The 65,169-nt window shown below is 41.7% G+C and overlaps 3 protein-coding genes across 4 annotated transcripts in view; 1 reads left to right on the forward strand and 2 right to left on the reverse strand.

Moving 5' to 3' along the window:
• Positions 1-1,062, reverse strand: part of CNDP1 (carnosine dipeptidase 1) — a gene marked incomplete at its 5' end in the record, with an annotated part of 11,795 nt that extends 10,733 nt beyond the window's left edge. The window contains 2 exons of the mRNA XM_080611812.1: positions 18-161; positions 985-1,062. Coding sequence (XP_080467938.1) covers positions 18-161; positions 985-1,062 — 222 coding nt within the window. The remainder of the gene's footprint in view (positions 1-17; positions 162-984) is intronic.
• A 15,279-nt stretch (positions 1,063-16,341) lies between these two features.
• On the reverse strand, positions 16,342-31,027 carry CNDP2 (carnosine dipeptidase 2). Of its 2 annotated transcripts, none has more exons than XM_080611798.1 (12): positions 30,965-31,027; positions 28,354-28,443; positions 27,271-27,414; positions 24,638-24,800; positions 23,022-23,110; positions 21,943-22,143; positions 21,347-21,431; positions 20,627-20,787; positions 18,493-18,657; positions 17,824-17,965; positions 17,058-17,205; positions 16,342-16,631 (listed from the first exon to the last, which is right to left on the reverse strand). In XM_080611798.1, the coding sequence occupies exons 2-12, from the start codon at positions 28,411-28,413 to the stop codon at positions 16,562-16,564; spliced, it is 1,428 nt and encodes a 475-aa protein (XP_080467924.1). In that variant the 5' UTR covers positions 28,414-28,443; positions 30,965-31,027; the 3' UTR covers positions 16,342-16,561. The 2 variants fall into 2 exon arrangements, with proteins under 2 accessions (XP_080467924.1, XP_080467923.1); XM_080611797.1 differs by lacking the exon at positions 30,965-31,027 and adding an exon at positions 28,925-29,003.
• Positions 31,028-44,889: 13,862 nt separating this feature from the next.
• Positions 44,890-55,856, forward strand: DIPK1C (divergent protein kinase domain 1C; the record flags this gene model as incomplete). The annotated part of the gene is made up of 4 exons (XM_080611535.1): positions 44,890-45,072; positions 50,467-51,144; positions 54,789-54,953; positions 55,641-55,856. 4 exons carry the CDS (start codon positions 44,890-44,892, stop codon positions 55,854-55,856), a joined length of 1,242 nt encoding a protein of 413 aa, XP_080467661.1.
• Positions 55,857-65,169: the final 9,313 nt, after the last annotated feature.

A 65,169-nucleotide genomic window follows, 5' to 3' on the forward strand; every position in this document is an offset into this window, starting at 1 on the left:
AAGAATCAGACAAGCACCTGATGTGACCCCAAGTTTACTAAATTAACAATGGCTCCAAGTGCCACAAGTCTGTCAGCTGCCAGCGCCATCATTCGTATTACTTCTTTCCTCAGATCTGGTTGAATAGAATCGCTTTCCACAGCCACCCATTCCTTAAGATCCTGCACAAGGAGGAAAGAAGTAGAGTTAAGTCACCCAGGATGCTGCAGTGTTTGGCCCTTTAACATGAGAAGTGTCACTTTGGAAGATGGTTTAATTTCTATCCCATCACAGCAATGTCATGATGATATAAGGCTTCAGAATTGAGAGGAACTGCTTAGATAGGTCCCCAGGATTGAGAGTCCTGATTTTCTAAACAAGGAGGGTACCCACACTTAGGCATTTGCACTGTCAACCATGGATCTAAAATCCCATGGAAGAGGAGGTAGACTAGATGCTGACCATTTTACATTGCAGAAGTTGCATTATGTATGAATTACCTCAGTGATCCTCATGAGGATTCAGAAGTGCTCATCACTTTAAAGCATAACTGATACTGAGTGGCATAATTATGTTTCTGCCTCCTCACAGGGAAGAAGAGAAAAGGAAAGCACAAATCAGCATGGGAGCAAGACTCCTCTCCCTGTCAAGAGCAAACCTCCAACAATCAATGCTGAGGTGAAGCAAGTGAGAGAGCATCCTATCTGCTTGCTTCTCTCATGCACATGCATTTTCTCTCAGTGGAGCCTCTCTATGCACATACTCAAAGGATGCCTGCAGCCATCCAGTTTCTGGAAGTCCATGCAAATCCATCTTCCACCCGAAGGGTCCCCAGCACAAACTGTCCCCTTGCAGCCTTGCTTTGTGAAGCACATGTAGCACATCTGATGCCAGACCTGGAAACCTGCTCATTACCTATGTGGCAACCACTCATTTGGCACATAAAACACAGGCCTCCGGGGCAACAGTTCTGCGCTCATCATTTCACTGCAATATAGTTCCTACCTCAATATAATCACTTTGGTGTTCATCAATGTACTGGAAAATCTCTGTCTCCAACGCTGGAATGGATGGTGAAGACATTACTGCCTTAGAGAGTTGCCCAGAGCTGAGATCATAGAATGGTTCAGGTTAGAAGGGGCTATCTAGTTCCAACCCCACTGCCGGAGGCAGGGACACCTTCCACTAGACCGGATAGAGGCTATCTGAAAGTTAAGGATAAAATTCAACATGTTAGAGACATCCTGCAATATCCACTTCATTTCAGTTCTAGAAAGCATAGACAACTGTAAAGTGCTGAGCCTACTCAAGCCTCCTTTAAATTCACATCAGTTTTCAATGCACAACCTTCAAATTGTATGTTCTGGGAAGACAACGCCAGGGAAGACTTGCAAACATCAACACACAGCAGTAGCCCAGGGAATTCATCTTTCTTTTTCTTCATTTCCAGAAGAATGGGAGAAAAAATGGATTCACTGACACATGTTGCATATTTTACATGAATAAGGTAGAGCTATCCTGACACAGGAGAGTATCAGACAACAAATAGCTTTTGCCATTGAGTAAGAATGGTGTCAATACTGAAACACTTCATAAGTGCAGAAGTCATTTAGTACTCGCAAACCTCTCTGCCACCTTGTTTTTGACAAGACAAACGAATATGTAAAGCCCATAAGATTCTGAAAAGTGTTTTACTTCCTTCCTGCAGTTTTCCCTTCCTGTCTGCTTGAAGTTCCTGCTGCAGGTTCTTGAATTGGTGTTAGCAGAGTAATACTTGGCTAGTTAAATCCTTGGCTGGCTAAATTCAGAATAGCTGCTGTATTGTGGTGTGCAATGGGATAAACTCCAAGGTCAAAACCCAACACTTTGAATCTAAAAATATTATATAGTGGTAACAAAATGTGTAGTTGCAGGTCCATCCAAAATTCCGTAACTTTGATGCATTGCTAAGGTGATAGGCTATGGTAATACTAATAATTTGAATTGCGTTTCTCTGATGAGAAGATAGATTGAAAACCTAAGCATGATGAACAAAAGGAGGGAAACATCCTTCATTTTCCACAAAGCCTGAAAATGCCTTGGTTTCACATGTATTTTATTCATTCTTTCTACTTTGCCATTTCCAAACCTCAGTTTGGAAAATATTTTCAACAGAGGCCACTATATGTGCCTTCTTTTAACCTACCTTAGAAAATCAGACAGTTGCTGACAAAAAAGTACCTTTTGGGTATGCCATACTTGAACAAGGAGGATCATAACACAGGTTACACATAACATGGCTACTACAGTAACGAAGCTCATGCAATGCATAAGTGTCAGTGTCTCCATCATATATGATTTTCTGTTCAAATATTCAATTTTGCTAAATTCTATGCATTTTCACTATGAAAAGAATGAGTATACATATAGTTGATACCTTATGATGACTTGAAGAAACACATATATTTAATATTACATGAAGGTCAGAATCATAAAAGGGCTGCCTATACAGGAAACATGCACTGTGGTGATGGTATCTTCCTCTTTATCCACGTTACATGCAAATGACCTGGAAAGATGCAGATGAGAAACTTGTCGTCAAGTCATGTCTCATTAGCTTTTAACTGTTTCAGAAAATGAAACAAGGAACTACAATGCACTGAAGGAAAGAAACAAAACAAACCAAAACATTCAAATGAGGAAAAAACCCTAAGAATATTTTAAATAATTCAGTGATATTTTTGAAACAGAGACAGACTTCAAGAAAAGCTTACAGAATATCCCAGAAATAGTTGCTTTTAGAAACAAAAGTAAGCGTGAGCAACGCCTAAGTTCGGAAAATGAATATGAGGAGATACTTACGCAGTCCTGCAGATGAGCAGAGTGCACCAAATACTAGCAATTCAAACTAGAAATTAGGTAACAGCTACGTTGTGCTGAACGTGAGGGAGGGGAGTAGCAGATGAAACTTCATGTTAATTTGCTGCTAATAGACAATACTGCTAGAAAGCATTTGTATTGCAACTGGGAAAGCTTGTGTAGAAAAGGGAGTCAGTTTAATAAAGCAGTAGAAAGATTTCAGGCAAGGCTAAAATAGCTCAGTGTTACAAGGAAGGGAAAAATGGTACGAAAGGATAATAAAGCCTGGGGGTGGAAATACCAAACAAAGACTTCAGTGTTCAATTGCAAGTGTATTTTATTTGATCTCATTTTAAAGAGCAGTTGCTGCTTTATAGAAAAATGTAGTATGACTGTTTTTAGAAATAATGCATGACAGTCACGCAGTTTCTCTTCCTTCATTCCTTGGTAGTAAGAATATTTTGTGTCTCACTCCCTCCTGTCTCGTGAAGTACTGTTAAAAGAAAACTTTGCCCTCTTAGGTGGTGATTTAACAAGAAATCCAAGTTGAGATTCTTTAACTAGGACAACTCTTTGATAAAATATCAACTAAACTTACAAACATTTGAGAAGCAGCTCTTGAATGTGCTTTGCTGCCCTCCTTGACATTCCTGAAGTGCGTGCCTCACAAGCCTTCCTCCCTGCAATGCAGCATTTGAAGTGTGTGCATGAGGAGTGTGCCAATGAAAATGGAACATTTTGCAACCAACCCAGAATAAAACAAAGTCAGAAGTCACCTAGTTTGCAAATAACATAAAGAACATTTGACATGAAAGGAGATAAAAATGTGTATGGCAGTAGAAGCTAATTTACCAAACCAGTGGTGGGATCCACTGAAAGGAACATTTCCTCTGAGCCACCACCACCAAGGAAGATAACTGAGATAACATGGTTATTATTTAACTTTCTTTAACAACATTAACTGATAAGTGGCCTATCTTTGGTGGAAGAAGGCAACCGCACCTCAGTCATCTCTCCAGCTGAGTAGGTGATACCCTTGTAGGAGGAGGATGGCAGCTCTTCGGGTGGCAGCTCTTGAACACAACCCTAATCATGTGCAGCCACTGTTATCGTAATGACCAGGAGCTGCAGAGATCCAGACACACGTAGAGGGATGGACACCAGCTCACAGGGCTGCCTGAAGGGCATTTCAAAGAATGCCAGTGACTAGCCCTGCCTTTGCTCAAGCTGACTCCTTAGAGAAAAAAGTGAGGCCCTGTTTATCAGATCTGATTTGCTGTAATACAGATTACAGTGAAAAAAGAAACTCCTTACCTCTTTGTGCTCTTGTTTTGCAGCTGGGGACATTTCATCTCAGTTCACTGATAAGTTCAGCAGTTATGAAGGATTACTTTTAAATTAAAGATTAACTTTTGGTTTAGATGCTTAAAGTCTACTTCTCTATCCCATAATAATCCAAGCAGGACATTCAAATCACTACCACATCAACCCATGAGAAATTTTTCCGTATCCCTTCCCTCCTCCCTTTCTCAGTGGAAGACCTAAATCCTAGCAGGAATTACAGTGTCAGAAACCATTTCAGCATTGTTGCTTTATGATATTGTTTTGAAGGACTTGGGGAAGAGACATGGATTTTGTTACTTTGATTTGAAAATGGGAAAAGAGCATATATCTGTTAAGAATTTCTCCCAGGAAGTAGTATTTCACTCTGTGCTCACTGACGAGAAGTAATTCACTATTTACCTGGGAAAATTTTCTGAGCTTGACGGCTCATTGGTTTGCAATCAGATAAACATTGGTATAAAGAGATCCTGTTGTAAAGATAGCTGCACTGTCTTACGCTCTTTTCACAGCAAAAAGGTTAATAGGAAAGAACTACAGGAAGTACAGCTGAGTACCAAACTATACGCACTGGTATATAAGGCTGAGCTACTAATCCAGTTCAGACTGCTCTTAAAACACAGTGAGTATCAAAACAAATATTAGTATATGTGAAGAATATTTACTATATTCTGACTTGCTGGGATGGCTTTCGACATCCACATGTAAGCACATTGTGTTCACTTGGATGTAGATAGCCTCACCACCTTTTTGCTGACTGTTCTTCCATACCAGAATGCCTCTGAACTTGTATCAAATTTTAGGTGCTTGTTTGCCTACAAGGGTCTATCCTTATGGTCCTTTGTCCATTTTGAAAGAACTGCTGTTCACATGGTCAGATTCAGTAACAAGCACCAGTTTTCCAAGGGATGTCAAGGTCCTATCTCAGAGCCTTATAAAGACCTTTTCTTCCTTTCAGTATTTGTTCTTAATATATATAAACTCATATGCAAATGAATGCAGAAGTTTTGAAGAAATTAAATGTTTATTTGCATTTCTTTTTAAGAAATCTGTTTTTACATGTATCCCACCTTGATGTTTCACACTGATGTTACTCCTGAATTATGATACCACAAATGAGATAAGAAATAGGTCAACTGAATTCAGTCATTCAGCTATTTGCTTATTTACCACTGTATACTAATGAGAAGCTATCTTATTGGGGGAGGGGACAGAGAAGCAAAGATTACTTCGTAGCTTGTTCTTTCATTGCTAATTGGTCCTTATTTTATAACCTATAACTTGGAACAAGGTTTATAGTCAGTATAGGAGATTTTTTTTTTTTTTACAGTCATTATTCCATTTACAGATTATCATGAGCACATAAACATGACCAACATTGTTTAGAAGCATTTTTTAATTCACTCAGCTTTATCTCCTTAATAAAAACACTCTCTGGTGATAATTTATAAACTGCAAGAAATTAAAGAACCAATGTGAATAGTTTGGGTGAGTGCTGGCATGGACAACTCCTCTTTGGAATACAGTAAGTGTTTAAGCAGGATGAAATAGTTTAATTACAGAAAAATAAGAGCAGAACTAAAACAATAGGATAAGGAAAACAAAGCATCAATGTCTTTGTTTCTCTTGTCCTTTGAAAATGTAAGCTCTTCAGGGCAGAGATGGTCTCCTACTTTGCGTTTCTATTACTACATCTGGGCAGCAGCCTCAGTTGGTGATAAAGTGATGGTGCAAACAAGAGTTAACTTAATTTCACTGGCACTTCAGCAGAATTAGCATGCCTTAACTGTTACCTTAATTAAAAAGTTGTCTTAAGAAATTACAATACCAAGTTTACATGACCAAACATGTAAGAAACATGCTGTTAGGAGCACCTTTTCATTGACAGAAATTTTATGAAGGTTTTCAGTGCCACCTGTCACTCTCTAAATAGCTACCTCTAGCTCAAACCAGCTATTTTCCATTTCTTGAAGGTGTATTACAGGAAAATGGGAATGATACAATAATGTCATAATCAGTAGCACATGGTTATTATTGCATCTTACTGTCATTTCTCAACATACTGCCTTCATACAACTTGTTTCCATTGTCTCCTGGAAGTGTAAGTCCCCAAAATATATCTCCCCTACGATTTCTGTATCTGCTCCCTGTGCAGGAGGAGGAAGCTCTTCCACCTCCTCGTTCCTTCCCACTCCATGCTGCAGTCTGAAGAATATTTCCCAGCCATCATCTTTCAAAACAATCATAAGCAATACTGCCTGCTTCAAGAGCTTGTCAACAGTGGAGTGAGATTGCACTGCTAGAGGCGGAAAGACCACCAAACCCCTAAATTAGTAGTTACCTGAACATCAATAACTGCAGTTGGGTATGTCAGTGAATGGAGATTAACTTAGAAAAGACCCCCTTACCCAGACAAGAGATCACGCAGTGCTTCACAAGCATCGATGACTACAGCCTGTCCTTGACGTGGAACAATGATGCAAAACACCTTCCAGGAGCAGGGCCACAAGGACTGGAAATACTCTGTAAAGGAAGAGCAGTAACACAAAACCTTCTCACCGTCTAGCAGGTAAATCAGCAAGCTCTCAGCACGCAGATCTCCAAGCATGCAGGCTTTAAGTGATACACCCTGGAGAGGAATGAACAAGTTGTTCTTGTTCAGCACCTTTTCCAGTACACTGCACTGAAAGCTGACACAGGAGGCTGCTCTGTTTTTCCAAGCACAATATTGTAAATTCATTTGGTTTAACAATTAAGCAAGAAGATTTTCAGATAGTAATCACACTGAAACAAAGGCAAGAGGTTATTCCCATCCTGATGTCCTTCAGACAGCTTTACTCAGCCAAATAACAGCATCATTCTCTTAAGAGTGATTAATGCTCTCTGTGCAGGTGAGGTTTTTATCCAGCTGAAAATTCAGTCATTTCCAAACAGACATCAGAGACCAGCTTTAGGAATTCACAGGGTGAAGCAGATACTAACCACGCAGCACTTTGTTTATGCAGCTCTTCACGTTGCCCCCTCCCAGCTTTCCATGTGGTCCTGGAATCAGCAGGGCACAAGTCACTGAGGTGGTGGTGTGCATGGTGTCCCTCAAGGCACGCATCTGGAGCGCCACAAAGTTAACTCAGTTTGACACTTCACTGACTTCTGCATCTCGCCTAGTTGTCCCAGGAGCAGCAGCCTCTGAAGAAAGGCTTGTGAGTACTTTTCCATTGCAGCCCTCCTGTTGTTGAAGTGTTTTTGGGAGAAGGCCAAAACAAGCAGAGAGGTTCTTATCTTGGCAAATACAAGTTGCTCTTAAATAGCTTAGAAAGGAACCCACTGTATATACATATATATAAACACAATACTATTGCATCTCAAGGCAACAGATGCTACCACTGCAAGGTGATTGTGACCTCCTTAAGGAGGAGCATGAGATATTTCATAGCATGTTGCTCCTATCAAAGTTCTACTGACTATATTGAGGGTAAAGCACATGCTTCAAGTGCCCAGAGCAGACATTCATTAAACTGAGGCTCTGCACCCTTCACATGCTAAGCAAGTCATGCCATCAGCAGCTGTTTTGATGCAATAGTCTCAACAACCACAAAACAGTAGAAAAATGCAAGACAGGCACCTACTCATCCCACCAGTGTTTAGACTTAAATACTTTCCCTACAGACATACTTTTTGCTTTCTTTACTACAGTCTTCTCAAGCAGAGAAGTTTCTCACATTTGACATGGCTTAAAAGGCAACGATGGCTTTGCATTTTTTGTGCTGTGGGAATCAGAACTACTGCTATAGCTCTTAACTTTGAAGCAAGTGACAGTTCTGCAAATCAATAGTTTGGATATAAGCCATTAATCCCACACTCTGAGCACCTAAATCCTTATAGAAGTTATGAAATTTTGGCTGAAATATCTAAGATCATTCAAGAAGATGCATAAATTTTGTATCCCCTCACTCACTGCACTTCAGAGGGAGTTAAATTTTAGGGTGAACTAAAAAAAATAAAGAGAAATGCCATGATAATATTTAAAAGTTAATTTAAGCTATGAAAGATCAAATGCACAAACAGCTGTTAAAAGAATGGTTCCACCATATGCTCCTCTTTTCTTGCCTGGAAGCCAATCTTTAAGAAGAACACAGCTTGACCAGGTATTTTCTCCCCATTTGCAATAAATTATGCACCCTTTCCTGGAGAATAGGAAATGAGGGTGGTGGTGGTGTGGAAATCACATCACAGATACACATTGCCTGGACACATTCTTAAGATGCTTGCAGTTCAGGTGAGCAATGCTTTCACCAGCTCTGGTTTTCATCTGTTTTTAATGAGGGTGTTCTACTTAGGCCCCCAAAATGCCCCACTTCTCACCTACCTTTGAGAAGGTGCTGGGCTTTCCCTGTCACACTGAGCTAAGTTTTAAGGCAGCCCTCAGCTTGCTCCCTTAGCAGCAACACCTGATAGCATGGAGCTGTGTCCAATATACCAACTGCTACAAGCACTGCTCCCCATTGCAGGGCTCCAGGCTCCTGTCCAAGGCTCACCCCAAATCAATCATCACCCAAACCCCTCCCTAAGTAGCAGAGTGCTACTGGGCAGTATAACTGAACTACTACAGTTTTCAAAGTTTGGCTCTGAACCACAAACCACACCAGTCTGACACACCTACAGCTTTTGTTTCACATTTATTTGCACAACCACACCGTTCTTTGGTTCCGTGTATGTTGAGAGAGACAGGCTATTGTATGGCTGAATATCCTTTATCCATAGAATTATTTATGTTGGAAAAGACCTTTAAAAACATTGAGTCCAATCATAAATCTCAACAATATGCAATTACATAGAAACTACTCATAAAGAAACACTGAAAATTTAGAGGCAGCATTTTTTTCACTTCCCTATATGGAAAGCACACAGTATCTGTTTCTTCTGCTACACCTCTGTATCAGAACACAAACTTTTTGTGTAGCAGGTTTCTTCTATTTCTTATGCCAGATGTCATTATCATAGACTATAGCAAAGCACATGGGAAATAAAAAAACCATATCCTGATATCCTCTTTACTTTCCCATGGTGCCTTCCCTCATTAAGGCTATGGAGATTAGCATAGTTTGTTTTCATGTTGGTACCTATGGGGAAAATGGCTGGACAAGTAGATTCATGAAACAAAAAGCTACCTGAGGAGCACACACACCAACATATACATGTAATTTAGCACAAGAAAGTGGGGACTGAACTTAATGGAATAATGAAATGGCCCCGTATTTTCCATCTCATTTAAAGAAGTACAAATACATTTATAACATCAGTCTTGGCTTCTCCACTTACAGTAAGTTTCCTTTCACCTATTTGATCATTCACTGCTGGCATAAAGGAGAAATTATTAAAGGTATTGCTAGAGGCAGCACATACCTCCATTTCCACAGTTGTAATTACATAAAAAACTCATACAGAGGAACCCAAATCAGGAAAATGAACTTTATGACTCCAAACCATCCATTTAGTACTTTGTGAGAAATCTTAACTGAATATAAAGGTGTCAGAGATGTCAGATCCTTCACTGGTGTGCACCCTTCCCAGACACAAGTAAACATGCCTTTAATCTATCTAACACTTGCTCTTTCATAGCTGGGAGGAAAGAAAAATGATCTGTGGAGATATTAAAAAGATAACACAACTCTCACAGTTGAGACTTTATGTGAATCCTGTAAGCTAAGGGGAAAAGGCGGCTTTTTTTTCCTTCTTCTCATAAACAGTCACTTTTCAAGGAACCACATTTCAAGGGCAGGGGTGGGGGGAAGGAGAAATGTCAGCCTGAAGTAGTGCGACTGATTCCTTTTGAATTATCTCAGCATGGTCTCATCTTATCTGGAGATGTCATTTGTTCCTGCGACTAATAATTGGGCTTTAAACTGGCTAACAGATTTAGCAGGATCAAGCTCTCAAATTCAGAGCACTGTGAAAAGAGAGAAAGAATTTTTGATCTTTAAACTGAAAGACAAATGGATGTTACCCAGGTGACACGTGCCACTAAGTACTGAAATAAAGGGTTCAGAGAGTGGGCTTTTGGTATTTGCTGTGATCCTTTGCTAATAGTAAGACCTAAGTCACCCTTTGTCAATCTTAAAAACTCAGTGAATATTGATAAATCTATGCAAAAATGAATGACAGATCAAGCTTCTAAGCTTATGCATCATTTATGAATGTACCTGTCTTACCTGAAATAACCAATTCCTCCCAGTCACAGGATACAAGAAAGAGGCTTCTATACCATTTTGCTGTTTGCTAGTTTTGAGTTATAGAATAACTTCATAGGTTTAAATGACTCAGGATAACACAGTGATTTCTATCAGCACAGATAAAACTGCATTTGGAACAGATTAATTACAATCTGTATTTTTGCATTATAATTTTATGCAAAGTGTGTGAAGTGAAAACTTACTGTCCTGCTCTGAATTGAAACAAACAAGTTTCTAAACATTTCACAGTTCAAAATCACCATATCCTCCACTTTGGATTTATACCCAGACTTAGAGGAGATTCTTCGATTCATAAACCACTGACATTTTATCACCCCAAATTCTTCCATTCAGTAATTGAAAAAGACTAAATAGTGTGTCAGAACATTGATCATTTTTGATAGGTGCAGACTCTGTGATTCAAATTCAAAAGCAAACATGCATATATCTAAGTTTATGAGCAGATTACCATACATTTCTGGAGATATTTGCCTTCTGTATTGATGTCTAAGAATTTAAGTGGGGAAAAACAAAAACAAAACCAAACCCCAAACCCATTGTATTGCAGGCTGTGTGCTATTGAAAAAATAACATTTTCCTATTCCAGCCCCCATTTTAACTTTAGTGCTAAGTTTAATTATTTTCAGGATCTTTCTTCTACATCCTTAAGGACTGCTGGTCTGTCAGTGGCAAGGATTGTGTCATTAAAGCTTTCTTCCACATTCACCAAGTTATCGGAAGGAGCTGGAGGAGCATTTATTACTGAGGTGCTTTCAAGCACCCTCTAATGAGGTCAGAGAAGCTGAACTTGTTTTACATTTGGAACAGGTATTGCTAATCAGCTGCTACTGTGCACAGCTTCAAGGTGACTGCTGTGTCCCAGTAAATCTGTCATATTTGCACATAGATAGATGTGGAACTACAATACATTAAGAAAATGGAATGTATCATCTTAAATTATTAATATTTTATGTTGATGACTCAATTATCTGTCATATCCTATAGGAACACTTTCACAGAGTGGGCAATGTAATACAGTTGTAAATCTGGTGCTCCAGTTTTCCATGGGGGGTGGGGGATCAAATGCATTTGATAACACTTTTTAGTGTATTTCTATTTTAAGCCAATCAATGCATGAATTTATCTGCAGTTAAAGACAAGAATTTTTCTCCCATTTCTCAAATCCCTTCATCAAAACTCCTATTAACTTTAAAATAGGGGCTTCTCAACTGGTCTCAAGGTATTTAAATTCCATCTGTAAGTGTCAGACAACTCCAAGTAAAGCTTCCAAAAATTAGATACAGCTCTACAAACTTAAAGTTCATAACCAGACAAATTCCATTAAACATCTTTTCCATCAGTGCAAAGGAATATTAGCAGTCTAAAGCCTGAAAGCTAATAAACTCTGGCTTTCTATGCTCTAAGAACATGTATTTATACATTCATTTAGCACCCTTTCTCATGAAGCCTGTCACTCAGTTTATGAAGCCTGCTCTCTACTTGTCTTTCTCCCCAGCTTCTTCACATTCCAGGGAACTTTATTTACGCCTTTTTACATTGAAATTCTGTTGCCAGACAACAGAATAGGTAACCAATACATGCCTGAGCTCCTGCTGCTTTCTTCCTCCTTCTTGATTTGTGCTTCTGAATCCATCCAGTCAGTTAAAACTGCCTTAAAATAATCACAAGCAGCACTGTGCCGCCTTGGACAAAAGTTTAGGATACGGCTGACAAAACATTACAGGATATTTCTGAAATACAAATAGGATTCAAAGCTGTGCAGAAATAAATCTTTTCCTTTCTTTTTATTAATTCTGCTTGACAACCAATTCCTGAAAATTCCATGCAGCCTATACTGTATTTTGAATTTATATTGTATTCCTACAGCTTTGAACTTGAGTTCTTCAGCTAAGTGTTCAATGCACACAACAGAAAAATCTCAAGAGATCCTCCTGGAACTATTTCTAAGTGTCTTTGGTCTCATGCCTTAAACTTCTGGCATTTACACAAATTAAAAAGTATGTTCCAGTGGATTTGCAGAAATTGCTGCTTTTCCGCCAGAGTTTTTACATGTTGTTATTCATTCAAATAGTAAAGAGGTTAATAGAGAGGAATCTGGAAATAAAAAGTTACCTTCTGCCACTCCATTTAGTGTTACTACACTGTTGTGCCAACTTCCAGAAACTGCAAACTATTGCAGTGGCAATTACAGAATAAAATTGAAATTAAAGGTTGTTGCCAGCTAGCATTTTCCACAATAGCATTATAAGAACGACAGTCTTAACATAAAAAGATGAAACTCAGTCCACTCAACATATAATTATCACATTATAAAGTGAAAGCCTGGTTGTATTGCTGAGAAATGCTGCGGGCCCCACTTACAAGGTTAGCTCCACTAATGTGAATGATTGGAAAAATGAACAGGAGAGTGAGAGCAGGAAGACCAGCAGTAATAGAGAACATGGGAGGCAAAGGCTAGGTCTTCTGTACTCTGTATGTACTATTGGAAAGTCCAAAAGGAATAGAATTTTTGCATTTAAAGGTTTCTAATGATGCACCAGAATACAGTTGATAATAGAAGATGTCAACCCATTACTGTTACAGCAAGATAGCCTAAAACATCACCTTAAAGGCATATTTATAAATAAAAAAACTATACAGCATTCTAGCTTGCAAAAGACTTGCAGCTGCTCTACCACTTTAACATTTTAGTTATGTTGTTGCTTTCCAAGTTGCTGGAAGTCTAAGGAAGAGTTTAATAGGCTTTCTTAAAATTAAGCAGCAGCATCTCAATTCTCCCTCCTAGAATTTTAAACTGCTCAAAAGAAGACAGCATTTATTATTAGGTCTCTAACCTTAACTCCACTATTCACTACATGCATATTAAATCCATTAAGCAGTTCAGAAACAGGAAATTTAATTCCATCATATATCTTAGCAGCTACCTTGAAGTTCTGGAATTTGATACAATTTTGCATATATTAACAGCCCAGATTTGCAATTCCATTTACTTTATCTAAAAGAACAAGAAAACACTCCACCACATCCACAAGCAACAGCTAACAGAAGAAATGTCTCTATACAAAGACTTTCTTGAATATAACTAACATATTCCACTTTCAAATAACACTTGGCACTTTGTGCTGTGGGTCAGATTTGTCACTATAAATTATAACCACATATTTAATATTTGGGTTTTTATTTTTTGTGAAGAGACCACATATCCTCCAAAGCTGCAACAGGTCTCAAAATTCAAATGATCAACTGTGTACAGGACAGCTGCTTTTCCAAAGGAGAGCAGAGCACAATATCACTGACAAAAACCAGCTGCTCAACTGTATTTATCATCTCATTTTTCAGTCTAAAGGGCAGAAATATAAGAGGTCCTTAGGATGTCTTCATGATTGAGAAGAACATAAGCCTGCCCAGACAGCAGGAGGAAACTGCATACCAATGTGTCAGCATCAGCTGGCACATTTCATTGGCATATGCTTTAAGCAGGCCTCAAGAAATCTCAGAATTGCTAAGGATATGCAAAATAACAGAAAGATGAATATTTAAAAGTACTAGAAAAACATGTCTTAGCATTCAGAGTTTGTAATAACCTAACATCATGATGCAGAATGGTATGCTAAAGCTAGCTAGGGACTAGAATCAAAACTATCCACTGCTAAGGTTTCCTGTATAGTCTAAGAGATTCTCTGAGGAATAATTTCAATCCCCTGCAGAACTTTATTAATTATTTAGAAGGTGACTTATTCAGATTGACTCCTAAATGTAAAAAGCATATTTAACCCATGAACCTATCCTAGCCTAATTGAGTTGAGATAACACTAAAAAAAGGTAATGTTTTTAAGCTAGTACTTTGACAGAATGAACAAACTTACATTTCACTTTATCTAAATTAGCTCTGTTATCTCCACTCTTCATACTGCTTCAAGGTCAAGATTACAAAGCTGAAGTTTCTTAACACAGCCTATCATGTAACCTTAGGGAAAAATAAGTTGGATTTAGTTAGTACATCCAAACTCATTATGCTGAACCAAAGCCTGTTTTTTCAAGTTAAAAACATAGCCACTACCCAGGCTAACCAAACCCACCTGGAACACCTGCAGTCTTGCCCTCATCCTGGTGACACTCCCCACTTCACCAGAGACTGGTCTTGGCTGTCCTTTGCAACTCTGCCAAGCTGTACCTATTCAGTAAGTGTAGGATCTGATGCAGTGTCATCAGTGCAAAACTTGAGCTAATTGTCTGATTCTCAAGAATCAGGTACAAGTGAAATAATACAACTACAGACATGCTCACTCGCTGAACATAGTCCATGACAAAATCAGCTTTCTTTTCTGCCCAAATACGGTGTTCCTTTACACTGTTAGAAGATGGTATTACCTCAGTCCAGGAACTAGATTTAAGTTTTCATGATTTTCAAATCAATAGGTAGAAAGTAAGCAATAAAAACTCACCAACAGCCAGCAAATTGTCTTTTCATGAGTAATCTGGGGTGTCAACTCAGTAACCAAGAAAGCTGCTTTAAACACATTTACTTCTAGGACTAGTTACCATGTATAACTAATTGATCTCAGCATACAGATGACCTCTAATTATCCAGGCATGCCAGTCTTGTCCTATGTATGGACCACATACCATAGCAGAGTAGCCCCACTGTCACTGAAATGTGGGAACCTAGCAGTCCAGTGTGTGTACAGATGCTTGGTGCTAGCAAGTCCTATCACAGGCATAGGACATGGGTCTCAGACTGTACCTGAGCTGCAAGTGCAAAGTTTAATGATACCAGATTATTTCCAGCCATAAACTTCTATGACAAACCACATGGAACAAAACCAGAAGAGAAGCTTTAGAAGCTTCACTGTGAGAAGACAACCCCTTGCCCCAACAGCCTTCCACCATTAAGACTCCAGATCAAGCAACAGTGAAAACCAGACAGACAAGACACTCCTGCCTTCTGCCCTTCAGGGGAGGAAGCATCACATGCTGCTTGCTTATTTGTAAGGATACAGGACTGCACTATGCTCTCAGACAGTTCTCAGAGCAAGACATCACTTCAAATACTTACCTAGCTTAGCCTGCTAGTGCTGATCAGGTAATTCAGAGTCAGTGAGCCAAACCCAGTTCAGATTAGCACGCACTTAAGAGGGTTTGGTTTTTGACATAACACCAGGAGTATTGGACTTTAATGTTTCTAAAAGACAGCTTGAAGTTGGGTGTCAGTCAGTATTTGCAGTTAGTGATGCTCTCCTCTCCCCATTTCTGCCTCCAAATTCCCCCATTCCCCTGCAGCATCATCAGCTGTGCTAGTGTGGCTTCAAGCCAAAATAGAACATTTTCTGAGCTTGTTTTCTCTCAGAAGAACAGGATTTAGCAACATCTGCTTCAAGTCTACAAGTTGTTAAAGCACCAGACCCTAAGGAATGAAAACTTGGATTCCATGAAAGTACAGTCTGTGTAGTCACGTTGCTCATCTGCCTCTGTGGTCACAGAAGAGTTCCTCTCAACTTACCTGAAGTTGCTTTTCCTCCCAGGTCATTATGTAATCCTTAGAGACCATGAGCCAGACTCTAGAGCATGATTATTTATTGTTCTTTTTAAGGAGTACAAAGACAGCTTTACAAAAAGATGGCCAGTAGTCATTACCACAGTGAATGTTGTTAAAACCCAATTCACTGCAAACTGAAACCTGCTCTTCCAAATCACTCAGCAAGATAGATGCTTCACTACATCTTGAACACATTCCAGTATAGCCCTATAATCTGTCACTTCAACTACTTCCTTCCAGGACATATCCAGAAATAAGAATCTTAAACTTGACTAGCAGTTCTGCAACTGATGCGGCTGCTTTAACAGTTGAGAGAAAACCTTTCCTCTTGCTTTACAGGAAAAGTAGATGAATACAGCAAACCACAACTTGAATGTGATACAGAGGGGACAAAGATGCAGTTCAGTACTGCTGGCCAGATAAAGAATAGTCTGTCATTTGACGTAAGCATTTAAGCAAACATTTTTGGTTCAAGTGGAACTGTATGTTTCCCTCTCCCCCACCAAGGCAGAGGAGTGCTGGTGGAAAAGGGGAGCCGTGTGAGACTTGGTAACGGATGACACTTCATAAGATAATTCAGACTTATGATCCATAAGCCAAAAGGTAATTGTCTAACTTAGTCCTTTAGCTGGGAAACTTCATAAAGGTATGCACCAAGCATCTTCACCCCCTGGATGTAGTTGTGCCTGGAAAGAAGATAGCTTCCATTAGCACTATCTTAGTTTGAGCTGCATTTGTAGTGCTTTTTGCAATCAGTCCTATCCACACAACAGACAACAGACATTTCTCTTGCAGGCAACAGACTACTCCCAGCCTTTCCCACATCTCCCCTGGTAAGACAGAAAAGCCACCCATGGGATAGGGAGTAACCAAGCTTGGAGACCAAGGTATAAAAACTGCTTCTGATTCTAAATTTATTGAATCAGAAGCAATGAGAACAAGATTCAGCTATAGACTAGCTACCCAACCAGCCATTCCCTGCTACAGAGAAATGGCACTTTGGCTTCCAGAAAATTAAGTAAACAAGAGCTCAACTTTTCTTGGTCCTTTTCATAATACATGCCAAAACCCACAGTAAACTCAGCCTGGCACAGGGATAAATATTCTCTTACCTATTTAGCTTCTCATTTTGAGAGTGAGCACCATCATCTGCAGCTCCAACAGGAAGCAGCATGACATTCTTGCCTGTTGCTTCTTGAAAAGTAAGTGTAACAGGAATGCTTCCTCCCTCCCTTGTCAGGTCTGGTTCAACTCCAAAAACTAGAAAAGTGATAGATACTCTAGTCAGTTTGGAGTTGTAGTTTTTAACAAAACCTTACTTAAGCCATCAAGTACCAACCACATCTGTACCAGGTGCTGATCAATTCCTGTTTTAATCAGCCAGACTGCAGAGGCCACAGAACTGTGGAGCTTCTTTCCCATAGATGTACTACTGGCTGGAGTAATTTTCAAAGTTCAGTCCAAACAGTTCCACAAATAATACTTCACTCAAATGCCTGTTTGTACTCTAACACAAGTTGGATTTGCTCTATTGCCCTATGCAATCTATCAGTTATGCTAAGGCAGCTAAAGAGGAACGCTAGGATGACTTGAGGGCTTTTGCTAAGCAAGTTGACTTGAACTGACAGTCCCACCTATATGCAAAAGCAACACCGTACCAACGGACTTGTTCCAGTACAGTAGGAATAAGCTCGATATCATTTCTGCCCTTCTTGTACATCAGACTCAAGGACTGCACATGACATGCTTCATTACTTAAGTGAGCCAAATTTAAGTGCAGAACACTAAGTATTATGCAAACATAACCTCCTCAGTATTTCTTGAGGTGCTGGAATAAGAGCTTTAGTTCTCCCAATGGCAAGCAGAAAACACACTGACCCGTCTTCATGGCCTTCCTACCAGCCATGTAGTGAGGATGGTTGAAGTCTGACACCCAGGGTTTTCCACCATGGCCTAAGTACACTCTGAATTTGTTGGGGCTACGCAGCTCTGCAAATTTTTTGCTCACATATTCTTCAACCTATGAGAAAGATTGAACAATCTTATCTACTGTTAGCATTTCTATGAACTCTGGTAAAGACTGTATACTAAAAGCATCTTAGGGACTTGCAGGTCACTACTACTGTGCAGCAATACTTTTCCCATTACTATTATTTCGTATTATTCGTATGTATCTCTGCCCTGAAATCAGAATATCTCCTTTAGGCAAGTTAACAGTATACTGTAGAACAGTTAGTTATATCAAACTTATGTTTCTGAATATGCACTTCTGGCAATCCAAGTGCCCTACTATTAAATTAGCCTTTACTCCTGAGCCCCTTCTTTGAGTTCATCGAGAGAAATTGACTATTCAGGCCACAATGGTCATACAACTGCTGTATGTGAGCCATGCAGCAATTTCCTCAGCTCTCCAAGTTGAGGTGCAGAACAGGGAAAAGGGAAGTAAACAGATGTTTCAGAAAACAGAAATACTTTTCCCCTCAGCATGGAGAAGAACTAAAATTAAGACACTAGTTGTTTTGACACCACCAATTCATCTCAACATACATGCTTTGTGACTTCTTCAGGAGTCATGTTTGGCACAAGTCTGATTGAGAACTTTCCAATCACTTTCCTAGGAATCACAGTCTTGGCTCCAGAGGCTGAGAAGGCTCCTTCAATTCCATGGAGAGACAAGGAAGGGTATCTCCACCTATGCATAAGGATATCTCTCTGCAGAAGCAAAGGGAAATATGAAAGGTTAAATCAAGTTTGACAGAGTTCCTCAAAGTAATAATTTCTTCAGTCTAATAGACTTTGCAAGAAACAGTGCTTTCCCCCATACAGAAATGCAGCTCATTCAAGACTCCTCAGTTATAAACAGAAGCTGTTACTCCCATTAGGCACACATTTGATACAACAGCTGGGTTGGTTCTAGTTCTCCTAGTTCTACGGAACTTGTAGAACATGGTCTGTTTCTGACAAGGATACAAATACCACATATCAATATGTATATACATATGTAATATATATATCTATGCATACCTTATCTATTCTCCATATATATAGGTTCTCAAGCACAGTGTGCAGGGAGTGTATTGGAAGGTCTAGTCCCCACTGCCTCAAGTCAGGCAGGTGCCTTCACTGAGTCACATGCTTATGAAGATCACAGGTTTGCTGAAAGCCTCACCACATGTAGACTGAGGCACATAGCATGCTCCTTCCCAATTTATACCAACAGTTGCATTAAACTGCCTGAACTGCAGGTTGATTAAAATAAGTACTACTGACTTTTTCAGCTACAGTCCTGCATTTCCTTCTTGCTGCCTTGGACACAGCTGTTCAGTACCCTGGATACTGAAACACATCTGTGTCCCATATAGACAGCTACAGTACCTCAAACATGAACTTAAGGTTTGAGACTTAGAAATTTCATGGTCTTTATGTTCACGGTTTGCTTTGTTCCAGGTACAACCTGCCTCTGAACTCTCCAAGCAAATTGAACTGCCACAGTTCAAATCTCTCAAGCACTGTTTCTCACATATTACAGCCTTCTATCCCATCTCTCTCCTTAGCCCTAAGACTCTTCTTCCATGCATACAACTTAAAACTCCCTCAGTAAGTTAAGCTAGGATTTCAGTCTAACTAAGACTGAACTGCTTCAGTTCGCTATCAAATAGTATCTTGCCAGCTCCTCCTTATACACAAGCTATATTTCATTCATTACTTTATAGGACAAGCCTACACAAGGAAGTCTGTGTGCTCCCAGTTGATATAAAGATTAACATGTAAAGACAAGGTTGAAGATATAAAATTGTTACTCATACCCATTTGAGTTGAGTCTCCTCCTGACAGTACTAGGACAGAAAACAGTCCTGCATATGTAAAATTGTCTTTTACAACACTTGTTTCTGCTTTTTATGGTAAGAGATGTATTTACATCTAGGGTTTAATGTTTTAAAATTAGTATGGAAGACCTATACCTTGCAGGATTCAATGCTGTTAAAAGCATTTATTTGGAGATCTCCCAGGATAAAGATTTGAGAAGTTCAGACATTAGTTTATTGAACTTCAGCTGTTCAAAGATTTGGGCAGCTGCCCAGTTCATGGCTACAAAACAGTCCTTGCTTGCCAGGTCTAAGATGATGTTCAGTATGTCAGCCTTCAGTTCATCACAGCTAGATCAAGCTGTTTTCTCACCTAATGAGAAGGCATCTCTATGAGCAATTTACTTTCTGATAACCCACTGAACTTCCTATAGATGTAGAAAGTGAGATGCTTTGTGTAGATGTGGTATCTGACCTCTGAACAAGGGCTAGCAGTTCTTATTTAGCATTAAGAGAACAGCACTAGGTAAAGAAAGTTCTGTACAAGTTTGAAATTTTATTTATATATAGACTGAGGAAATTTAAAGTTGTCTAGACCTCTTCCCTTAAATATGGAATAACTGAGATTTAAGTTTCCAAGCACCTAACACCTTGCAGAGGAACTGCTAATATTAAGAGTGCAGTCAACTGTATACCAAGTGAAATTATCTTCCAAGGCAATCTCACCATTTTAAAGACATTAGATTAATTCTCTGCCTACTAAATTACTCTGTAACTATACAGGTATCCACAAAAGCTTGTTTCTGCCTTCTACTAATATAGGTAGCTTGATCTAATACAGCCAGCCAGGGTAGATGAGGAGTGATGCAGTATACCTTTGTATCATGCAATAGTTTTGTTGCTCCTACATCTTTTGCATATTCTCCCAGGTCAAAATCAATCTTCTCATATAATGCCAGCTCTTCATCCGTAACAGGTGCCACTGCTTCATTAATGCCTGGGATTAAGATTTTCCCTTTCTTGTCTATAAGAGAAGCTGTAAACAAGAAGAACCTAATATCAGGATTCAACTAGAACAAACAAGATGTCATTGCTGAGAACACTTTCCATGGGAAACAGTAGTCTTTGCCTTCAGAAAATTCCATAAAGGTGTCATGAAATTCTGACCTCTCCCTTCCAGAGCTTGTACCACTAAGCACAGAAAGAACTTATGGAATCTGCAGCTATCCAAAATGCAACTTCCTTGCAACTATAATTCTATTGCTACATGTTTAGCTGGCTGTTTGAAGGCAGGATTCCCAAGGAGTACAGTGTCACACCTGTAGATGAGTGTGCAGAAGACAGCCAATTTAATTAACATACAAGCTTGCAGCAAGGTTTTAGGGAGAGTTAAAGTAGACAGACAACTTTTTGGCAAGACCATCATATTTCTGCATCTAAGGCATCAGCCTTATATACCTGGCAAGCACCATTTCACTAGTCATTGCTTTGCTAGCGTAAGCAGCCCTTTGGAACTCACTCTCTGCAAGCTCACTATGCTTTAATGGCTCTTACTCCTATTTCAGATGCATTCAGTGAAACCTCCCTTTTCTTACCCATTAGAGTAATGAGATCTGTCATGGCCTCATGTACTGAACCACCATAAACTCCAGAGTGAAGGTCTTTGTCACTACATTCCACCTGGTTTGAAGTGAATAAAGATTTGGGGTTATTTTAGCATGAAGATACTGACAAATGTACAGAACAGACTTTTGCCTTAGCTTTTTGATGCACATATTGAGAATGCATCTGTTTTTGGAGCCAGACTACCCAGCTGCAGTAAATTAAAGCAGATATACTTTTTATTGCTCTGTGGAGTACAAGCCCTTAGTACTGACTGTCCCAACCTTGGGGACTTCAGTGACATCTCTTCTTGCATTTAAGTAAATACCTGAAGATTGTCTATGTCACAAGAACACTCCAGTGAAAGTACCAGGATATCTTGCTTCATACATCTGAAAGTTTTCCCTCCCACCTAAGTATCATTTAGAATAGTAAAAGGAAGATATTTAGACACTTACTAGAAACTGTTCCACTTTAGCCAGTTTCACCTTTTCTTAAAGGCTATTGGCATGAAAATGTTAGAGCTACCACTCTTTAGTAGAAAATCCAGTTTAATAGTACTGGTTTTGCAGTGTACTTTAGCTCTTACCTCTATGAAGTAATAGCAGATACCCCTCAGGCCATAAGTGATACAAGGCTTCTTCTTGCCTAGCCAGTAGTTGTCAGAAATGCAAACATAATCTACATCTTTGAAGAAAGTATCTTGTTGAGCAAAAATCAGTTCATCAAGGCCTTCAGATCCTGATTCTTCCATACCTTCTAGGCAGAACTTAACATTTACTGGAATCTCCTTTGAAAGTTAAAACCAAGAACAATTAAGTATGTGAAAACACTGGACTTCTTCAACAATCAGTAATTTCCATGTCATGTACAAAACAGAAAAATGGACACAGGTAAATTAGTCCCATGACAGTGGAATTTAATAGTATTTTGTGTATAATTAACAAGTTTAGACTGCACATATATGCAAAAAGTATTAAATAAACTCAATGGCAACTTCTTCTCAATCCCCTTAAGTGTGGGAAAGTAGCAGAAATCTATTGCCAAGTTTAAGTCACAGGGCTAGGAAAATTAATACTAACCACAGAAATTGCATGCCACAGTAGGAGTCAGAGCTACCCTGTCTATCCAGTCTATCATATTCTATATGCCTAGACAGCACCTGAGAACTAGTTATTCTTCTTGCAAGTAATAGCAACTTGTCTTGCAAGGTAATGCAGACAACCTGAGCTATTTCTGATTGCACTTTTTCTTGAACAGAAACACCAAAACTCCCAGTTTAGTATTACTAAGTTAATCTCTTCTTGGACATCAGTAGCAGAGAGACATTAAGCATTGCTAAAGGCCAAGCTAATCTGATATCCTTACATGAAAGTGATCACATTTGATTATTCCTCCTGCATCAGATGACTGCATATATATTTTCTTTCCTACACATTTTGTTAAAGCAAAAAATATTTCAAGTGCAATCCAAGCATCTACAAAACCAACTTGTAGTCAGCAAGTCAACTCAGCCCTACTGGGACATCAGCAAATTTACAAGACTATTGCATCATCTCTCTGATTAGCTGAATAAGCAGGCTTGCCTCAAGGTTTTGTGGCTTGGATAACATTTATTGGCAGACTCAGCTGTATGCAAAAAACGCAGGATACATTTTGGGCACATACCTGGTTAGTTTGTTGATAAGCCTCCAAGGCATTCAACCAGGCAAGCACTGGACCTTTGTCATCTGTTGACCCTCGTCCATACAACTTTCCTGTAGAAATAAGATACAAATTAACTAGTGTGGAGATAAATTGGGATGAAGTTTCTGTCATCTCTTGCTTGCAGGGGAAAACATCTTTTTGGATAAGCTTTTTAGCCCTGCTTCTATTAACTTCCATTTCTACTTCCAAAGAATCAGTGCATTTACATCCCGCTTTATAAATCCATGCAAGTGGGATAGGCAGAGGACTGCAATAGTTCTCCACTTACAAAGCTACCCCACCTCTTCCTCTAGCTGCTCCCTGGATAGGAGTTGAACATTAGCCTGGAAAAGATGTAACTGCCTTGCACCATGTTGCTCCCATGACCTTCACAATAGTATCATTTTTTATGAGCACAGCAATAAGGATAGAGAAACAAGTTACCTCCTTTTACAGAAACTATCCAGTATTAGTTTCAACTCAATAATTCTTTGTTTGAAGAGTTCAGTAGCTAGTGACTGATCACTTCTCTGGATTCTCCAGGTAAAAGCTGATCTCCCCAGAAAGGGCCTTAGTCAAAAACCAGTTTTACAGGCTACAGGGAAGTCCCAAGAAAGGTAGCACATGGCATCACAGTAAAGGCAAATATTGCGGCAACTCAGCTGTGGCTACAGCCACTAAGCACTAGCTGTAACCACGGTGACAGAACAGGCCCAACAATTTGCAGACTAAGGAAGAAACCTTAGGTAAATATGTCTCTTACACTGCCAGGCTGCATGGAGATAAACCACAGCCTGAAGCAAGTCTGGCTCTTACTCAGATGAGAATTTGACTGAGTAACTTGGGCTCTACTGCCTGTGCCCAAGTACAAATACTAGTTACCACAGATACTTCTCTTGGCAATGATTAACACTTATGCAACAAGAATGGTTAATGCCCTTCTATTCATATGACCTTTGACACTCAACACTGAGCAAATGAAACAAGAAAAAGGCTGGGTAGCATCAGCTTTAAATAGAAAAGGAATCTTTAGTCTCCTTTTGTCTACTAGCAATGTGTTGTTTCAACAGGAGTTACTGTACAATTTCTTCATTCCTGTTTATGGGAGGGGGACACTTGTCTGGGCATTAGCTTTGTAAAATACAGATTCTCCAGTACTCATCACAGCACTGGATGCAAACACAAGGCAACCCATAGAGGCTGACATACCACTTCTTTTACCAGGCATAAAGCAGCTGTGTTGAGTCTTTGCTCACCCTAGTGGTTCCAAGTTCCCACAGGCTGCAAGTTGTGAACAGCACAAGAAACTAGCTCTAGAAAGCTTTCTGGCAACAAATTGTTACAATGGAAGACAGCAGCTAAGACTTGGCTGTAGCTGCGAGGAAGATTACATGCAAGTACAGCCTATGAGAGATGGAAAATGTTGCAACTCTGTTTACTATTTCCCACCCTGCATATTTTCTCAACAGTATAAAATAAGTATCCATGTCTGCTGTTACTCTCCTTCCCCCTTTCAATCAAGGGCACAACTTTAGAAGAGTTAAGAAATACCATACTTCTTAGAGAATTGCTTATCAGTTGAAGTCCACTGCTCTTACCTTCTCTTTCTACCAATGTGAAGGGCTCACTATCCCAGCCATCCTCTAGTAATGCTGGCTGAACATCCAGGTGACCATATACACACACAGTCTTTTTATTTGGATCTGAACCCAGTGTTCCCAAAACAACTGGTGGAAGAGGGATCTCTGATCCATCTGCCAGCTAAAAATAGGATGCAAGAAGTTTTATTCAAATGTGGAACAACAGAATGGCACATTTTTATCAGATGAATGAATTTTAACATTGAGGTTATGAGATAAGGGGCATAGACAGCTAAACAAAACTAAGCTAAACTGATTGCCAGAAGCAGTGTAAGTTTACTGACAAGTTCCAGTAACAGTCAAAATGTTCCAAGCTACTTGGAACTGTTAGCTTTAAACTAGCAATCTTACATCAGATTTTAGCAGTCAAAGCTGTCTGCATGCCATACTGCCATATCTAATGCTGACTTAAGCATAAGTGATCAGCTCCATTCAATATCGCATTCTGGACTGCTTCTCACTGCACTTTTATCCTGTACACAGGACAGCTCCAGACAAAAGTTTCCCAACAGTGGTATCACCGAGTATAACACATGCCTCCTCCCAGATAAGGTCAGCACAACAGATGTATTTCTCTATACAAGCCTATGCTGTTAAACTAAGGGCATGATAGGGCTGATGATCTTTGTTCAAGAGCTGGACTTGGCTTAGTGTTTTGGAATACCCCATAAGCAATTATGACATGCTATTCAGTCAGCATTATTTCTCTCTCAGTGAACACACTCATCAGCACTGTGCAGCAGATCAAGATCAGCTTTGACTTTCCGCCCACATGGGCTCCAAGCTCGGATTTATTTTTTTTTAAATCAACAGGTTACATAGTCCTTGGACAGCTGCAGCTCTGATTAAAGCATTACTGAAAGAATTTACACTTAATCAGTAGACAGTACAAACTGTTGTGTAGCAGCAAACTAAGATTAGACAAGCTCATCAGTTGCTTTACACTGTCCTTCACTGATACAGGAGCAATGTACATAATACACTGACTAATTTTGTCTATACTTAATATAAAACTAAATACTGAAGTTAACTTGAATCCAGCTGCAAGAATGCCCAATAGAAATGTTGCTTGTAATAAACTAAAAATCAGTTCATGCCCCCCAGAAATTACACCAATTAGAGGAAAAAGTTTGTGTCTGAATTAATCAAAATACTTTTGACAGGATTTTCAGTTGTAGGTAGCAGCAAAACTAGAATTATCCTACAGATTCCCCCCCAAGAGGGAACATAAAGTCAGACACTTCCTTGCTGGAACCTGTAGTGCTACCAACAAGTGTATTCCAGCTACCACAAGCAAGAACTGCTCAGAGGGTCCTGATACACACATTTCACCTAGCAGTCACCAGTACTAACTACAATGACAATCTTACAAATAGCAAGCACAACAGCATTTTCAATGCCACTATTTAAATGCTAATGTAACAATTTTGGTATGGGTCTTATTCTATGATATGCAGTAACTAGGCACTTCAAAGGAGAAACATATCAAATGGATTGTTCCCTAGTATAAGATTATCATATTTCTCATAAGCTGAATAAAAGACATTTCTTTGCTGAATAAAAGCAATTCAGATCACTAAAAATAAGGACAGGACTCAGCCTATTAATTCTTTTGTTTCTGGTAAGGGTGCAGTGCAACCTTGTGACAAATGTAACAGTTCTGAAGAGCTTAAAAGTCTTTGGAAGACTTACTGAGATTTCAGTCAGTAACTTTACACTACAAGCTTAAGGTCCAACACTAGCTTGCTGTTAAAAGTGTCTAACATTTGTTGGCAGGTGCTGTCTCCATGTTCAGTTAGACAGGTATTTAAAACACACATAGTTCAAAAACGTACATAGTTCAAAATGTAGCACAATATGCTTAACTGCTCCGGATCCCAAGGTTTACTATTAAAAAAAAAAAAAAAAAAAGAAAGGAAGCTCCGACTGTGTGTCAGGAAAGACATTATCCTATACCCCGACAGCTACTGCTTTTCTGCACCACTAGCCACAAGACCCTTCTGTGGTGATCCTGAGCAGAAGACCAGACATCAACGAATTAGCGATCCACATAATTAGCCTGAGTACACTCAAGCCTGTGCTGTGCTAAGCTGCACACACAGCTTTACCTTCCTGCCTGCTCTGCACTGTGCATATCCTTGAGCTGCAGGATAAACTTAGCCAGTTGATAGTAGCAGGCAGCTCCCACTTGGCACTGGGGATTACATAACCTGCATGTCCTTGTCTTTAGATAAAAGTGCAGCAAATATTTCTCATGTGAATATCCCTTTTGTTTGGAAGTGGAATTAAGCAACATTAATAAACAATATGAGATAACACTTCCATGAATGGGATCTGCACAGAATAATGCTGTACACTTATTGGATGCCCACTAGATGCTACATAGCTTGGGGTTCCCCATATCTGAAGGCACATAAGATTGTTAGAGCTACCACTACAAAGAGGTCAGCATAAACAGCATTTTAAATGATATTTTATGGAGTCTAAGTGCCTTTCTTGGCAAGATTATAGGAAGCCAGCACTTCCTAGTGCAACACCTTGTTTTCTAAAGAGATGACTTCTACTAAGCTGACACTCAGATGCTCACATACCTTTTGTTTCCCAATATCCATAAGTTGGGTTGTGCCTCCCAGACGCTCAATGTCCTTTGCAGCAATCTCCATCATACGCTTGATTTCATCCCTCTTCTCGGGCCATGCTGACACACTCTGGATTGCCACCCATTCAGCCAGCCTCTACAAAAGGCAGAAAAACTGAAGGTAATTACACATGAATTATGGCATGGGAAGCTCTATACAAACACGATACCTTGCAATCCAACTAAAACCAGCTAAAAGTTGAGCTTAAACTTGAGACAAATCAGCTTTGTCCTCTGATAAAAGGAGTACTCTGTTAATACTCTACTCAAAAGATCCCCAAGACATCACATTCCTACAGCTGTCCCTGTAGTGTAGCATAAAGTCTACAGATACATAAGGTAAGCTTAAGAGTACGACAGCTTGTGCATATCATGCCTTGCTGATTGCCATTAAGTATCCAGAGCCAGCAAATGTCTTTCAGGCTTCTCAGAAAGGTCACCTTAGCTTCCTTCTCCCCAAGCAAGGTCAGTGAGAACAACTGGCAGAAGAACTTGACATAGTTCTTGCCTGAGGGTTTACCATGCCATACCACTGGTTCCATCACACATGATAGGGATTGCAATACAAAGTGCACTTCAATAGCAGGTTAAACAGCAAAATACAGAAGTAACCTCTCCCCTTATACCCCAATATGAACAGTTTCATAGGAGAAAACTTTACTCCAGCCTTGTTGCTACCTTTTCTGTCCCATCTCAAAACAGGAAACAGTATAAACCTAGTTTGACATTGAAGAACAGCATCAAACTTCTTGTACCTCTATATAAGTCACTGCCTGTACTATACAGTAATAGAACATTTTCTAATCAACCTGCCATGGAGATATAGGTGTTTGAACAGAACTATGCTTAAATTTAAAGTTTTCTGGCTTGACTCAAGTCAATCATACCTGCTGCCTGCTCCCCCTCTCTGTTATTTGGCATTACCCTATTATCAGGCATATTATATAGGTGTTACAAAAAGCATAAAGGTGACCAGCTAACATTTAATATCCTATACCTGTCTGGTGCTGCAGGGCAAAATTCAAAGAAAACTTACCTGAATATAGAGGTCCTGGTGTTCATCAATGTATTGAAAGAGCGTTTCAAGAGCAGACATATTCTGACTAGAACGGTGTTGCTGAAGATTCTGTAATAGAAAAATAGTTTAGTCTTCACAGGTTTAAGAAGCAAGTGTCAGTAATCAAGCAGCCACAGAAGACTTTCATCTTTCAATTGCTAAGGCCATAAACCAAGCTGTGCTAATATAAACTTGAGGCCACTCCCTCACACACAGTTAAGTGGCTAAACAAGAGCATATTCTCCCTCTCCCCCTCCCCTCAAAAAAGCCCTTTGGAGTTTAAACTGAGGAAGCTACTTTATAAAGCTATTTCAATCAAGTAATATACTTACAAGAGAATTACAGGCCAAATGTTACTTAAGTAAAATGCAACTTCAAAGAATAGATTTCTTTTTAAGAGTTCAACTAATAGTGTGCCATAGGCTTGAATGCTAGTAGCTCGGCCCAAGGAAGCACCACACTTTATGCTCTACAAAGGAAGTTAAAAGCAGGCAGCTTAAGAACTGTGTTTTCTCCAGCTTTACAGTCCCAACCTGCCACTCAGCCTTACCAAAGGAGGTCAGAGTGAAGCCAGAGGAACAGAAACCAGTCCCAGCAGCCCATGAGCCAGTGGTCAGTGATTAGTTCAGTGCTACCACTTCCTAGTTTTGTTTTAGTTTCAACTGAAATTCATGTTAGAAAATTTAGGAGGGGAGAGGTCTTGGGTTTTCTGTCTTCCTTACCAGTTGAAAGTCCATATTAAAAAGACATACTGTCCACTCAACCAACAAAACCAATGAGCCTAAATTTAGTTCTCAAGGTAGAACTATAGACACTGCACCTCCTCTAAGCCAGGAAAATAATGAGCTTTGCAAATACACCCTCTGAAATCCAAGTGCCTAGACTTTGAGAAAAACTCCAGTGTCTGTGTAACACACTGAACATGTTTGTTCAGCAGCACTAGCTGCTGTGATTCAGTATTTTGTCCAGTCAGCTTTATGCCAGACCCTTTAAGCCTTTCTTCTGCTTCTACATATAAGTCACAAGACAAGTATGATAGTTAAAACATTTGGCTACCTTTGGATTTCTTGAACAGCTACTCCACATAACTAAAATGAATACTTTCAATCTACAGGTTGTCCCACACAACATACTGCCATATAAGCACATCCTACCACTCTGAATCTACAAGACTCACAGAACACATTTTCTTTCAAGCAGGGTTATACTTACACAGGTCACCAACGTCCAACATCCAAAAATCCTTTCACTCCTTGGAGAATGCTTCTATTTAATTTACAGCATCCACCAGGTTTAAATTTGCATAATGAGTTTTAAACACCAATTAGAACAACTCCAAACTACCAGACAGCTTAAGCATTCCCTTGAATAGTCACGAACAGTGAACTATAATAGACATAACCAAGTTAAAGGAATGCTTCTCACTGAAGCCTGGTTTCCCCAAGAAAGCCACCATCCTCCCATGCATTTAGAGCTCAGACATGATTCATCTGGAGCTTTTCAGAGAAACCAGCACACAGGCAGCCCCTACAGCAACATGAGGCTCTAGCTTCACAGCACAGCCACAAAATACAACACATTACATAGAGGCTAATATTCTGTCCAACATAGAGTTGAGCTACTTGCTAAATCAGGGACTACTTTAAGTATTGTCTTAAACATAGTTAAATATTCTTAAAAGTTAGAGGGGCATTGAATAGCTCAAGTCCCATGGCAGAGCTGCAAAAAGTCTGCCCCCAAAAGCATCAAACTCGGAAAAGCACATACCACTTACTACACTGCACAAGGCTGGGTATTGCTTCACCCCCCCTCTTCAAAACCAGGGCTAGAAGTTCCTGTAGGTCCCATGGACAGGAAAACTTTACCCTTCCTACCCGCATATGGAAGAGGATCCACAGCTCTACCTTTTTCACAGCACTGCAACAGTTACATTACGAAATATGATAACCCAAGGGGCTATCAGTGAGCTATACAGACATAACCAAGTTAGAATGCTTCTCACCGAAGCCTGGTTTCCCTGAAACAACTTCACCACCTGCATCCACAGGCCAGATTAGTACCTCAATTGAAGGCATTTAATCGAGTCAGGAAAGGTCTGTAGCCACCACACAGCACTCACCACTCTCCACTAAAAGCAGCAGCACACATACACCCCCACACTACAGGCCCTGCTCTTTGACCTGATGTTGGCTTAAAAAGTCACATTTAGGACTTCACACGGTTTTGCAGGAAAAGGGAAAGCTCCGTGGCCCCGATCCCTGTGACCGCAGAGAAGCGAGCCCGAAGAAGGAAGAGGGAGGCTCACGGGGGCCGAGAACGAGCAGTGGGGAAGGGGACCGGGGGGGACAGCGGCACCTTCCCTCTGAGAAGCAGCTACGGCGCAGGGCCGCCTCACGCGGCTGGGCAGGCACCGCCTACCCGGGCCACGGGACAAGGCCCGGCCCGTCGGGGATGCCTCGCACCCGGCACCCTCCCGCGCCTCCCCGCAAGGCCGCGCCTTTCGGGCAGCCGCCGGTGAGGCCGCAAGGAAAGGGCACAAAGGGAAGCGGGAGCGGCGCGGCTCCGCCCGCCCCGCCAACCCCACACTCACAATCCCGGCACTTCCCGGCTTCCTGAGGTAGGAAGCAGCTGCCGCCGCGGTGCTTTAAAGCCCTCCTCGCCGACCCCGCCCCGCGCCGCACGCCGCAGTGGTCAATCCGGAGCGTCGGCTGCAAGACAGGGCGGGGACTGGGAGGGGTTCTTCCAGTTGACGGGGCAGTGGCTCTGCTCTGCAGCGCCCCCAGCGGCCGCACCGCGCCAGAGCGCCCCGGTGCCACGGAGCGGGGGGGGGTGTCACCCTGGGTGGTGGGGTCACCCTGCTGTGCGGAGCATCAACTCCAGGTATTCGACTGGTAATGAGCTTCCCACTCTCCAGTGATGAGCAAGAACGTGAATAATAGGGGAGAGAGATGAGATATTATATGGGAGATAATAACAGGGGATACAATACAGTTGAATATAAAATAGGAGAAATGTGGGGGATCTTGGCCAGAGTCTGCCTGGATAACTGAATTATTCCAATCAGTGATGGAAGTATCGTCATGGCCTTCCTACATTTGTGGTTTAGATAAATTATGTAGATTTAAATAGATTTAGGTGGGGTTTAGATAGGTTAGATAAGGAAAGTGTAACATAAACAGTAAGAAGCAACAGTGAAGTAAGATCCCCCAGTGAAGAGTTTCCTTAGATCTTAACCATGGCAGAAATGCATAAAGTCATTCCATGTGCAGAAATATAAAGATTCAGGTAAGGCTTGCTATTACCCTGTGCCTAACCTAAATGAAGCAGGTCCTTGTAAGATGGGAACTGCTGAAGCTGCTTCTGTTCACAAGTAGTTGAATAGCTCTGATACATACTGCTGTGAACCATGTATGGGTGTAATGATTTGGGAACTCATATCGTTTTACAGATATTCTTCAAAGAACTGTAAAAATGGCGGTTGGGCCTTGGCTGTAGTATAATTATTTGTTACCTGGGTTACTGAGGAAGGTTCACCACTCAGTCCAACCTATTCGCCACAGAAATGTGCTGACAAAATTTGTTGAATCATTGTTGCAATCAAGCTGAAAAATGAAGTGATGACAGAGAAGGAAAATGGAATAGCTTGATGACCCTGATGATGGCAGAAATAAAACCAGAACAAAGAAAGGTAACTGAGAGCTCATGAGCTGGAAAGGAGTGGGACATAGTAGCTGGTCATGGAAGATCCATGAGCTACCAGGGGCTGCCATGGAGAGAGAACTATGTCATTTGTCTAATGGAAGGTGTCCCTGACCATGGCCAGGGGGCTGGAACTAGATGAACTTTAAGGTCCCTTCCAGCCCATTCTATGATTTGGGAATTTGGCAGGTGGTGCCTGGGAGAGTGTAGTTAGTGCTATGACCTTGGGCAACGCTGTGATGAGCATAGTCCCAGATGGAATGCCAGGCACAGCTCTGGTCACCCATGGACTATGAGCTGAAACTACAGCAGCAGTTCTCTGGAGTGCCACTTAGATGGTCAGAGAAGCAAATTTTCTCAAAGCATAGGAATTTGGCTTAAGTAGCCTACAGAAAAAACTGACAAAAGACATGGTAGCAAGCATGCTTTATGCTGGGGTTAAGGCACAAGGGGTAGGAAAGTAGTTATCAATAGTGGTTGTAAGGGCCTGAGGACATCTCCTCTCCTGGCTGCTAAGCCTTGCCCTGATGGACACCCGTGGTGACTCCCATTGCTCCTGGCACCCCAGACCCCGGGGAGCCTCTGTCACCAACACCCAGCATTGCTTTATGTTATTGGTGGGAGAGCAATAAGAAAGAAGAAGATTTAAAAAAAAAAAAAAAAATGTAAAGAAATTGCTTCTAAAAAGCAGTCTGCTGCATTTATGAAAGGTATGTGACACGACATGGAAAGATTCCTTGTGACCTATTTCCATTCCCACGTTCCTACATGGGAGTCAATTTTGGTAGCTTGCTCTCATATCCAAAACAAATCCCACAAACAAAAAAGGTGAATCAAGGACACAAGCTGCAAAAAACAGAAAAGGGAAAAAAAATAAAAAGCATCAGGGAAGCATACAGGGAAAATATTGCGTACTGCTTTATCAGTGTTTTCTGCAAACCTGTATTGATCTAAAATCCACAAAGGATTTGTGAGGAACAAACACAGAAACCACACAGTAGCTTACCCCAGCAAAAACATCAACAACTTTTTTGAAAGATAAGAGGACCAATTATCAGCTTTGAGGGCCTTGTAAATTGTCTTTAATGAAATGCAGTTTTGTTTTACAAGGCTGGCAATTTGGAGGTGAAAAGAATTCATGCATACATAAAAATCCTTTGGGAACAGAGGAGAAAGGAAGCATAGGAAAAGACACATTTATCAGAAATGGTTTAGGGACAGAGGGTGACAAAGCAAGATGCTTTATAAAGAAAATATAGGCATGCTCAGCCTTCTCTGTTCCAGCTAAACATCTAAGCTGCTCTATTTCTTCTTTTAATACGTTCTCTTTTTATTTTGCTCAAAAAAAATCATTTGTAGATACTTGTGCCATTGCTTTTGCATCATGGGGTATGAGGCACCTGAAGCAATAGCAGCTGAATAGGTGAGAGGCCTGAAACGTAAGCACTGGTCTGAGGAGAGGACAACTGTGGTAATCATCTTTGTAGGAAAGCTGCAGGCTGTGGGTACCATTGTCTTAATAGCTGTGGCTACCCTTGCTGGAAAATTCCACATGAAATGAGACCTGATGAAAAGCTCCTACAGATGCTACAGCACAAAATCTCACCCTCATTTCTTTTGAAATGAATCTCAAGCATCATTTGTGTCCCTATATGCAGGTGTATGGCATCTGAAAATCTCACATTGCTCAGTTTCTTTGCCCTTTCTCCTGAGAGCCCTAAATACATATCAGCTACTTTACTGCACTTCTGAAGGGAAAAATAAAAACAACACACATAAAAACCTGTAAGAGCATTGTTCTGCAAATTCATAGACATAATCTTTCCTTCCATTGTAGTGTGAGCTGCTGATGTTTTGAAAGTTGGGCTTGTGACCTACCTTAGTAGAACCATGCAAAATAAAAAGGGTGGAAGAATGTGGCCTGATAGCCCAAACTGATTTAGAGGAATAGCCCTAAACTAAACCAAACCAAATCAAAGTATCCTTTACTCTCCTTCTTTTCCAGCCAGTACTATGGCTCCAGAAGTAACCTTGCTCTGGCCTCCAAAAAAGCAGAGCTGCTTACATGACTTATATAATTGTAGAGTACTGAATATTTAGGTGTGTTCATGACCTTCCTCATCTATATATATGCATGTATGCCATATGGCCATTCATGAGTTTGATCTTCACAAGCTTCTTCCAACAAAAGTAATACTGTTTTCTTTTCTTAATAGGTAATTAATCCAAAATAAAGGGTCAGCTTACACTTAACCTATGTAGGTAACATTGATGTTTATGTGAAAAAGCACAGCATGGGGTGCCTGTGTGCCCAAGTCCCTTGTCAGAATACTGTTGGAGTGAATCGTGTCCTGCATTGGACTACGCACCCAACTTCTGCTGTTGTGGACAAAGATGTGGACCAAGAGGAATGCTGCAACTGAGACAAGAACTGAATCTAAGTCTAGAGTTCTGATCCTGTGATCCTGCTTCTCATCCTTGTATAATAGGGCACCAATACAAAACGTGGCCTGTATGGCTCAGCTTCGCAAGTAATAATAAACACTAAAGGACACTTCTCCCTCTCTTTGCTCCTTTCCTTCCTCTCCCCCACCATTTATTAGCTGCACCTTTTATCACCTCCAGTGTTCTCTCACTATACTGAGCCTAGCAAGTGGAGGATTTACATTCCCATGGCACATATCCGCTGTGGCTCCATCCAATCCATCTCAGAACAGAAGCATCTCTATTGATCCCCCATGAGACCCCACAGGGTCAGGCCACTGTGTGGCAGACGGAGAAGCCTGCCTGAGGGCAGCACTACAACAGGATGGCTTTGTTCTGCTGCGCTATGTTGACTTCCCGGCTTGACTGACACAAGCTTGAGGAGCTCCCCACTGTGCCCAGCAATGGTGGGTTGCTCAGGATGCCCAGGATGCTCAGGATTCTTCTCCTTCCTCACTGATTCCTACAAACTTCTTCCTGCCCCCTGCCTTCTGGCTCAGTGATTGATGCCTCAAATTCTCTGCAACTCTGGTAGCCCCTGTATCAATAAGGTTGTAATTTTCCTGTTAAAATGCACACTCAAAAGCTTGCTGCAACTTGAGATCCTCCAGTGTCTCCAAAAAGTACCAAAACTTAATTAATCTAAGCCTTTAGTAGTCACTAGTTGCTTAACTAAGCCAATTCAGGACACCATAAATCTTACTTTAGGCACTAGATTTATCTGCAAACCATGACAGCATAAAGTAGAATACAAGGGGTTTGCTGTGCAGTGCTGGATAATTCTTTAATCCTTTCTTCCTGGCTTCATAAGAGGTAGTTTTCCCCTGTAACAGCTATTTGCCAAGTCTGTACACCTCGCTGCAATCTGTGTTTTCCATGTCCTCTTGTCAGGATGCAACAGTGACATGTTGGAAATGTCTCTGTCAGGAGATGAACCTAAGACTGGATAACCTGTCTAGAGGGCTGGAGAGACTCCCAAATTAGAGAGTGGCAGAAAGCCAGACAAACACGCACACAAAATCCTCTTCTAAATTTAATGTACAGATTGCTTGAATATCAATGCGCTTTTGGCAGCACATTCCCCATTGCACTGCCCTAATGCTGCCCAGGAACAGGAAGTCTTTCTATTTTAGAGATCTTAGGCTCAGAGGGAACAGTTCTTGGTCCCTCTTCTGATTTTGAGGCACAGAGAAAAGAACAGTGAGAGAGGCTGTTAGTAAATTGTTTTTCCCCAGCACCTTGGAGGACTGGCTCTCAAACTGCACAGCCAAAATATCTTGGAAAGTCACTGAATGGGCATGCCAAATGATTCCAAGTGCTACTCCAGCTGTGCCAGTGCTCTAAAAGGACTAAAAAAAGCACCTGTGTCCCTTTGTTCAATGTCTTCCTTTGCCTAAGAGTCCCCCAAGCACTCTGCTTCTGCCCGCTTGTCCTGATACTCTGCATTAGTATAACAAGGAAGTGGCTCACATGGGAACAGTGGGATGTGTGTCATGTCACAAGCAAGTGTATTAGACAGGCAAGCAAAGGGTCAACAGCCTGGCTAGATGCAGCCTAACTGCAAATAAGAACCACAGCCATTGGGGACTGCTTCAGTCCAGTGCTTTTCTTTGGAATGACCACAGAGCCAAAATGCCAAAACCCTTACCCTTTTGCAACTTAATCTCAACTACCCTGTATCTCATCCAATGTTTTGTCCCGACACCATGCCCACTTTATCCACACTGAAAGTGCATAGAATGTGCCATGTGCACGAGTAGATATCATTTTCAATTTCTCCTTGAATATATTTTGGAGTGTTGGGGGACTTTATTTCAGTCTTTTATAAGTTGTTGATTTGCCAAAGTGAAAGAGAAATATTGAAGAGACTTGGCCAGTCCTGCATGTTCTCCTCAATGAAATTGAGCTTAAGTGCTTCCCCAGCTGGAATTTTCCTCCAGGACTGCAACTCTGCAGGACTGCTCTTCAGTGTCTGTTGTGGTTTCACCACGCTTCCTTTCTTCCACCATTTGGTGGATCTCCCCTCTTCCTAAACTGAGGATCACATCCAGAATAATTCAATCCCTGTTTTTCATTATGGGAGACTTGCTATGAGTTCTTTGGGCAAGAACAGATGTGTGTACATCTGTACAGCATGGGCTGAAAGCACAATTTAGTTACACGCAGGAAACATGGAGCTGCAAAAACAAGGAATACTAAATCCTGTCTAATAATGTCATCTGTGTGTATTGCTCCTTTTATGTACCTTAGTGTAAATAAAAATTAATTCCACTGATACAGGGTCAAAATTAAGGTGTCAGGTTTTGTCTTCAGAAGCCTCTTGCTAAGGATGTGGAAGAGGCACTCTACAACACACAAAGTCTTCTGAGGACAGAGACAATTGAGAGATGCTGTTGGAGGTAGATAATTAAGGGCTGATAAGGAAAGAAAGGGTAAATCATTGAAGAATAAGGAGAAATGAAAAAATGTAAGTAGGGAAGAAAATGGGAATTACTGAATTACTGAAGAAAAATGACAGAAAAAAGAAGATAGGAGAAGGATGACAACACATCACTTCAGGGAAAAAATCAAAAAAGTAGTGCCAATTTAATTATAAGAAGTTCTGGAGCCAAACCTTCATTACACAAGGGTGTTTTTCAAACTTATATGAAGTTCTGCTTTTAACGAAAAAGACAAAATGTGGATTACCCATTGCACAAGTGTAGATAAGGACAACAGGGCAACTAACTTAAGTGTGTGTGCGGTTGTAATCACACACCCTTAAAGCTGAAAGATACTTATGGTGGTGAAGCCAACTGAAAACCATGGGATGACTCCCACTAACTGAAGTGACCATTGGCACCAGCCCGTAATGAATTTGTTCAAAAGATACATTATTGCCTTATAAAGCATTTCTCAATCAATTTAGTTGCTCTCCAAAAGACAGCTCATGAAAACCAGTGTAGCCTGGTAGGAAGAGTTGACTCAATGACAGATTTTAAAATAGCTTAGGAAGAGGTAGAGAGAAATGCTAAATCAGCTACAAAGATGGTGTCTATGGAAGGAGCTATGGAAACCCATTTCTGAGGCTTCTCGGAAACAGACAACTCTGCTTGAAGCAGGAGGCAGTGCCATGGCATTCCTTGTTTGTTATATTGGATATTGATGCGTGCGTAGCAGTGATCCCTCAGAAATAGGCCCAGCCACAAGAACCACTCAGATTCCTGGAGGATGCTTCTATGTAACAGGAGGAGCATCATACATCAGGAGCACTGCCACTGCTCAGGCATCTGGACAGGATGTCACACACAGATTTCTTGCTCAGGCGTAACATAGGGGACTCACTCATTCTAATGGATAATAACCGTGGTACAACTAAGAGATATTTGTTGTAAGGAATGCAGCACCTGAGATGTCTACTCTTCCCTAAACAAATGTCATACAACCTTGGATGCGTGCAAATTAACAATACATTACCTAAAGAAAAGCTAATTACTTGCAAAGACTGACAGAAAATTGAATTACACTAATGGATCATTTTGCAGCTTGGTCTATGTCCAGCCATTCATCATTTGCAAGGAAACTGCTAAGAACAGCTTCAAGGCAATAACTGAAAGTAATTAGGTTTTACAGAACTGATACTGAAAGTCATCCATGATCTTGCTAAATCCTCTTTCTTCTTTTTTTTTGTATTTTTACAAGAGAACTCAGGAAATGGACGTACCCACTTGTAACTGAGCTGTGAGCTATCCCATGTGATAGCTGCATTTCACTGGATTTTTAAACATGGAGTGCTATCGTACACAGCCCTTGAGCCAATAGAACAAAGCAAAGCAATAAAGAAAATTCAGGTTTGCTTATGTGAATGGAGAAAATCAGCACAGATTCTCTTTGGAAGGTCTATTTACAGCTTACAAAACCTTGCATGTGCAATATCGAAAGTATCCACGTGGTGGTCACTTGGACCTACAATGGGGATGCTTTTTTCCATCTCCAAGAATCAGTTATTTGCTTTCCATTCCTCTTTTAGTAAGACAGAGCACGCAGACCTCTTGGAACAGCTGAGCTGCATTTTAAAATGTATGGCATAACAAGATGCAGGGTGTGGGCCGTGGCTATCTTCAATCACTCTTGCCCATGAAACAAATTTAGAACCAACCTGGTCCAAATTCCTAACATAAACTCACTTTACAGAGTCTGCAGCCATAAAGCTGGACTGATTCTAATCTCTATGGCAACACGATAACTTTTCAGACAGTATCAGCCATAAAAACATCTTCTCAGTACACTGAAATATATAATCTAGTCATTGGACTAGAAAAGATGACCCTTAATTTCTTTCTTTTTTGCATTATCACGTATCTCAATGATCACAGCCCTGTGAATTCCATATGTATATTGTAAAATAATCTGCCTGCTTGAATGACCTTAGATCACTCACATAAATAACAGCACAATGCAAGAGGCCAGAGGGAATTAGCTTATTAGAGGCTGTGGGGTTTTTTTCCTTTTACATAACCTTAGTGCAACTTCAAAATATTCTGGAATTGCTTCAGATGCTCATAAAGGGAGGCTACAAAGAGCCAGAGTCAGTACTGGCATAATGAGATCACTTGGCCTAAACTCGATGCAGAGAATTAAAATTGCATCTAGAAAGACTGGAAAAGAATCGCAGCGTTTTCCCTTGTTTGTCCTCCCTTTCACACGCAGTGGACAGACACACAACATGCCGCACAGCAGCAGGTTCTGTTGGAAAGCATCCTCTAGGCTAGAAAAATTGTTCTCAAGTCACTAACTTCAATCCCAGGCAAGGACAATTCCACTTATAATTCCACTTGCAAACTGATTAAGTTTCATCTTACAGCTAATAAAGCTACCTTTTCATGTTGGTGACTGGTAGCATGAGCAGACAAAGAACGGAGCAGAGAAACAATAGGTGATGCTGTGTTTGGCATAATTTCTGATATGTGGACAGAAACTCCAGGATGTCTTTACATCTTGATTGCTCCATCCAATCTGAAGAACTACAAGCATGCCACAATCTGCCACAGTCATTGCAAAGGTATCTCACTGGCTTCTTCCGGCTATACTGTTTCCAAAGGACAGGGAAAAGCTGGCATGAGGTTAATAAAGAGATTAATTGGAAGGGGATATATGAGAAGAACAGGACAATTTAAATTTACTGTGTGGAATCCAGAAAGTGGTAAAAGGGAAGGAGAAAATAAAAATCTTTGTCTTTCAAGGGCAGTTATGCCTAAGAAATATGTGCTGAGAATAAAAAGTAAACAGAACAAAATATATTACAATTTTTTTATTCTATATATATGTAGGAAAGCTTTTTCTGTCTAAGTGCTTTCCCTTGTTTAAATCAGAGAATTACTCTAGGCTTTTCCCTTGTCCACAAAGCTATACTCTGTACATTATATTGTGCCATTTTTCTGCTTCTGGTTTGCAATATGGCCCAATAAACTCGCTGCACAATGATGCAATAAAATTTCTGTGAGTAGTTTGCAACATGTTCTTTTTGATTGATGGCATAAATGGGAAAATACATTTGGATTCGTCTGGTAAACTCAGTACTCTGCAGGGGAATTTTACTGCTTATAGAGTGTATTCAAACCTACATCAAACCTTGTGATGTTCTTCAGTAACTCAGCTTTGCCACAGGAAATCAGAAATAAATATTTATACGTTACAATATATTTTCAAGGTAGATTTGAACAGCACTTGAAAGTTTCCTGAGTTTCTAGTAGGAAAATAAGAGAGCCGTGTGAGCCCTGTGAAAGATGAACAGAAACGTACCCTATTTCTGTAGACAACCGTGTGCTAATAGCAGAAGGTGATGAAATCAAACAGAACAATAACTCCTAACGAACCAGTCTTATATTTCATTAACTTGAGTGCCAAGGTTCTTAATGACAGATTTATTTTGTTTCTCTTAAACTCTCATGAAGAATTAAGTAATCAGGAAAATAAGGACTAACAGCCTGACACAACCTGAGTCTTTGCAACACAGTTTGTGTCTGAAGGCAGTGAGAAAGTAGGCTCAGCAGCTCCTCAGGCTGGACTCTTCACGGTCCTGCCTTGAGGAGCTGCTGTGCCCACACATAAATAGATAGTACGGGCAGACACCATTCCATGCTCCTCTGCCTGGCCTTGCCAAGGCATCTCACTCCTGCCTGCTGTAAGCCTGTACTTATTCCAGCTCTGAACTGTCACTGGTGATGAGCAATTTTGTGATGTGCCCAACAGAGAGCCATGAGGAGGAGACCAGCTTGATGTTGTCATCATGCTCGAAGCAGTAATTCAAATGCTTCAGCAATTTAATTGGGTAGAAACTAATGCAGGATTATTTTTACTGCCCTTGATGTCACTTGCTTTAATTCAACTTCTACTAATTAATTTTCATCAAGCCGAATTCTCAGTTAAAATGAGAGCAAGAACATAGCTTCCTTTAGGAATACAAGAATGCAACGTGAAAGTCACATTTTAAGATATAGGAAGGAAGGTTTCAATGATGCAGGTTTTTTTCAAAGGAAAATTGCTATGGAACAGAGAGGCACTTAGATACATATTTCACAGAGGATGGACTAGAACTAACTCTGCTAGTCTGACGAACCTTGGAATTTAGGGAAATCTAAAACTAGCTTTGAATTTTTCAGCTAGCAACAGATTGTTATTAAAGGTTAAGCCCCCTGATCCTAAAGCACCTAGGCTTTTATCTTTCCCTGAACACAAGCTTCCTGGGTTAATTCTTGATCTATTCTGAAGATGTGTATATATATATATATACAGGTACATCCATAAGTGTAGGTGTACACACACTTATGTTTACCACACTTGTCCAACTTTTCACTCCCACTAAAGTCAATGGGATATTTGAAAGGTCAGAGATTGAACAACTAGATACAAAGTCTCTCTGCTGGCTGAATGCTGTAGCAAAACCTTTCGGGAAGAAAGGAAGACAGGGCTCTATTCCTCGCAAATGCCTCCTGTAGTATTTACCGTAAAATTAAACCAGCAAGCAGTCTAGTGTGAGTGTCATGCAACTTGCATTTGCTTCATGTACTTTCATTTTTTATTAATTAAAGCTGTTAAAAACTTTATTAAAACTAGATATTTTTAGTCTGTTTCTTTTTATTCCACAATTTTAAAGCAGCAGACCTGTATGTTAAGGGCAGAATTGCACTTGGTATGTGCAGCACCTGTTCCCAAATCAAAGGGAAGGATGTCAGAACCTTACACATCCCCAAACCCAGTGAATGGCATCTTAAGAAGAAATGAGAAGCATGCTCAGAAACCTATGGGTGCTGTCTGCTGGGCTACCTACCCTGATACAGCTTCGAGGGAAGCAGCGGAAGCATACAGCTGGGGTGAAAATGGTGACAGGACTGTTCCTTTCAGCAAGTATTTCCATTTAGATCACCTTATCTGCAAGACTGCATTGCATCCTTAAGGTGCAGACATCCAGCACAGCTGAGCCAGCGGAACAGATCTGCCTCCAGCATCCCCAAGCTCCTGGCCCTGCAGCAGCCCTACTCCTGTGCCTGGAGGCATCCTCGGGGCTTTCTAACCCATCTGAAAATAATCTCAGCAAAGAACAGCTTTACAGGTCTCTGGCCTGGCAGTGAGTCAAGAGGACTCACTGGGCAACAAGACATGTCTTTCACTGGGAGAAGGGACTGGACGAGGCAGGCAAGACCAAAAAGAAAACAGGGAGGTGATGGTGGAGGAGGAGGGAACATGCTTGTTCCTTTCAGTAGCAATCAGAGCAGCTCAGCCACAACACCTAACCAGACCCAAAGTCTCTATCTTTTGTTCCTAGCTCGAAGAAAGGAGTAATTAATATTTGTTTTCAGAACTATCATTAAAACAAATGATACATACACAGGATTTCACGGACACAAAATACTCGTACATAATATCCTTTGGGGAATGCTGACATACAGAGAAGTCAAGATTCACATTTGAAAAAAACAAAGTCTAAAATAGATACACTTCTGGTAGTGTCTAAACTAGTACCTAGATAGCTTAGGACTAAGCAATAGGAAGATATTCTGATGCTTGATTTCCCCTCACCAGCTTTGTCCTTTTTCCATGAGGGACACACCTGCATCCATCTCAGGATGGTTCCTGACATAGGCATGGCAGATCTGCAGGTTTACCTCCTAGGCAGCAGCCAGTGATGGTTGGCTGTGTTCAAACCTAGCTAGTACTCCTCACAGATGGAAAGCTAAGCAGCTGTCCCTCTTGCTCTTCCCCACTCCATGCCCTAGGAATTTCCAACTGATCATCCAAAACTGGTCAGACACAGCTTCTGACAGTATTTGGTATCAGGCTGAGAAACAGGATGAAAAATTTTCAGTTCTTGGTTGCCCAGTCTGTCTTTCTGGCTTGCTACATTCCCCAAACCCAACCTGTATCATCAGTGCCTCAGAGGAAGCTTCCTCTCAGTAAAAGGACCAGGAAATATATTAAAAATATAAATATTAAATATTAAAAGGATGGCCAAAGACAGTCCCTGCAGATGAAGAAATGAGATTGCAGAGAAAGAGAGCAAAACACACTAGTGACAGAAGATGTGGCTAGTGATAATGATTCTGCTTCTGAGACTCTTGAGAGTTGAAAGTGGTTTTGCTCTTCTCACATCCCCTCCCTGTTGCCAGGCTCTAGAAAGCTGTAGAATTTTCAGCGGTACTTTTCATCTTTCCATTTTCTTCTCTGCCGTAGTCTGCCATCTACTTGGAAGCTGTACTTCAAGCCTTGCTCTGCCATGTAGAGGAAGACTGCACAGACAATACAGAAGGTGTACACAGCAGCAAGTTTGCTGCACCCATTCTTTTCCCCTCACTGTTTTGAGAGGCAAAGTCGATCACGTCCCTAAACACATCTTTGTTTTTAACAACGTGTATAGGGAGATATTTTTCATTAAGCTGGACATGATGGTACAGAACATAGATCCCTGAACCCAGCTCTTCAACAGTGAGCTTTCCCTTTTGAATACTAAATTAATTCACTAAAATAATGTGCACCAGAACAACTTACACACTGTAAGAAGTCTACTGAGTTATTCTGCAGTTCTCCAACTGTGAACTAGATTCTGCTGTTCTTACTCATCTGGGTGAATAATTTACCTTCCAAGTGCTTTCATTAATTTCAATTCATCTTCCTGCTATGAAGTTGCAAGTAGCTTGAGGTAACCATCAGTACACAGGGAAGAAGATTAATCTGGTTCTTTTTCTTTGTATCTGACGGTAAACCTGAATCAGACACCCTTACTGCATGCGACTGTACTTTAAAATCTGAATTTTCCTATTGAAAAAAAATGTGATGGTGAGACGCCAAGTGGTAGTCAAGGGAAAACAAAGTGAGTGTGGTGGTCTAAACAGAGGTGGTGAACATCCACACATGGACTGAGGAAAGGATGCCAGGATCCTATTTGCCACACAGGAACAAACATCTGGGTTTTGACTCTGTAGAAACGTTAACAAATCGAATGTATTAGAGACTGTTGTGTGGAGCTGACCCCTCTTCCGAGAGGGACATACATGGATACTCTCTCTTCCAGAGAGCCAGGAGGCAGTTTATCTCCCCCAGCGCCCTGGGACCCTGTATACCCTGCCCTGCTTTGGGAACGTGTGGGAAGGGGCTGCTCCGCTGGCTTCGCACCCCGGACTGCCGAGAGAGCCAGGTCTTGGAGTGCCGGTCGGGAGCCAGCCTGCATCCCCGGGACCAAGGTGGCGGGGGAGGCTGTGGGAGCTGCTGGAGGGCCAAGGAGTTGCCCGTCCTTGGGAACGCATTAGTGAAAGAACACCCGAAGCACTCCTCTGTCTTCCTATTTCGGCAGCGGGAGGATAAAACTGGAGAAGTTGCTCCAGAATAAACAACTTGTTTTTCTCCCTCCCCCCATTTGACGGGAGACGAAGCTTTCACCAGAAGGAACCGTCCGTCTCCAGGCTGCCTGTTTCCAAGGGTCGAGCAGCCGCCTGGATGGGGCGGGCAGGGCTCCCACAACCGCCTCCGTCACCCTTCAGCCCCCCTTTTATTCTCGGGTGAGAAACTCGGAGGGAAGGGAGGGGGAAGCGGGCAGGAGCCGACGGGAGGCTGCAGGGGTCGCTTGGCACGGGGAGAGCAGACAAAAGCCGGCGGAACTACGTGGCTTAAATTCAAAAGGGGCTCTCGGGACTCCGTCAGGGCAGCACCGGCCCGGGGAGAGGCGCGGGAGCGGGGCCAGAGAGGGCGGCAGGAGATGGGCGCCAGCGAGGAGCGGGACAGGCGTGCGGGGAGGGGAGCGCAGCCCCCCCGGGGCCGCAGCGGCTGAAGCAGCCGCGCAAGCCCAGCCCGTGCGCGACAATGAGGGGCATCCCGGGCTTGAAGCGGCTGCGGCTCAAAATCTGGCGGCGATGCACCCTGGTGCTCCTGCTCTTCTGGGCTGCCTGCTGGGTGGTGGTGAGCGCCCTGCTCTTCCTCCTCCACAGGAGCGTCTTCTCCGAGCGCTGCACGGACGAGAAGAGCCACCGGATCCTGGCGAGGCTGGTACGTGCCCCGGCGGGACGCGGGGCATCTCCGGAGGCTGCCCGGCCCGACAGGCTGAGGCACGGGGAGTCTGTCAGGGCTGCGGTCAACGGGGCGCTCCTGTCCGGCTCCGGCCTCCCCGGGGAACCGCAGAACCCGACGGGAGCAGCGGGAGCAGCGGCTCTGCGGCTGCCTCCCTCGTAGCCTTTCCGGGGCCAGGGCAGGTGCGGGCCGCCGAGCGGTCCTGGCGTGCGGCGCGGGAGCGCTTCCCAAGCGCTTTGGAAAGGGCTGCTCGGCATCCCGCACGCTCATAAGCGGGGAGGAAGCTGCCTCCGGGTTTTTTTTTTTTATTGGGTTTTTGTGTCTGTTTATCCGCAAAGGTGTTTGTACAAAAGTCACCTCTCAGAAATGCCACACAGCATGTTACGCCTCCTTTGCATCTGGCAGGGGCTGGCATTTAAGATGTAGGTATTAAAAATTTAAGAAAGGGTTTGTAAGTATTCATTAAAATCTCGAAAAAAAAAATAGAGAAAAAGAACCGAAAAAAGACCAGATTTAGAATTGTGCAGGAAACACTTTGAAAAGAAGAGCAGCGTGGGTTTGACTTCTGAGTTTAATTTTGTTTCTTAATTAAGATATTTGTAGTGCCAGTGGTTAGGTGGGAACAGAGGAATGCTGGTGAAAGTTTAATCATAGAATCACAGAATGGTTTGAGTTGGAAAGTACCTTAAGATCACCTAGTTCCAATCCACCTGCCATCAGCAGGGACACTGACAGTGATGGGGCATCCACAGCTTCTCAGGGCAACCTGTGCTACGGCCTTACCACCCTCACATTGAAGAATTCCTTCCTTAAATCTAAATCTAAATCTAATCTATATAATCTATTACTACCACAAGCAAAAACTGATTGTACACTTCCTTAAAATTCTGTGTAATGAAGTGAAACTATAGACAGCGGTCCTGGCAGCGTGTTTTTAATGGCAGAGAGATGCAGTTTCTTTACTCTGTCTTGAAGAGCAGCTGAGCTCGGGACTGCAGCTGAAGGAGTGAATCTTGCCTGCTCCTTTCATGGCTGGGAAGGGCACAGCGGTATGGAGGTGCACAGAGCCATTAAGCTCAGGGCAGTTCAGGCCCTTGCCATCACACTCTCCAGCAAACAGATGCACAGAGACTTGTTGCTGGTTTTCAGTTTGGAGAGTGTTAGGCAGGACTTCAAAAGCCCTGGCAGGGATCAGGTTTAGGCACAAGCTTGGTAAGTTGTCTCTGTCACTGTGTGACAGATCAGTTTCAGGCCCTTCTTCCAGAGGAAGAGTAGCTGAGATTGCTGTGCTCATCTCTTTACATAGGTGAGTTTTCAACAGCATGGTTAAGGTTTGCAAGCAAGTTTTCCCATATGATGTTTGAAAGGGAGTCCTTTTAGTGGAATGATCTTCAACAGCCCCAAAATAAGGATTTATATCTTCTGAGCCCAGCATGAGTTTTGCAGTTGCAGAAAGTGCAACTGATCTGTGAAACAAATTATCTGATGGCTTGAGTTTCATGCCTTTTATTAAGCAAAATTTGACTTCCAAGAGAAACTATTTTACTTGTCATCTGACATATTTTCAGTAGGAGATAGGATGACCTACTTTAAGCAAGTGAGTGAAAACTGCATGATTGCATACATCTGGAAGTGGTATTTTGGAAGGTTTATTTCCTTCTTTTGAGCAAAATATACATCTGTGCAGCTGTGCACTACACTGGGAAGACCAAAGTAGCACTGGGCACTTTGCAGAGATGAACTTTAACTCTCCAGAATATTACTTACTCTTTCTTAACACCTGTCTCATCTTCATTCACATTGAGCACACTAAATCACAGCAATCAATTTCTGTTTTCTCCAGAGAAATAAGTTAATTCTGATGCCTTCCAAAGCCTTGCTCAGTATTGCATTTACGTAAGAGAAGTACTTGATGACAAGACAAGACTCAGTCTCAGGCCTGACTGATGGGGGTACAGTAAGTTATTTTAATTTATATGAATCCTTAGCTGGGTTTACATTAACTTAAACTTTTATGCTAATTTAAATCTGTTTGGTTTTTTTTGGTGTTTTTTTTTTTTTTTTAAACTTATCTTGGTAAGTGCACTAAGGATATTCAAAATTATCTATCCAAATTAAACCAGAAAGAGATTATTAAGTCTAAAGCGTGCTTGTGTTTGCATTTCTGTGCAGTATAGCTGCTTTCCTATAAAGCTTTTGGCTTAGTATCACTTTCATATTTTAGTTTTAAAAATCTGGCACTTAGGAACATTCAAAGGGTGCTCATTAGGTAGATTTAAAACTGCCTCATCGACAGAACTCAGAATGCAGTCATTAAGACAGGGATAACAGTGTGGAGGACCATTTCTGGAAGAGTTCTTTGGGGAATTGATTCTTTTTATCAGCAGTGATCGTGATGATATGAAATCTTGTATGGTGAGGCTTGCAGTTAGTGCAAAGGTTGGTAAATAATAAACAGACCATGTTTTCATGACAGGGTAATCTGAATCACCTGTCTAAACTTTGTCAGTCTATCAAAACATGTTTTAATACAATAAAATGCAAGCTAGTACACTGGGGAACACAGGAGTACAAGCTATGCCAATAGAATGGAAGACTGTCTTGTAAAATTCTATGACTTTAGAAAGGACATAGGGGTCAAATAATTACTTCAACATGAACTACCAGCACAGATTGTGCCTAAAAAGGCTGATATAATCTCACAATGTCTCTAAAAAGGAGAAGCAGAAAAGAGCTGTTGGCTGTCTTTGCAGCACTGGACAACAGCATTCAGTTCTGGTGTCTGTCCTTCTAAGGCTGGAGGGTGGGAAAATGAAGAGAAGAAACAGGGAGGGAATAAAACCACAGAAATCATCCAGTGGCTGCAGGAATAAGGATCACCATGGGAGGGAGCTAAGCTTACTTAGTGTATTATGCTTATGGCAAACATAAAACACCTGAAGTTGGAATAATGGTGGGGATAGTGAGGACGTGAAGGTGCAGTCAGTCTTTTCTAGATTACAATGAACAGAAGGGTGAGGAGATTTTTAAAGCCACCGAGTGACACAACTCACTACATTTTGTGAATGCAGAGAGACACCTTGAAAATTGTTCAACGTTCTTGCCTGCTTATTTGAGGAAGCCTTTTTGAAGTTCTTGCTTGTATTGGTGACCAGCAGAGTGTTACTTCTGGAAGGCTGATCTGTGTTTCGCCACTACGGGACCAGGAAATCTTTGATCAAGTCTCCTTTCACAGCTTCCAGTTTGCAAAACACTGCACACATTCAGTGTAAGAACAATCCAATTCAGAGGCTTGTTTGTTAGGTAGTAGGTTAATAATCAAAGACTTATGGGCTCAAGTGGAACAGCAGACAAGTCCTAAACTGCAGCCAGGCTCAAAAATGACTCATCCCCTATGTCTGGGAAATGTGAGACTGTTTTCCACAACTATTTGTTTTTTTAATGTCATCCAGATTGATGTGATGGCAACATGAGAAAATAAGCTGTGTGTTCACATGTTTGACTACAGGTCTTCTGGGCATGTGTTCTTCTAAGTGCCAGGGGCCCATGCATGTGGGCCATCTAAGAGTGAACTTGATGGGCCACAGTAAAATTGTGCACAGGAGCAAGTGTTCACCCATGTGGATTCAATTACAGGGCTAAGTCCTATATTCTCTTACTGTAGCAGAAGAAGAGTTAGGTTGTGATCTCAGTAGCAGAGCACTGATTTTAAATGTGGTTGTACTTACGCTCCAAAGAAAACCCCCAAAATTTATTCAGTTTGCAATTTTTCTAAAAGCACTTAGAGCTCCAGATAGGAAACTGTTATCAGGAAAACTACATTTCCTCCTTAAAAGGGGAGCATAAATTTGTGTTACATTCATAGGAATAGATTTTCAAAAGCAAGACAATTCATATGCATACTCTGAATTCTGTGGACAGCCCAGTAAGTCTGCTGGGCCACCCTGATGTGGATGTGCATGCAGATGCATGTGTTTCACACATATATATCACCCTGGACTCAGGATCAAGGCATTCACGGTAAAGACTGCTTACCTGGCTCTCCTCGCTGGAATTGAATGTTCTCTTTTGGCCCATGAGATCATCAGAGTATAAATACATTTTATGTCTGTCTGAACTGCCCTCAGTAAGTAGTTTTAGTCAATTTATCACCATTCTTGGATTTTGGACTTAATCCTCCACCCATTCCCCAGTGTCCTGTTTAAGGTTTGACTCTGAATGCTGCCTGGCATCAGTGCATACTCCTCTGGTGCACATCTTAAACACTGTCCTAAGTAAATGCATCATTTGTGTTTTGTCATCATGTTTCTTGCATATATAACAGCAAGTCACACAAACGCGGTGGGACTCAGGCAGCCATTGCAAGTGGTCCACGTTCAAAAGCTAGAAAGCAATGAGGAAGGCTGACACTGTCGAATTGCCTCCCAGATGTTTGGCTTTCTACACCACCACAGTCTATTCTTCTTTCACCAGGGACCTCTGTTCATCCCCTCTACTGGTTCGCCCAAAGCAGTCCCTGCAGCTGCACTTCTGAATGCCCATAGGAATGTATTGACTGCTAACATGTTTGCAAATGATGATATGGAAATAATTATGGGTCAAGGGAAGGACTGCTGAGGGGTTCCTTGCAGTTCTTGTGTGAATTTGCAGTGACCGTTTAACTATCAAGCAGCAGTTCCTATGTTTCCACCAGCTGATTTTTTTTTTCCCAGTTAAAATAAAAATAAGTATTTAAGCAATTAATATTAAAATGTCGCTTTTGATAATTACATGTAAGAACTGAAAAGTAATTTTTTTTTCTACAGGATTTACATACTTAAAAATTCAGAAAGCTCTTGGTTCACTACCACCTCTGTGCTTCGTGGTAGTGCAGAGGAAGGTTCTTACAGCTCCATTCAGGGCACCTTGAGTGCAAGGCTAAAATATGCAGGGCTGTGCGAGATCCCAGCAATCCAATTACCCATGGATTTTCCTGTAGTTTAAGGGGGGATGTCAAAGTTTTGTTGCCCTGAACCTCTCAGAAAAGTGCTGCATTACACTGGAAATTATCTCATGTGCCGTGAAATGTTACAGCCCAGCATCTCATATAGTACAGCCAAGTGTGTTCAAAGGTTGTCTCACTGCATTCATACGTGTCAAGAACTGTCCTTTACTATCCCAAGAATCCCTGTTTTGAAGCAAAACCCCTGCTAGTAAAAGGTCTCTATAGACTTCTGAAAAAACGTTGAATCACTGGTGAGCACACCAGTGGTTGTAAGTGTGTTCTTGCAGTACAGCTGCAAGCCTCTCAAGCTTAGAACTGTTTCTGGCCTTTCTTCTGTGTGGTCCAAGGGCATATGGTCCTTCTATGAACATGCTGCTCTTTCTCTCCAGTGTCTTGACTACAGCAGTGGAGCCCTGACTGGTGACCTCTGTGAGGACCTGTGTGTGGCACAGAATCTGGTGTATAAACACTGCCTTTACTATGATAGAGGTAAGAAGGTCATCCAAGCTGACTGGAGAGGCCAGCCCATCATCCTGAAATCCAAGAAGGAAATCTTCTCCAGCTACCAGCATCTCAGCGTGCTAGAAGAAGTGGAAACAGAGGATATTCCTGAAACAGAGCTTCTGCTGATGGTAGCCTTGGAGGTAAAAAACGTCCTGGGGCTAGAACTGTCTAACAATACCATGGGGCCCCTGTGGGCAAGGAAGAAGGGACCACACTGGAAAGCGCAGGTGGCCAGCATGTGGTCCTTGCTTCAGCAGGAAGAATATATCTACTTCAGTTTGCTGCAGGACTTCAGCAAACACGTGCTACGAATTATTGGCTCCTGTGGACACTTCTATGCTGTGGAGTATCTCACAGCTGGACATGCCTGGCACAAAACTCTTTTTCCCTTGGAAAATGTGGTCAGCTCCACCTTTGCTGGCCGCAGAAGCAGAGTGAGAGCCATCATTGACATTGCACTCAGCTTTCTGGACATGGTGCAGCATTTTGATAATGATTTCTCCCACCCACTTCACCTGTGTGACATCAAACCAGAAAACTTTGCTATCAGGCATGATCTCACGGTAAGTTGGGTCTCTGGGGTGGTGGTGCAGCAGTATGAGGTCAAATTCCAGTGTAAATGACATTAGAAGTGTAAAAATGACACTTCTCGTACAGCTTTTGGCCAAGTTTTTGCAAAGCCAATGCATTTACAAGCGACGAGGGAGATTCTCTGCTGCTTCTCCCCTTTGTAGTTTGTGCAGCCACATTTCCAAGCATTAAATCCTGCTGCTTGTTTTGAGAACAGCTTGCTCAGTTCTGGTTTGTTTCACCTCCTCAAAGGCACCAGTACTGACAGGGTCCCTTGGATGTGGTGAGGGATACCTCCTGAAAGCAAGGAGATCTCAAAAGCTGTAAATAACAATGTAATTTGAATCATAGCAACTATTTCTGGTAGTGAGTGGTGTTGAAAGGAGAAACTGAATTTGAAAGCTAAGGCTGAATTCTCTGTCCTGACACAAGGGGAACTCCCCCATCCAAACCCACCCGTTTGTGCTTAGTGTTCAACTTATCTGGTATGGAAATGATCCAAGGACAGTGACATGAAACTCCTTGGCATCGTTACTCTTTGGCTTCTCAGCTGTAAATCAGACCTGAATAGCTATGCATGTTTTCCAAGTAGTGATGTAGCTCAGCACCACATTGCTGCAGGTATCTTGCATTCACACTGCAGACAGAAATTCCACTGGTTTTGGTGGAAATTGTGTGTACAGATTGGGGGCAGTGTGCAGTAAGTAAGTGTTAGAACTAGCCTCACAATTTGCAGTGACATCAGTGGAGTTTCCGCACTCTGAGTGAATGCTATTTTCAGTACTCACTGAGTGTTAATATAACATCATCTTCAGAGTACTAGACAAACATTGCCTAAACATACAGCCATTAAGAGCAATTAGAGTGCTTTTCTTTCACCTTTCTCTTCCCACCCATTGTTTATTCAGGTGCAATACAGCAGCAGAACGGGGAATGTGAGGAGCTATAGCAAGAAACTACAAGCGTACCAGTACTCAGGCAGAGTGGGGTACAGCAGGGATTTCTCAAGGCAGGCTCTGCCCATCTCTTTCAGTTAAGCAGGACTGTGACTGCATGTGGCTGAGCACACACCAGAGTATCTGTTTTATAGCCCACTTACAGGAAAAGAGGCTTCATTTAGGAAAAGAGAAAATTATTGGATGACTCTTTCCTTATGAGTCCTTTTGGTAAGGCTTGCTTCTCCAGGATCTTCCTCTGAGTTCTGGGTCCAAAGAGATGGCAGTCACCTTATGGTATAGGATAATGTTCTAATTCAGTACTTTAGGAGAACTAATTAAAGAAAAATGTGAGTTGCTGCTCACACATGGCTCTCCCGGTTGTACATTACTTACAGGTTGTTGTTATCACCCATTATCACCCCACTGGACTGGGAGACAGGAAATACACACAGTCAGGATGGGACACAGAGACCTCTTGATCAGTGAAGAAGGAAGGAGAGTGAGAAGCAGAAACTCTAGATGATTTTGACAACCAGTTCCAGAATAGGGACACAGCAAAGCAGTCTCTTTTTTGTCACTTATGTTTGTCTCAAGAAATTTTTTCACTTTCTTGTGCCTTATATAGGATAATAATAAACACCCATAATTGTACCACTATTCCTCATCCTAGTAATGAGACTGCTAATGCTCAAAGAAATGTGCCTGGAATGCAACAGTTTTCTTTGAGGATTATTCTGAAATGGAGGGGATAAGCCTCCAGCCTTCATTCCAGCCTTTACATGCCCTTATTGTAGCACGAAGAGGAGAGATCACTGCCCGGTAGATCATCCAGGAGAATTTTAAGCTGCTATGCAGCTACAGAGTTAGGAAGAGGTCTGGGTGAATATAGTGCTCTATTAGAAAGATTAGAGCACCTTAAACATGACTTTAAATCTGTTGGGGCCTTCCTGCATTTCCTCAGGTAGTTTCACCATCAATTACAATCATAACAAACCCCACCAAAATGTAGCTGTTTATAGGTAGAATGTCATCCAAATCTATCTTTGCAGGGTCTGGCTGCATGCCCACACATTTTTGTAACAGATGAACTTCAGTGAAAACACTGAACCCTTTGGCAGCAGCACTTTTGGGAACCAGGGCTGGTTTTCCTAGAGGAGCGATCAATCAGGTTGTCAAAAGTGCTCAGTGCTGGCAGAAACCCCACCTGGAGTTGATGCAGCAACCCTAGGACTGGAGAAACCTTCCAAAGAAGTGAACAGCAAAACTGCAGAGAGCTTAAGGAAGTAAAGAAGAAAAGAAAAGAAGAAATTGCCTGTCCAAACATGTAAAATTCCTTAGGCTATGCCATTATCAAGCTCTCCAAGAAGCTTAAAAATAATTTTTTAAACCATGCCTCATCTCTTTTTCCACAGGGAGAAAAGAGCAGAATAAAATGAAGATTAAACTGCATTCTTTCTTTTGCCTGTGAAAGGTTTATTTGGCCTTCTACCAATCCAAACGTCTTTTGTTCCTGTGGTTGATCCAGCTTCAGCCACACAGTTCAGCTTCCCCTGCTACATGGGAGGTTGAATCCTAAAAAATGAGACTACCCTTTTAGCCCAAGTAACTCTGCTTTGCCCATGTCTCAGACATTTCCCCCCATGAAGATGTGTGTCCGCTGCTGTGAAGGAGCATTTCTGCCCCTGACTGTCAAGTGTTAAGTGCAGCTCTGAACCTACACTGATTGTTGCACCCATCCATTGCACTGAAGGCAGGCTGTGCTCACTGTGGTCACCCACAGCTTGTCTCACATCAAGCAGCTGCCATCCCATTACTGGCTTCCTTTCTTTCCCTCCTTATTGCTGTGATTTTTTTAAGGGAGGTATTCGTGGGTAGAGTGACACTTGGCAGAAACTGAGACTACAGCCGTTTGCTCCCAGAGTGGTCTTGAACCTAGCATGGGCAGCAGCGCTGCAGACCTCTCTGTGCTGTGTATTCACTGTTTAGCAGACCTTGTGTCAGGGTGAGAAAAGTGGTTGATCCCTTCAGTCCTTGTTTTTTCTGCTGAGACCAACTGCTGGCTGGGCTCTATTTCTGGACAACCAGAACAATAACAATGGACAATACATGAGTCAAACCATAGAAACAGGACAGGGCAAAGCCAGCCCCAACTTTCAACCTCAGGGATCTCTTTTCTCCGTCTGAACAGGCTCAAACCCACTAAAGGCAAAGGCAGGTTTGCAGGAGCTGTTCCAGATGCAGGTAATTCTGTGCATCCCACTGCTCTTCTCCACGGTGGTAAAGTCAAGGGTTTAGTTGGAATGGTGGATTGTGAAATGATACCATCTGGCCTGTGGATAATTTTGCACTGCCATATAATTAAAATGTTGAGGTGCCATCTGCATACGCTGTAACAAGAAGTAAATTAATCTTCAAGTTGGAAGTCCCAACACAGTTGACCTCAGGGATGCATATTGGCCACAAATCATTTTCTCTTTCCTGGTGTCATAAACATTTGGCTGGTTTTGCTTAAAAAGTAGTACTTACGAGACTAGCATAGCCCAGTTAAGCAAAATAAAGCCCATTCACTGTGATTCCAGTTCCCCACTGGCAGATGCTCTCAGCACAGCATTTCCAAAAACAAGCAGCAAGGAATGCTTGCTCAGCCTTGTCTCACAAGCTCTGCTGTGCTGGATCTGATGGGTTGTTCTGATCCACAGGTGGTGGCCATTGATGTGGATATGGCCTTTTTTGAGCCCAAAATGAGGGACATCCTTGAACAGAACTGCACGGGAGATGAAGACTGTAATTTTTTTGATTGCTTTTCAAAGTGCAATCTGAGAATCAGAAAATGTGGAGCACAGAGAGCCAATAACAACTTGCAAGTGAGTAGACAGCTGCTTTATGAATCCATTTCTTTTAAAGTCACATTGACTATAAAATGTATGGTACGTACTAGGAGATTGTGAGTTGAGTATAGTCATGTTTTTAAATGTGGCCACCTAAGTTCCAGTCCTGCTCAGAAATCCCATCTTGAGGCACAAAACAGATCTTTATACTCACTAGTGTTAATTTGCCGTGGGTTTGCGTAGCTGGGAGCTCAATGCCTCAGATAGGAGAGTGAAGGAAATAGGGGAAGGGGATTAGCATTATTGTCTCCACTAATGGTAAAGTCAGAGCTGCCCAGGTGTAAGTAGTGCCTGTGATTCTCCACATTGCAGATGTAGTACGTGGATGTAGTGGAAAGGGGAATCCACAGGGTTCTTGTCCTAGGGTGAGGTGTGTAATAGCTCACCCAGGTTGTGCTGGTGGAAGGCTACAGCACAGCAGAGGGGCTGGGGTATCATACCTTGATGGCCTTTTGCTTGCTTCTTCTACACCCTCACCACTGGTCATGCAGAAATGCAAGAGCAGTCTGAGAAGAAGAGCGATTCCTCGCCCTTTGTGGATGCTCCTTTTCTATACCTTCCTCTCTGAATGGCTGGAGGCATTCTGGATCCAGCCGACATTTTCTACAGTACATTAGCTGTATCTCCTGAAAGACAACAATCTGCTGTTTTTCCTTCCCCCAGGTAATTTGTGACAAAATATTCCGTCGCTGGTTTTCCCCAAGTCTCCGAGGGCCATTGGTTTCCCTCCCCCTGCAGCTGCAGCTGCAGAAAGCTGTGCAGGAGTGTGCTGAGCCTGGGCACGTGGATGCTGCTGGGCACCAAAGGACTCTGAAATCTCTCTCTGAGCTATACCACCTGCTTCGGGTCTCTCAGCGAGAACTACAAAGAGCAGAGTAGACACAGAAGGCAGAACTGCAAAGGCCACATCCCAGCCACTACTAAGGGTCACTGCGTATAAGGCAGTCTGTGTTTTCTTTCTCCTTTCTTCCATCCCTCCTACCCATCGTATTACATTTACAGCACAGATTGTTTTTCTCCTATGCAAATGAAATTCATGGCTGCAGGTGCAGCATGCCTTGTTAATATATTTTCAAGTGTGAAATTGTTTTATATTACCCGTATTCTATTCTTGCTTATTTTCCTGAGCTAACCTTAGCCTTCTCCATCAGCATTCAGCACATTGCTTGCTTACCAGGAGCTGTAGTCACTGCTCAGATAACATCTGCCTGAGTGTGGTGCTCAGAGTAAGGACACATTTACAGAAGAAAAGTATAAGTAAGTGCAGTAAAACTAATATCAATAATTAAAATAGTAGGTGGGTGGGTGTGGATAAGTACATGCATTGCGTTGGTTTTAATTTCTCAGTAGAATGGGTGGGTTCTTTTAAGTAGAGACAGCGTGCTCAGGGTAAGAAACTATCTCAAACAGAGAAACGTATTGTCACACAAGTCAAGAGTTGCTTTTGTACAAAGCAGTCTTTTCTGATGTCCCCAGGTGCATTTTTTCTGGTGTGTTGCATTACCTGTGCCATAGCTACCTTTCTGGGGAGAAATTATATAACGGTACTTAGGACTTTTCAAGAGCAAAATACCGTTGCTGAATTTCCATGTGGGTACTCATATTCTGCAGTGGAGAGGTAAGAATAATGCCACTGAATTTTCCCATGTGAACAAGCCCTCAGGCACTTGTACATCAGAGCACTTGATAAGAAGCACTCCTTTGCCAGAGAGCAGAATTACCCAGGAATGCCAACAATCTGTCCTTTGCACTGAACAGAACAATATTCAGACCAGGAGTTTTCTTACACAGTATTTTTTTAACACTCTAAAGAAAAAATTATGCAAGAATTCATTATCTTGCAATAAGTTGCATAAATGAGGATCCCTTGATTAACTTAAAGATATTAAATTTGCCTTTCAAGTGTGAGTAGCTGTGGCTGGAGAACCTTAATACATGGGTTCAGAAGATTTTGCATGTGCCTGGGACCAGTGATGTGCAATATATTCATGAGCAGTTTACAGCATGAAGACATTAAAAACCCCACAAATAGAAAACCCAACAGGTTATGACAGCCCTCAGCTCAGAAGGACTTTCCAGTGTTAATACTGACAATACTGGCTTGTGGATGTGAGACGCATAACAACACCTGATCTTTTCTGTCTTTGTACTCCTCAGCCTTATGACAGCGTTGAAGCCTGTGAGCACTAATTACACACAAACTTGTGACCAGAAAAACGTGATCTGCTTAGCAGACCTTGACACTTACTTACCCAAAACTAGCTCAAATTTTCACACTGATGCTGTTTGGGCTTTTTCTATTTCTTGCAATAAACTACCATAATTTTAAAAACATGCAAGCCTTCAGGAAACTCATGGCAAGGGCAAGGGCGGCTGCCTTGCCTGGAGCTGTGGTGAAGATAAACTGCTGCTTGCTTCAGTAATACATTATTCAGATTTAGATTTAGATTTGGATTAGATATAAGGAAGTTCTTTACTGTGAGGGTGGTGACACATTGGCACAGGTTGCCCAGAGAAGTTGTGGATGCTCCATCCCTGGTAGTTTTGGGGCTTTGAGCAACCTGATCTAGTGGAAGGCTTCCCTGTCTGTTGCAAGGGGGTTGAAACTAAATGATCTTTAAGGTCCCTTCCAATCCAAACTATTCTGTGACTCTATGACAGATAAAGTATCAGGTAGAGAGAAGATGAGGAATCAGAGATGAAGGAGAAATAGGAAGACATAGGTAAAAAATATGGCCTGCTTTGTGAGAATATGATTCATGATATAAGATTGGATAAGCTGGCATTTAGTGAGAGGAAGAAGAGACTGAAGAGAAGCATGTTAACACTCCTCAGAAACAGAAAGGCTGACAAAAAGAGAATAGGAAATAACTGCCCCATCCATATTCTTTGTGGGTATGAGGAGCAATGAGCTTAAACTGTAGCAAGGAGAAATTCAGGCTATACATTTGTTACAGACTTTTTAATAGCGACAGTGGAGATGTGGCACAGATCATTTGGAAAACTTCTGTCTTCATAAGCTGTGATTTTTAACTACAGGCAAGAGTGAGTGCCTCTCAGGAATGATGTACATGCAGTTTCATCTATGATCCTGCCTTGAGGTTGCCTTTCATCTCCAAGTCCTGTGATCCTGTTATTACCAGCTTACGTCTGTGCTCTTGTGACTCCCTCACAACTAAGTCTATCCTCCTGAGACAGAGGAAAGGTAACTCTCCTTTACTTTATATGAGCAAATCCATGGGGTCTCCTGAGAAGGGAAGGCATAGAGATCAACTGTGGAAAATATGCTACAGAGCCTGGTGATGTGATCAGGGTTTGTGTGTTCCCCACGATTGCCCTGCTGAAGGCACTGATCCTTGCTAGTTCAGGAGTGATGCAGTATGTACGCCAAACACTGCTGGGAACCCGAAGATCTTACACATTATCATTGTCTTGTTTCCCCAGTTCCATTAATTCTTTCCTCCTTCCCAAGCCCGGAGGGTACAGAGCAGTGTACACTCCTCTATGGCAGGGCTCTCCTTCCCATTCTCAGGTTTGCATTTCAAACAGGCTGAGTTTTGGTTGGATGCGATGTTTCATTTTTAAACCAGGTTGAATAAAACACAGCAAAATGAAACTTGGTGGCAGCCAAATGCTGGTGGAATGTCCTGTTCAGAAGGCCCTTCCCGTCGGCAGGATTTAGGAAGGGAATCTGACAGATTTCTCCAAGCCCCGCAGGACCTGGCTGCAGCCACCTCCACTTGGCAGGTACGTCCTTCCCCCACACCACACACATTCCCAGGTCATTAGGTTTTACTTCTTCTTTTCAGGATCCAGAGAATAATCCTCAGGAACCTCTGAAGAGCAACACAAATGGGTCATTTGTACTTGACTGTGACGAGATATGGCATACCACTGATGCAGCCAGCTCCGACAGGCTTTGGTACACATTCATCAGCAAGTGGAAAGACAAGAAGTCTGACAGGCTGTGTGAACGCAGGGCTTGATTCTTCACTGTCCCCCATGTGCCTTGTAAAGTCACTCAAACCTGAGAAAAAGGAGAGAAGAATGCTACCAGTGAAGGAAATTAAATATTTCAATTTATTTGTCAGGGTACCAATGACCAAACCAGGAATAAAACAGTAGCTGTGCCTTTACTTCCTTGGGATAGAAAGAAAAGAAGATGGAGACGTGTTTAGTTGCCACTGACCTTAAGGAGACAAGTGCAAACTGCAATCACTTGAGCCTGTATTATTTTACATCCATATTTTTGGTGTAAATACCTCCATAGGTGTTTTTTAAAGTGGCCTGGTGCTCCCTTCCAACAAAGACCTTTTCATACTGCCTTGGCAGCACTGTCCACCAAAATTAGCCCTGGCACAGGGATATACGCTGCTGGCATGTACTTCAGAGGACACGGCCAGGTCAGATGAGTACTGAATGAGAGTCCTGTGTGCTGTTGAACCTGGGCTGTTGGCATCATTTGTTGCAATCCAGCAGCCAGTAGTGATCACTGGGAAATTCTCCAGTGAAGCATTTCTGGTTTATGCTCAGAAAATGAAGAGTTGTTCAAAATGGATCAGGTACTACAAGAGTATTGGTTTGCTGTTTATTGTTTGGGATTTTTTAACACCCAAACTCTCCTTTTAAAATTCCTCTACATCAGTTTGAAATGGCTAACATAGTTCCAACAGTTTCGGTACGGAAAAATTGCAAGTTATTCTCTCAATTTTAGTTACTTCATGCTGAAAAGGTTTGTAAAGCAAAAAGACAAAGACTGAAATGAATCACAATTTAAAACCCAGTGTTTTGTCTGATCTACATCATGAAGCTTCGTAGTACCTTCAGCAGGTTCTGATGTTTACTTTTCATTCTGAGTCAGATGAGGACCTTTACAAAAACTCAAAATCTTTTAAAAAGATTTTTTCACATAGCCCCACCAGACAGATCCAGAAAAGGGAAGATCCACATACAGCCTTTGAAGTCACCTTTGTTTCCCACTTCATTTCTGCATACTGGTTGCAAGGGTTTCTGCTTGCTTGGTTTCACTTACTTGCAGGTATCTTCAAAGCACCTGCCTCCTGGCATCCCTGTTTCATATCCAGCTCACTGCATCTTTGTGAAATCACAGACCATTAAGATTCATAGCAGCCTTCCGGTATCTGAAGGGGGCCTATGAGGATGCTGAGAAGGGACTCTTCGTCAGGGACTGTAGTGACAGGACAAGGGGTAACGGGTTCAAACTTAAACAGGGGAAGTTTAGATCAGATATAAGGAAGAAATTCTTTACTGTAAGGGCAGTGAGGCACTGGAATGGGTTGCCCAAGGAAGTTGTGAATGCTCCATCCGTGGCGGTGTTCAAGGCCAGGTTGGACAGAGCCTAGGGTGACACGGGCTAGTGTGAGGTGTCCCTGCCCAAGGCAGGGGGTTGGAACTAGATGATCTTAAGGTCCTTTCTAACCCAAATCATTTTATGATTCTATGATTCTTCATCCTGTTCAACCCCTCCATATGAAAGATGACTCTTCTAATATAGGTTCATTAATAGCATTTGGCTGGGAATGGCCATTTAGCCCAAGAAGTCTGCTCCCATTCAATTGATCTCAGCCCCATCTCTTTGCTTGGTCAGTCTGTTCCTGAATCCTTTTTATCCTATAAAAGTGGCACTATCTCTTGATTAATTTCTACCACTTGCTGCATTACTGCTTTGCTCAGCAACTTTCTCCCCATATTTATAGCTCTCTATGAAATAGGAATGGCATTACATCATTGTTTATTCCTTATTTGCATCTCAGTTAGCAGCATGTGCTTCAACTCTGCAATAATCTAAATACACTGTCTTTTCCTACATTTTACAAGAGGTGAATCCAGTTGGAGGTCTACTTTGTAATCTTTTAGGAATGATAAATTCAACCCTTTGTTCAAGATTTTCACAGAACAGCTTCTTCTCAAATGCAGATTCTTTTCCAATTGGCATCATATGCTCTGCAGAAACATCTGCAAACAATAGTCCTGCAATGAGGTTGAGTTAATGATGACTAACCCAGAACAGCAGGTCATTGCTATAGCCATAGTAGAGGTTACTAATCCCCAGTGTGAGTTCACAGACTCCCATCTCCACTGAGAGCATTCAGATACACTGCTGGTAGCAGCAACCAGCAGCAAGCAGCAACCATATATTTGGAACTGGGGAAGAAGAGAGTGAAGGGTTTGTTTTCCTGTGATTAGAAATACTGACTAAAAGAAAGACTATCTACAGGTTGGAACTAGATGATCTTAGGGTCCTTTCCAACCCTGACCATTCTATGATTCTATGACTCTATGACTTTATGAAAAATGGGATCATGAATTGGAAGGAGTTAGGGACTCCTCACTGATAACTTTTTTTCCCTTTGTTAAAAAGTGAAGACCCAAGCTGTAGGAGTTAAAAAAAAAAAAAAAAAAGAGAGTTAGAGAAGCTACATACCATGAGACTTGTCTTTCAGCAGCTCATATTGTTGTATGTAATGGGCAGGAAGACGATAAACAGCAGCTTTTAATGAGTATCAGGCTGTAACGTTGGAGCCTTGTAAAAAAACCCCATAACCAGTATCAGTGGAAGCATACAATCAGATTAGCCATCTCAGCACATGCTCTTGGAAGCCTAGTACAGATGAATGATGAAATCCTTCTGTCAGGGCTGACCTGAAGCAAGTCCAAGCAATAAGCAAAATCACCCTGTGAGAGCCTCAGTCACTGCCACTTTCCTGGATCCTCAGTGAAATCAGGACAAAGGCTACTAGGCTTTCAGTAGCAGAAAGTTAGCAATGCATAAAGGAGGAAAGAATAAGTTGCTTGGAAGAATGAAAACCCAGGACAACTGAACCTGGAAACAAAGTAACTAAGAGACTCAATACTGAAAAATCAGTAAATGTCAATAAATTGATTGGGGGAAAAAGAACCCCGAACACTTCTATTATAGTTCTTTACAATAAAAAAGAACAGTAGCATAGGGGATAAAGTGCAGGCATCTCCAAAGCCATTTGTTGTATGTGTCTAAGGATCTGTCAAGCAGACTGTGGAGCTGTATAATGACATCTTCAGCCTAAGGGGTAGACAGAATAAAATAATTTAGCAAAAGCTTTTGGAACTACTATTTACATAAATGCAGAAAACTGCCCTAATTAGTAACAGCCCCCCCAGAAAAGGAAGAAAAGAGTGCTTTTCTCAATAGAAGTGTTGTTATGTCTATAAATTCACATAAGGAAAAATGTTGAAATCCCTGAAGGGCTGCAATCCATAATCCTGTAGTTTGTTTAAAGTTTTGATCCTGCAGGCTTGGGCCCCTAAGTAGCAGGGTGATTTCTGATCTCCTTTAAACTCCATGGTTATCAGGGTCTTCTGCAATATACTTTTATCTCTTTTCTCTGTAAATTGGAGGGGCTTCTTCTTACCTAAGTGGTGACGGCAGCCAGAAGGACGTGCATATGATCCAGTGCATAATCACTTCCACAAGCATCTGCTGCTAGTGCTTTCAAGATACATGTAATCCAAGCTGGAGACTGTTGTGAATACCTCTCATTTTCCCTCGTTGGTTCCTTGGCGGTTGCTTGTAGCTAGTTAGAAACAGAATCCCCCACCCTGCTTAAATTGGTTATAATCTCTCCAAGATTCATCTGCAGAAGGAAAAGACCAAACTGCATCAAGTTCAGGATGGGTTCATTCTCTTAAAGGTACGACATGCAAAGCTGCAGGAAAGAACAGAGGTGAATATCTATTTCTAAAGAGGTTCTCTGGCTAAATGTAAGTAGCAGAGAAAATTCATGTTTCAACCAATATCCCGTGTACATTTATAAATTAACATTTGTCTATATTTGCATAATTTAAAGCCCTCTGCTTCTTTCCCATTCAAAAGAAAATGAAAAAGAAAAACATGTTTACTACTTCACATTTCACAGGCATGCAAATTCTTTCTCATTACTATGTCTGGCATTTCAGGTTGTATCTTTGTCCTTAGGAAATTGATTTTTTCCATTATCCTGTGAAAATGAATATCTGGGAAAATATGCTTTTAAATTTTCCTCTTCTTCAAGGGTTATTAAGCGCTATTCTAATCTAATGACAGTTTTCAGTGGCTAAATATTTCTTACGCAAAGCAGGGCTTTGTGTAACAAATATGGATTCAGTGTCTAACAATAACTAAATAAATATCCATGTAATGACTCCAGACCTCAGAACTTTACTTCTAATGTAAAGATACCAGTATTATCCAATCTGAGTCTAGATTACATACGTACAAGTAAATGCTCTGCCCAACCTATGTTCAGTTATGCTTTCACATGTATTGAGACAACAGACTTTTGGTAAAATTGTGTATCTCGACTGGAGCATAGAGGAACAAAATATAACCTTTACAAACTTATATCCATGTTCTTTCTTTTAGTCATCATATTCCATTGTTCGTGGAGTAAAGGCAGTATGTGCACACAGGGATTCTCATGAATCTGTTCGTTGAACTGTAACTTCATGTTACAAATGCTCAGTGAATAGTCCACAAATGCTTGGTATTTTTATTTTTCCTATTATATTCTGTATAAATTAGGAAAATGCAAGACTAATTGGCAACATGAATGAGCATAACACAGTGTACAGAAACAATGAACAATTAACAGAAGGTTTAATCAAGTTCTGTATTTTTATCACTGATTTCACTGAACTTTATTAAGTGATTAAAGAGTTAAGCTTCTTGGATCAGATTCTAGTCTCCAACTTTTAGAAAATATTGGATGAACAGTATCATATTGGCCAAAGCAATATCACTGAAGAGGCAGTAGATAAAGCAAATATACTGCGTGAATTTCCACCGCCATTTCAGTAGATATTTCTCAAAGCAGACAAATTAAGCCAAAAGTTGGACAGAACAGTGATAAGCACTACTGAAATGCTGGCAAACAGGCTCTGCAGGGACAGATTTTCATCCCCACCTCATTCATTTTGCATTCATTTTCCCTTGCATATGTACTTACGTGAATTCACATGCGATACTAGTATGTTTTAAGGTTGAAGTCGGATTTGCACCAGCATAACTAACTGGCATTTTGGTGTGTGCCCCTGTTTAATTAAAACTTAAACAGGAGAAGTCTGGGTTAGATATAAAGAAGAGGTTCTTTACTGTTAGGGTGGTGAGGCACTGGAATGGGTTGCCCAAGGAAGCTGTGAATGCTCCATCCCTGGTGGTGTGCAAGGCCAGGTTGGATGAGGCCTTGGGTGACATGGTTTAGTGTGAGGTGTCCCTGCCCATGGCAGGGGGGTTGGAACTAGATGATCTTAAGGTCCTTTCCAACCCTAACTATTCTATGATTCTATGATTCACTTTAGCAGGACAGGAGGAGCTCCTTGTGTTTTAAATGAACAGAGGTAGGAGTAATATGAGCAATAAGCTCATTTAATAAACGTGAGAGTACAGAACTATAGCTCAGAGCTTTTTTTCTTTCCCTAGCTGAAATCTCTGTGGAAAGGATAACGCATGGCTGTGCCACCCCAGAATCAATCCAGGGACGCTCCTCAAGGACCACGACGTGGTCCATCACTACCACTGCTGGCTCAGTGATGGTGCCTAGCATGCAGGCAATGAGGCTGCGGCTCTGCTCCCACCTCAGGCACACCCTCTCGGCTGGAGGGCAGGGCAGGGAGCTCAGGGGCATGCATGGGTTCTTCTTTTCTCCACCTGGGTGATGAGCAGATAGATCAACAGGGATGACCATTAAGCAATCAGTTACAAGCATTTACTCCCTCAGTCCTTCGGTGCAAGCTCACTGGGAAATAAAAGATGCTTCTCCAATGCATCTTCATAGAGTGCTGGAGGGTGAATTTCTAGCACTGTTCCCAGTGCTGAGGTGTCTCCTCCAGGAGAGTCTAATAACTGGGAGTCTTCTCAGTCCCAGTGCAATGGTGGGCTCTGTGTGGGGAGCTCACCCCACTTCTTGCCCTCCTGCTCCTCTGTAACAGGCTTCAATAGCCTTTCCCACACTGAGACTGGTGCCTCAGAGGAGCACCACATCGTGTCAAAAGGGCAATGAAAGTACACAAACGTGGCACCATGGAAGTTCCTCATCTATTTAGTACATCCTGTTCCCACAGCTCCAGGATTTTGACAGCCTCACACAATTTTTGCCAAGAAAGACCTACTGTCATAACGTAGCATGCTGCAAAAAGATTATAGTGGTGAATTTAA

Source organism: Psittacula echo (genome assembly GCF_963264785.1).
Source record: "Psittacula echo genome assembly, chromosome: 2".
NCBI lineage: Eukaryota > Metazoa > Chordata > Aves > Psittaciformes > Psittacidae > Psittacula > Psittacula echo.

Excerpts from the sequence above, each read along its gene's own strand:
- CNDP2 (XM_080611798.1), bottom strand. The coding sequence starts at position 28,413 with ATGTCTGCTCTTGAAACGCTCTTTCAATACATTGATGAACACCAGGAC. Across the intron at positions 27,415-28,353 it reads ACCAGGACCTCTATATTCAG|AGGCTGGCTGAATGGGTGGC; the intron begins GTAAGTTTTCTT and ends TGCCTTTTGTAG. Across the intron at positions 17,206-17,823 it reads TAGGAAGGCCATGAAGACGG|TTTTTGGAGTTGAACCAGAC; the intron begins GTCAGTGTGTTT and ends TCACTTTTCTAG.